The sequence below is a fragment of the Monodon monoceros genome, unplaced genomic scaffold, assembly GCF_005190385.1.
Source record: "Monodon monoceros isolate NGI ecotype Baffin Bay Population unplaced genomic scaffold, NGI_Narwhal_1 Super_Scaffold_6, whole genome shotgun sequence".
NCBI lineage: Eukaryota > Metazoa > Chordata > Mammalia > Artiodactyla > Monodontidae > Monodon > Monodon monoceros.
In genome coordinates this window covers 90,963,257-91,032,203 of record NW_021703783.1, presented here as the reverse complement: position 1 = coordinate 91,032,203, position 68,947 = coordinate 90,963,257, and the positions used below count along the sequence as shown (strand labels likewise).

The 68,947-nt window shown below is 52.8% G+C and overlaps 3 protein-coding genes across 7 annotated transcripts in view; 2 read left to right on the top strand and 1 right to left on the bottom strand.

Annotated features, from left to right (window-relative positions):
- DDX17 (DEAD-box helicase 17) overlaps positions 1–13,084 on the top strand; it is a 19,701-nt gene extending 6,617 nt beyond the window's left edge. The window contains exons 4-13 of one of the 2 annotated variants that reach the window (XM_029204318.1): positions 41–174; positions 480–545; positions 1,960–2,101; positions 2,474–2,634; positions 2,726–2,898; positions 3,243–3,353; positions 3,485–3,546; positions 4,884–4,943; positions 8,938–9,174; positions 10,020–13,084. In XM_029204318.1, the coding sequence (XP_029060151.1) occupies positions 41–174; positions 480–545; positions 1,960–2,101; positions 2,474–2,634; positions 2,726–2,898; positions 3,243–3,353; positions 3,485–3,546; positions 4,884–4,943; positions 8,938–9,174; positions 10,020–10,525 (1,652 nt within the window). In that variant the 3' untranslated portion in view covers positions 10,526–13,084. Of the gene's footprint in view, positions 1–40; positions 175–479; positions 546–1,959; positions 2,102–2,473; positions 2,635–2,725; positions 2,899–3,242; positions 3,354–3,484; positions 3,547–4,883; positions 4,944–8,937; positions 9,181–10,019 lie in introns of both variants that reach the window. The other variant, XM_029204317.1, reaches the window with a different exon arrangement.
- Positions 12,407–24,088, bottom strand: KDELR3 (KDEL endoplasmic reticulum protein retention receptor 3). 3 transcript variants are annotated; one of them, XM_029204321.1, is made up of 5 exons: positions 23,830–24,088; positions 19,484–19,584; positions 15,809–15,967; positions 14,705–14,957; positions 12,407–13,856 (listed from the first exon to the last, which is right to left on the bottom strand). In XM_029204321.1, the coding sequence occupies exons 1-5, from the start codon at positions 23,918–23,920 to the stop codon at positions 13,816–13,818; spliced, it is 645 nt and encodes a 214-aa protein (XP_029060154.1). In that variant the 5' UTR covers positions 23,921–24,088; the 3' UTR covers positions 12,407–13,815. The 3 variants fall into 3 exon arrangements, with proteins under 3 accessions (XP_029060154.1, XP_029060153.1, XP_029060152.1); XM_029204320.1 differs by lacking the exon at positions 23,830–24,088 and having other exon boundaries at positions 19,484–20,334; XM_029204319.1 differs by lacking the exons at positions 12,407–13,856; positions 23,830–24,088 and having other exon boundaries at positions 14,643–14,957; positions 19,484–20,334.
- An 11,131-nt stretch (positions 24,089–35,219) lies between these two features.
- KCNJ4 (potassium voltage-gated channel subfamily J member 4) lies at positions 35,220–59,101 on the top strand. Of its 2 annotated transcripts, none has more exons than XM_029206104.1 (2): positions 35,220–35,438; positions 57,246–59,101. In XM_029206104.1, exon 2 carries the CDS (start codon positions 57,285–57,287, stop codon positions 58,620–58,622), a length of 1,338 nt encoding a protein of 445 aa, XP_029061937.1. In that variant the 5' UTR covers positions 35,220–35,438; positions 57,246–57,284; the 3' UTR covers positions 58,623–59,101. The 2 variants fall into 2 exon arrangements, with proteins under 2 accessions (XP_029061937.1, XP_029061938.1); XM_029206105.1 differs by lacking the exon at positions 35,220–35,438 and adding an exon at positions 52,134–52,200 and having other exon boundaries at positions 57,246–58,940.
- The last annotated feature ends 9,846 nt before the right edge of the window (positions 59,102–68,947 follow it).

Below are 68,947 nucleotides of genomic sequence, written 5' to 3'. Positions count from 1 at the left end.
CTTAGTTTTACTTAAAGTAGTAATATCGATTTTCGTACAGAATACGTAATGGATGTGTTGATGGATCAGCACTTCACAGAACCAACTCCAATTCAGTGCCAGGGATTTCCCTTGGCTCTTAGTGGCCGGGATATGGTGGGCATTGCTCAGACTGGCTCTGGGAAGACATTGGCGGTATGTACCAGCAAGGGAAGATTTTTAATATTGTGGTAACTTATTTTGCTATTGTAAATACTCCATATGTTCTCAATTCTTGAAATTCTAATTCAGATAGGGATAATATTTCAGCTTTTTTAGCTATCTGAAATATGTGGAAGCATTTTGTGTTCAAATATACATTGCACATGTGTGTAACAGTTGTGAGTTCTGTTTTCCCTTTCCTAGTTACTTAGGCATTATCAATTACTGTGATAATTTAGAACAATTAATATAATGGCTTAGTTTTGGTATAACACTGTCCTTCTTTCCCCCCACCCCAGTATTTGCTGCCTGCTATTGTTCATATTAACCACCAGCCTTACTTGGAAAGAGGAGATGGCCCAATTGTAAGTGTGTTTCAGTTTGTTTACACTTCTAAGAATGACTACAACTTAATGATTATTGTGTTTCAGGCACTGTGCTTTACATATGTTCTCAGATTTCATCCTCAACCCTACCTTCTGTATCCGGAAGAGAGATTATGTCTATCTTACTGATAAATTTTAGACACAATGCAATTAAATGACTTGCCCAGGGTCATATAGGAATTAAATGGCTGAGCTTGAATTTGAACTACTTGTACTTTTAACAGTTATGCCCATTACCTTCATATAGAGGCATTTACTCTGCATTAAATTCAAATGCAATTCTTAATTGCTCATTGATGCTATGAGAGATAAAAAAGTATGAAATGAGATCCTTGCCCTGTGGCTGAGTCGGGTTTGGGATGTGTATTTTCTGTGGTTAAGTGATGCGTCTGTAAATGTTTACAGAGCAGCATGATTTTCTTGTTTGATCATTTTCATTTATGCTATTTACTGTAAGATTTCAGTAGTGGTCTTCAAACATTTTGAATGTACATTCTTAACTTTTTTTTAATAGAGCTTGCACTCACTGTATATGTTTACGAATACGTTATTATAGTATGTCTCAGTGTATTCACAACAAGAAATAATGCATTACCTTTCATTAACATAATATGTAATGTATTCCATATGGCTAATACAGTTAGCTTTATTGTCATTAGTTAATGTCTAATGGATCAGTACACCAAGTGAGAGTCATTGTTAACAGTATATATGATACCTGTTTCAAAGTGTCTTAATTTTGTAGTTTTTGGCCAGCTCCTTGTCACGTTGTGTATAAGTCATCCTTGTTTTTGCCTAATGTGCCTGGCTAAGAGCTTAAACTTGATGTCAGAAAAGTGTCAGCTTTGCTCATTTCCTGTTCATCTGTTTCTTTTTTTTTTTTTCTTTAATTGGGGTACAGTTGATTTACAATGCTGTGTTAGTTTCTGCTGTACAGCGAAGTGGAGTTCCCTGTGCTATACAGCAGGTTCTCATTAGTTATCTATTTTATACATATTAGTGTATATATGTCAATCCCAATCTCCCAGTTTGTTGCTAATATTTAATCCATGGTTTTGCAGGAATATTTTATAGCTACTTACTCATTTTGTGAGTTGTTTAGTTAAAACTAGGTAATACCGTCTGTAAATCTACTTACCTAGCACACATAACGGTAATGAATCATGTGTCAAAAGTCAACCATCATACCACATGCCAGGTATTAGTTCTCATAATTTTTGCCACACTTCAGTGTACTGTCTTAGACCCCCTGCCTTCCCAACTCCTCACCCCATCACATACTTGAAAGTACCAAATTAAACAATAGAGAATTAAATAACCTTTTTGTACTTTTCTTTTCCTCCTAAAACTTGGGATAGGTGTCTCAAGTAATTTGTTTGTTTGTTTGTTTTAGTGTCTAGTTCTGGCTCCTACCAGAGAGCTTGCCCAGCAGGTACAGCAGGTGGCTGATGACTATGGCAAATGTTCTAGATTGAAGAGCACTTGCATTTATGGAGGTGCTCCTAAAGGTCCCCAGATTCGAGACTTGGAGAGAGGTAATTTTAAAAATTAGTGTTTAAGAATTATTAGTTTCTCTCATTTTATCAATTTCTGTAAATGAAATTGAAGAAGAAAACAGTGGATTCTGGTTGATGGGGGGAGATCAGTATTTCAGCAGCTTAGCAATTCTCAAATATGGTTAAAATGCTATTTTAGGGAAGTTCAGTGTGACTAGACTTAAACTTTGTCGAGGTTCGGATAATTATACATAAATTTTTGTTACATCATGCTTTTCCAGGCACTGTGTTAAAAGTTAGTGCTCTGTAGCACTGAGTACAACCACCAGAGTTGGTGCTTCTTAGTTTGCTGAGGCTTGAACAGTGTGTAAAGAATTCTTAGTTGGATAGATCTTTGGATTTGTTTTACAGGTGTCGAGATCTGTATAGCTACTCCTGGCCGCCTGATAGATTTCCTGGAGTCAGGAAAGACAAATCTTCGCCGATGTACTTACCTTGTACTGGATGAGGCTGACAGAATGCTTGACATGGGCTTTGAACCCCAGATTCGTAAAATTGTTGACCAAATCAGGGTGTGTAAAGCTGATAATTCGTTGTCTTATACCCTTTGCCTGTAGTAGTTACTTAATCTAAAAGAAAGCCTTTCCATTCCTTTCCGGATAGCCTGATAGGCAGACATTAATGTGGAGTGCAACCTGGCCAAAAGAAGTAAGACAGCTTGCAGAGGATTTCCTTCGTGATTACACCCAGATCAACGTAGGCAATCTGGAGTTGAGTGCCAACCACAACATCCTCCAGATTGTGGATGTCTGCATGGAAAGTGAAAAAGACCACAAGTATGAAAGATTTCACTGTTTTGATGATGCTGATAAACCTTTCCTAATAATCCTCCAAAACTAAAGTGTTAATAGAAGCCAGTATTTTTTAGGCTTGAAAACATTAAAAGCATTGCTAGCTTTCCAACAATCCATTCTTTATATTATTCATCAGAGCTTGTGGTTAAAGGCAAGGATTCTGGATCCTTGGATTTGAATCCCAGTTCTGATAATTACCAGCTACAGAGAAAGTAATTTGAAAAGAAAGTACTAAAGCTTTGGAGGGTTGATAATGCAAACATAGCTTCTGCGTGATGTGTAGGGGGTCTTCTCTGGATGACTGAATTGTTTGGTCTTGTTTTCAGGTTGATCCAACTCATGGAGGAAATAATGGCTGAAAAGGAAAATAAGACAATAATATTTGTAGAGACAAAAAGACGCTGTGATGACCTCACTCGAAGGATGCGCAGAGATGGGTGAGTGCAGCACTGAGGTAATTATTTGCCTCAGATTTTATAGTTCAGTAGGAATTTCTAAATTGGTGTTGTGAATGTTGTATAATATTTCAGCAATGCCAAACATGTACTTTGCTCTTTTCTTCTGACAGTTGGCCAGCTATGTGTATCCATGGAGACAAGAGTCAACCAGAAAGAGATTGGGTACTTAATGGTGAGTTCAAAACTAAGCATTGTTCTTACACTCTGTTTCAGGGATTGGCACACTTTCTGTAAAGAGCCAGGTAGTAAATATTTTCGGCTTTGCAGACTGTATAGTGTTTTGTGTCACAACTGTTAAACTCTGCTGTTGTAGCACAAAAATGGCCATAGGCATTATGTAAAGAGCCTGGCTGTGTTCCAACAAAACTTTATTTGCAAAAATAGGCATTGTGCCAGATTTGACCAAAAGACCAGGGTTTGCCTAGCTCTGCTCTAGTTAATTGAATATTGGGGGCATTTTTGTCATCACCATACTTCAAGGTCGTTAGTGCTGGTTCTTTACACCACTTTTTCACCACTTAGACCACCCTTTATCTAATGAGGTCTTGTCTTTATAGATATGTACACCAGCCTGAAAGCTCCCCACATCCCATACTTATGGGCTTTTAATGGAGGCTTCATCACGTTAACTCAGTCTCCCTCTCCTCTCCAGAGTGGGGCTCAAAGTTCCAAGCTTCTCTGATCATGGCTTGGTCTTTCTGGTGAACAGCGTCCATCCAGGAGCTATTCTGGAGCCCATCAAGTGTCTTTTCACTAGAACAAAGATTCCTGTCTTGTTCTTGTTTAGGAACTCTTGTTCAGGGGCCAGGGTCAAAGACTTAAGTATTAGAATAAAAGATTCTCCTAGCATCCCTGTTTTACAAGGGTTTTCGGAGCTCTGTGCCAGGAACTGAGGGCAGAGACCAGTATATATCTTACTGCTATGGCCTCTCCCATTGCGGAGCACAGGCTCCGGACGCGCAGGCTCAGCGGCCATCGCTTACGGGCCCAGCCGCTCCGCGGCACGTGGGATCCTCCCAGACCGGGGCACGAACCCGTGTCCCCTGCATCGGCAGGCAGACTCTCAACCACTGCGCCACCAGGGAAGCCCCATTCCACATCTTTTGAACTTCCTCCCTTTTCATACCCCCTCCCCCACCCCCACTTTTGGTGTTGTTTTATTTGGGAGACAACTTTGCTGTCATAATTTAAGGGAAGAAAATTTCCAGCTCATGTTAATTCTGTTACACATTGCCACACCATTTTAATGGTACTTCATTATTAGAGGTAAATTTTTTGATCTATTGCTCCTCTGCTAAAGGTGAGTATAATAAATATTTTCAAAAGAATTACTATTATCTTTAAATTTAAAAGAGCCTGGCGTGTTCTTACACCATTACTTGAAGTTTTAATATGATAGGGTAAGAAGGCCAGATAGCTGGGAATGTTTATTTGGTCATTTTTTAAGATATATCACGGTGTAGCCTTAATTTTATAACTTGCTTTCATGGTACTATCCTTGTTTTGCAGAGTTCCGTTCTGGAAAGGCTCCCATTCTCATTGCCACAGATGTAGCCTCCCGTGGGCTAGGTTTGTATAGATAGGTGTCTCTGTCAATGGTATATGTATCTTTTGGTTAAAAGATTTGCTTGTCTTTTCACATTAGAGTTGCATATACGTGTGTTTAGATAAATATTTAAAAGAGAAGAATTACATACAAAGTACGTGATTCCCCTTCCCCCCATGATTTTTTTTAACCTTGGTGGGTTTTTTGTTTGTTTTGGGGGGTTTTTTTCCTTTTATTTTCAAAGTCTCTTCCTGCTCCTAACAAACAGGCTTTGGTCTGCAGCAAGGCCTAGGCATGACTGTTTAAACCGGTAGAGGGAGAGGAGACGTTCATTTGCACAGCTCAACTTCTTCCTGGTTTTATTCTATATTCTGGGTGAATAAAATGAGCCCAATTGAACCTAGCTATTAGAAGCTAGTTTCTTCAGTTATTTTTTTCCCCTTTACCAATCTATCTGCGGATGTCCAATTCCATAAGTGCTAATATATTCTTGGGATTTAGTAAATCTATAGATATGATATCTTTCAGCAATTAAATCTGCATTGCCCAATTTAATTTACTGAAGTAAAACTATCATGAGCACTCAGTTATCCCCTCCTCCCACCCATACTCATATCATCGATGCGCTGTCTTCCGATTGAAGAACTTAATTTGAAGTTGATGTTCTGGAGTTTTCAACCCATTACGATTTAAGGTATTCAGAGATATTTTGTGGTACTTTAGCCCATTATTCTGAGAAAAACAGGTGTAACTCAAAACTTACTATATTTTTAAAAATGATAGAGTATTTCTGTCACAAAGATATTTTTAAATTATTGACAGATACTAATTTCTTGCCCAGGAAGGCGAGAAGCACCATATTCCCTTATGATATTCAACATAAAGAGAGCAAGTATTCAAACTGGAATACAAAAGTAATGAAGGCTTTTTAAACATTGCACTCATCATTCCCTCCTTCAGAGGTGGTGACTTGCAGCCATGACTGAAAAATTGTCTCTGCCCTCTGAGGTCATGTCTGGATCTGTGCGGTTAGAACTTGGACCTGTTGGGAGAAGAGGCTGAGGCCTGAAAGCAGTTTACATAAAAGCTTTCAGTGATGGTGGTTTTTAAACAGGCTTGCTATGTGCTGGTAGCTTCTTTGTGCATCTTGCCTAGACAATTTAAAATATTTGTTCCATGTCCCCCTGCATTTCTAAACCAAATCAATTGGCTGCCATTAGAATAACTTATAGACTCTTCGTCCCACCCCCACTCATCCAAGAGAGGGGAGAGGGAAGGTATCTGAGTCTGTTTCTTGTTACTCAGCATCAGTGCTTGTTTGGGCCCCTTTGTTTGCTGCCTTGTAAAAAATCAAAAGGAAGGGGAAAACCCACCAAAATGGCAGAATGCTGACCAAGGTCCTACAAGATCCTGGAAAGTGAAGGCTTCTACCTCATTAGACAGGGGTGCAATTTTCAGCTGAGTCACCAGGCCTTTTTTCACTTCCTGTCGAGCGATGGCCTCTTAAATGTTCCCTTCAGGTAAGTTCTTCGATTCCCATAATTTTATAATAGTCATCCTCCGGAAACCACTGTTTATTCCCTTTCCAGTGGGATATTTTTTATTTTTCCTTTTTTTGTTTAAACTACACACTGTTAAACTAAAAGTATTGAATTTATTTTGTTTTGTTTTTTAACAGAAGCTTTGATAGCAGCTGCAGATCACTCAGTACATGGCCGAGGCAAATCTACATTGGCCCGAAGCAGCTCTAGATGAGCCTATTGACTAGTCTCAGCCCCTCCCAATTAGTGATTGGAGATTCAGGCCATGTCATAGGGCTTGTCAGACAAAAAGTTCTTACCCTGGGCAGCTGGCCAAAACATTAACTTTTTGATTTCTTACCCTGCAACAGCATCTTCTCTAAAGACACCAAGGTAATATTGTGACAGTGCACAAATAACATCAGGGCAGGCTAGACTAGACTGGAGAGAAACAAATTCTGCGCTTGCTCTTATGTGCCCTCAGCCAGCTCTATCTGTGCACACGCAAGACACCTTTCTAGTATGAAGAACTTGCACTATGTCTGCCCACTACTGAACCCTTCCAGAAGTATTCCCAAGTGTTGATAGCTGAACTGTTGACTCCAGTCCCCAGTGCTTTCTGCTAGGAAAGCACACATCTGTGCATCCAGTGCAGTAATTCAACCTGCTCTGCTGCCTGTGGTCATACACAGTGGGAGTGAGTAAGGAGCCTTATCCTAGCCCTGAAGATGTGGTCATGGAGCATAATTCCCCATTCCCCCCCGCCTCACATCCATCCTGGCCCTGTAAATTTTTGTTTTCCCTTTGTTACCTCAACGACCCTAGCCGGAGACTCACGCTGCCCCCTGTGATAAGTGCCTTCTCGTCTTTCTGGTGTGATTTCAGGACTTTAGGGGTCAGTAAAGACTGAGGAGCCTTTATTGTAATAAGAAACAGACATAATGCCCCTTTCTTCACAGGCCCTTTAACAACAGCTGAATTTTTTTTTTTTTAAATCATCTCCCCTTTCCCCCTGAAATTAATCCAGTCTGGGCAATAGATGCAGTCTGACCCTTTGGATGTAACTTACATTTTTTTTATTAATTATTTTTTTCTACAATCACCCCAATTATCCTTGGGGGAGGCGTTGGAGGACCTGAAATTTTTACCCGAACCCAGGTTCTCCGGCGCTTGGCAACCAAATGGGGCTACAGAGAAGCATCTAAGCCAGTTCACAGAGCGAGCGTGTGTGGGGACTTCTCACTGCCACGGACCCTTGATGCATGCTCCCCGCGCTCCAGTGGTCCCGTGTCAGAAGGCGGAGTTTTCGAAAGGAGGCCGCCAAAAATAAAAGGCAAAGAGACGGGATCGGCTGCAGCGGTTTCCCAAAGGAGGAGGGAGTGTGCATCGGTCTGGTAACAAACAGAGAATGTTTTTTAATTATTTATATCACAAAAATCTGTGTTTTATCTAGGATATTTTCTGAATATTCTTTGTAAAATGCAGATTTTTTCCACAAAACATTAGGATTCTTTGTTATATTCTTAAATTTGTTTGTTTAAGTAGGTAAAAATATACATTTAGCTGAAAGCATTACACTAACATTTACATACTTTAAGCTTTAGGAGGTTATTCAATCCAGTTCCCAGCAGTGGACAGAACATTAAACTTGTGTCTCAAGGTTTCATGGTTTTTCCCACACTCTTTGGCTGTTTAATTTTCCAGGTTACATAGACAATCTTTGATAATTGAAGCAAGGACTGAGTTGAAGTAACCTTGAGTTGAGAAAAAACCTCATTTGGCAGAGCTGGGCTTGGTAGTACAGTGAAATTTTAGTGTAATGTGCTCTTGTGGTGATTGAAAGAGGAAAGGTAATTTGGATATTTCTGCAAAGGAAAATAAGTGTGTATTTAACTTTGGCTCTGATCAGTTTTGTTTTTTTTTTTAATATAAGCAAAAAATTTTTAATCTAAATATCTTAATTAAGTCTCCATGGAAATGTAGTAATAAAGTATATGAAGTTTTTGTTTTTGTTTTTGTTTTCTTTTCTTTTCATTTTGCTCTGTGACTGGTTTAAAGGTAAGTTTGTTATATTACTGGTAGATTTTGCCAGGCTTCTCCCAACAGAGTAGAAGTGATTTGGCCTTGTAGCTTAATGATGGTACCACTTTCTACATTCCAGTTTTGAAAAGGATGGAACTGGAATTTGGTACAACTCCTGTCAGTATATTGCTTAAGATACAGAAGAGGCAGGAGTTTGGATGGTTGAATGGGATTTCCTTAGGGTTTTACAGCTGGTAAAGATGCTGCTTCCTCTGCATGTCTCAAGCATCATTAATCCTCTTTTACTCTGTTGGGATGAGTCTTTTTTTGTTCCTGTTCAGAGTGGTTACTAACTTAATCTTCTCTCCTCTTGCTGTCATCTGCATTCGTGCTTCCCACCTGTTGTTGGCATGTCCTTTACCTTCTCTTTCCCTGCCACATCAACCTACACACTGACTCATCATTGGCTTTGAAGATGTGGAAGATGTGAAGTTTGTGATCAACTATGACTATCCAAACAGTTCAGAGGATTATGTGCACCGTATTGGCCGAACAGCCCGTAGCACCAACAAGGGCACCGCCTATACCTTCTTCACCCCAGGGAACCTAAAGCAGGCCAGAGAGTTGATCAAAGTGCTGGAAGAGGCTAATCAAGCTATCAATCCAAAACTGATGCAGCTGGTGGACCACAGAGGAGGCGGCGGAGGAGGGGGTAAGGGTAAGTCCTGGAGTTTTCCAGGTACTGCCAAGGTATCGTTTTTGTGTGTTCATTGTGCCTTGTTTCTTTAAGCCAGTGAAGGTTAATGTATGTTGCTTAATAATTTTTCATAATCTCTTCTAAGTAAGACAATATGAAGCTTGGGAGCCTGTCATAGCCTTAGTAGTGTGTTAGGTTTTTGGTTTTCCATATGGAGAAGTCAGTAATTTTATACCATTTCATGGTAGTAGAGACAGGCATAGTTACTGGCTCTGAATTGGACAGTTGCAAAATATAGTAGGATCTGGGTTTCCTGCCTACAAGTTTGATAGGTTTGATAGGATGTTTTCCCCCCACTTGCTGTATGTTGAAGCTTTACATCAGAATTCCCTTCGAGGCTTTTAAAATGCAGTTGTTGTTTTTTTTAAGTGGGTTTGGAATTGAACTAGAAACCTGAACTTTTCCCCTAAAACTTGTGAGATGATTCTGATGCAATTAGGTGTGCAAAGCAACATTTGAGAACCAGTGTGCACTAGTAGAGGATCCCTTTGTGGTCGTATGAACTTAGCTGCATGCCTTTTTTTGTTTTTTAAACCGTCCTTACCATTTTTCTTACATTTGGAAGAGTCTGTTTCTTGGTAATCCTCAAATAAAGAAAGGGCCTAAAAGGTGAGAAGTTGAATATCCTTTAATAATGTTTACCGTTCTTTTGAGTATAAAGTGCTGATTTGGAAGCTGGCCTAGCGCTTAATTAAAGATCGAGAAAGAATATTGAATACTTTTGTACTGAGTAGCATTTTTACATGGGGTTATGTTTGGATCATATACGTAGTATTGAAAATTCCTTGTGTCCTCATCAGGAGGTCGTTCTCGATACCGGACCACTTCTTCAGCCAACAATCCCAACCTGATGTATCAGGATGAGTGTGACCGGAGGCTTCGAGGGGTCAAAGATGGTGGCCGGAGAGACTCTGCAAGCTATCGGGATCGTGGTGAAACCGATAGAGCCGGTTACGCTAACGGTAGTGGCTATGGAAGTCCAAATTCTGCCTTTGGAGCACAAGCAGGCCAATACACCTATGGTCAAGGCACCTATGGGGCAGCTGCTTATGGCACAAGTGGTTACACAGCCCAAGAATATGGTGCTGGCACTTATGGGGCCAGTAGCACCACCTCAACTGGGAGAAGTTCACAGAGCTCTAGCCAGCAGTTTAGTGGGATGGGCCGGTCTGGGCAGCAGCCACAGCCACTGATGTCACAACAGTTTGCACAGCCTCCGGGAGCTACCAATATGATAGGTTACATGGGGCAGACTGCCTACCAGTACCCACCCCCTCCTCCTCCCCCTCCTCCTTCACGTAAATGAAGCCACTCAGGTGGTAGTGACTTGTGCAGACTTAACTACATTTAAAGGAACGCTATCTTTTCCTTTTTTTCTTCTTCCCTTTTTCTTTCTTTTTCTTTTTTAATTTTTTTTCCCCAACCATTGTGATTTGTCTTTCATGCAGATTAGTTAGAATTCACTGCCAGGTTTTTTCTGCCTGCCAAAATGATCCAGTCTGTAATAACAGATTTTGTAAAAGTATATATATATGTATAGCCGACTGGAAGAGATTTTTCCCCCCAGCTTCTTGCATGTCGAGGATGTTCGAGCTATTTTTCATCTTTAAAAGAAAAAGTAAGGTGTTAGGCCCTTTTGTGGGAGCCCATTTTTTGTTGTCCTGAGTTGCGGTCGGGGGGGGGGGGGGGTAGAGGGTTGAATTCTGCAGAAGAAGACGGCATCTGTGCTTTAAATTGCTCTCGTTACTGGAATAGAAAACCAAGAGGGAGTTCCCTGCACATTTTCTGTAATGCTTTTTAATGTTTTTCAAGCTGGGACAGGGTTCCTCAGGCCTGATGAGTTTTTAAGACAGTGCTTTGCCATTGTCATTTTGGCTGATTGCTTGTTAAGTGCATTTGACAGTTTTTTTAAAAATTCCTAATTGGCTTTGTCTCCCTTACACTCTGCCTTCCCCCTTCCCAATTACTGAAAAATAACCATTTTAGTTGTCAGGTTAGAAATTAAATTGCTGAGTCTTGAGTTTCTTTAAGTGTATCCTTTAAATTAAAAACCCCAAATGTTTATTGTCATGGTTAAATGTAGCATCTCCGCATCTGGGTGGAAGCTGCATATTTTTCTTCCCCATATTACCAGGGACCATCTGTGAAATTCATTTTCCAACCAGACAGCTGCTGTGAGCAGAATGAACGTAAATGCTCATTGGAAATTTATGAACCAGTTAAATATGCATTCACCTGCAGAGTGAGAACCACGTTTAATTATAAACAGTATACTCCGTGGGCAGGTTTTCTTTTTAAACTCAGTATTTGTAGAGCTAGAGTAAAAGCAACCCTTTGCCAGCTACTCAGCCCTTTTGGCCAAGTTATCTTGAAGGGTCTTAAGGGTTTATTAAGAACTCTTACTCTCTTCATACTCCCGTTCTCTGCAGTGCTTTGTAACAGCTTTTGGGTGCAGATTTTCCTCAGCATCCTTTTGCACTCAGCTTTTTACAGGTAGGTAGTGGACTAAAGTCCAAGTCCTTTTACTTTTCCTCCACCTGAAAGGTAGGTGAGATTGTCCCCTTCATAGTAATACCAACCGTTTTACTGAGACTTCATATAGCAGATGGGCCTGGAAAGAATTTTCTGCTCTTGTGTTCACTGTAACAGGACAGGGAGATCAGACAGCCTCAGAAATCTCTTCGTATCTAGCGTGGGACTTAATTTTTTAATACTGTTATTGATACTGTTCATTCACAGTGTAGTTAAAGGGGGGAGCCTCCACTGCATTCTTTGGCTTAGGCCTGAGATTGCTTGCTGGTTTGTAAGATCAAAATATCTAAATACTTGAGGTTTTTGTTTTCCTCTTAAAATTCTTCAGGGAGAGAGAAGGGATTGTTTCTGAGGGGTACTGAAAGTGTGGTTGAATGTGCGACATACAGGTAGGTTGTCAGCATAAGCTGAAATGTATGCATGTGAGAACTTTGATATCTCCCCCCACCCCCCCACTTTCTTCTTTCTTAACTTCTTTTTCTCTTCCTTATAGAAGTTGAGGCTGAGGGAGGATGGTAGGCACAGGAAAAACATGGCAACACCACTCTGTGCTTTCAAACCAAAGTGCCCCCCCCCCCCAAAAAAAAAAAAAAAGTCTAAGCACTGATTACTCCATTATAGGCATTTTTCTTCTATACCAAAATTCCGATTTTTATTTTATTTTTTTTTAACACAAAGGTGCCACCACAGGGTGTGTCCTACTCTCTTGCAAGTCTTGAAAGCATCCCTTTGCGGGCAAGGTCTCTGGGCAAGCAAGCGGTATTTGGTCTGCTACTTGCTTTCCTTTTTCCACCGGGGATATTGTAATCATAAAGTCAAAATAACAGCATATCCCAAAACTCAAAAGCTATTGTGGCCTGAGCACAGCTGAAATCTAGTAGTTTTTCCTGTATAGCTCCAGAGTTAAGTCTTCTGCCTCTATGTCTGCCACTCATAATTCAGGTTCTGCCTTTGCTTCAGAATGTGAGCAGAAGAATCCTCATTTGATGCTAATTATTGTACTCATGATTGAAACTCATTTAGGGAAAGGATTTCTATATTAAGCTGTGGGGCTGCTTCTCCCCAGTCCCTCCCTAACAATTCATTGTGTGGACTTCTCTCATCTAAAAGGTTGGTGGCTTTTGCTTGGGATCAGTGCTCTCTCTATTTATGTCCTTGCTGGTTTCTGAACACATTCCTGTTGCGTTAAGACTTGAAAGATTTGTAGATGTACGATGTTCAGGCACAGGATGCTAAGAGCTTAAGAGCTTATGTTACTATTCTTAGTTTGTAAATTGTCCTTTTGATACCATCTTGTTTCTTTTGTAGGTATAAATAAAACACTTGACAATAAGGTGTGAGATTTTTATTGCTTAAAAAATTCTGACTACAGGCCAGTGACAGTCTCTTAAGAGTTTTTATTTGCTTCAAGACCATGTTGATTGACTAACACCTTAGCACCTAAAAATGTGAAGGGGGGGGTGGGATTAATTGTTCTTAGTGCGAAAATTTGAGAGCAACAAGACAGTACCTAGTAGGTAAAGCCTGGGGTATTCGTTTCCTCATGACATTTCCCACCTGTCCTATCACCTCTGTGTCCTGACTCCTAAGCTTGATGGCCTCCTACCTGGAAAGTGAGAATTAATCGCAACAGTACACTCCTAATACTTAGGGCTGTCTGTGACCTGCATTTGGGGCTTTTGCCTTATACACAGCGGGGTGTATTTCCAGATTGGGATTGGCTGTTCCTTAGCATGAGTCTCACACTAGGCCCTTAGAGAGCAACAGTTGACTTGATCCATTCGTGGGTTAAACACCTAAGGTTTTCATGATGGTCCAGTTGACATTGTGAGGGTACCATACTTATGTAATTGGCCCAAGTTTTAAGTACCTCTGTAATTTAAGGGAGATACTGATGAGAAGGTCTTCTAGATAGAATGATCAGCGCTTTGCTGAATTCCACACTAAGCATTTTTCTGACTTCAGTTTTAACATTTGGTCTCAGTCATGTAAAAGTCACCAGGAGAACACTTCAAATAGTTTGCTTCGTGTCCATGTTAAGGTGTAGAACATCTCTGAGGACCTTCAAATTGGCATTGGAAGACTTAACTTCTTTCCTTTAAGGACTAGAAGAAAATGACTGAAATTAGTATCTATCGTGAAAGGACTCCTTTATAACTTTGTGCATAATCTTAGTATCTAATGCCTATTTCACAGTATGTATTCAGATGTTAAAGCCAAGGGGAAACATCTCTGCAGGTTTAACTACAGGTTCACTGACCCCATCTTGGACACTGATGCCACCACTCCCTCTTGGCAGGCCGTGAATCTAGCAGTTGTCCTCAATTTCTTTATTTCACACCTCACACCCAGTGCACTGACAGTTCCTATCAGCTCCACTCTCGAGAAATGTCCCTGTCTCTTTCCACTGATGACCACCTCCTAGCAGAACATCTCCCTGCTTTGGCTGCTTTTCACCCTACACAGCGGCTGGTGGACTGGTTTTCCGATGACCCCAGCTGCTGCTGTCTGTGGTTGGAATGCAATGGGAATGCCTTACCCTGACCTAACTGAGGCCCTAGGTGATTCATCTTGGTTGACCTGCCATATCTAGGTTTACAGTTGACTGTACTAGCCTTTTTGTCCTTTATCATACCAAGCTGGTTCCTGCCTTGGGGCTTACACGTAAGCTGTTCTCTCTGGAATGTATTTGTCCTATATTTTCCTAACCCAAGTATTTTGTCAAATGTTATCTCATAGCTGTCTTCCCTGTACACTGCATAGTACCTAAAATATCCTACTGGTCTGTATTTTTTCATGGCACAGTTTCCTGAAAACATTTGTCTTCCCATGTTAGAATGTAAGCACCATGAGGGGCACACAGACTTGCCTCTGTTCACTTCCATATCCCCTCAAACATTGAATGGATTGGTAACTGAGACAGTGCCAGCAACACTGTTCTCGCAGCACCTACCTTTGGTCACATACAAGTAGAAGAAGTCACAGTAGAAGATGGTTTGTACTACCCCAGACACCACTGCAATTTGGTCATAGAAATTCTCAGTCTGGTACCGCCTGATCCAGTTAGCCAAGTAGAGGGCCCGGTATAGCCCAAGAAAGAACAGGTAATGAGTAGTAATGGTCTCAGCCTCTCCAGTCTTGCTGATCATGAAGAGCTGGGGCAGGATGGCCACTGATTCCAGGTAGATAGAGAAAGTCCAGAGGATCTGAGCCAAAGAGAGAAGTAGCCAGAGGAGGCTGGTCAAGAAGGGGCCATCTTTAGAATTTAGTTACTAAAATAATGTTTATTGGAGAGAATACAGTGAAGCAAAAGAGAATTTTTTTTAAGATGAACTAGTTCACCATTTATTCAGGTCTTATTTATTTGCCGCTCCGCGTGGCTTGCAGAACCTCAGTTCCCCAACCGGGGACTGAACCCGGGCCACGGCAGTGAAAGCCAGAATCCCAACCATTAGTCCACCAGGGAACTCCCAGAATCATGTTCTTGAAATTTTTAATTATTTTCATCAGTGTATCATTCCACCCCTTTCTTTGTACATAAAAAATATTTTTAAGAGATTCAAGCGTACTGCTTTTTTCACAAGCATGAACGTTGCTATAGAACATAATTTTTAATTGTTGCAGAATTCTGTCATACAAACTTGATTTAATTGAGGCTGTGGTTTCTCAAAATGGAAGCGATGAACACCAGCATCAGAATCTCCTCAGATGCTTGTTGCCCCAAAGATTCTTGGGTCAGAGGCCAGACCTGAGCTGAAATCTGGGTCTGGACTGTGCTCTAATTTCCACTAATCACCAGTTGGCCAGAGGGTCTTAGTATTAAGTGGTGCTGTGATGCCTGCTTTGTTTATGAACACGACTATTTAGATGTGCCCATTTTCAAGAGGAGCACTGTCAATAGCTTATTGGCAATTTCTAAACTTATAACAATACAGGAGTAATGGCTATGGTTGTGGCAGAAAGGTAGCCCAGATGTTACCAAGGGTCCAGAGGTAAGGACTTTAGGGAGTGTGTTTACCTTTGGGAGTTAGTACTCTGTCTGGGTCCCTTCCCTTACCTCCAGAGGAGTGAAACTGTAGTTTTCAAGGAAGGAGAGGCCAATGACTGGGACCAGAAGAAACTCCAGGCGGAATGTGTCATTCTCACTGTCAAATGTTTTCCGGAATTTCCCATAGATCATGTACACCGTGACATAGGCACAGAGGAGAAAAACCACCTAAAAAGGGAGAGAGACACATGGGAATTGATAAAGTCATTTCCCAACCTATTTGCTGGGCTTCAAAGCCACCCTGAGTTGGGACCTACCAAACCCAAGGGCTAGTGTTCTGCCTTAAGGTGGAAAAGGTGAAGTGTGCTTGCACAATTCTCTTGGGCCAATGAACCTAGAATCTGAAGCTAATGACCTTTTTGTTAAGTAACTCCATGTTTCTAACTGGGACTGATGGTGCTACCATGAAGACAAAGGTGCCCAGGCGTCCTCTCACTGTGGAATATTAGGCCAAAAAAACCAGAATTGGTCTTTGTCGGGGGACTTAGTGGCATTCCATGGCTATTTATTTATTTATTTTTAATTTATTTATTTTCGGCTGCATTGGGTCTTCGTTGCTGCGCGCGGGCTTTCTCTAATTGTGGCGAGTGGGGGCTTACTCCTCGTTGCGGTGCGCGGGCGTCTCACTGCGGTGGCTTCTCTTGTTGCGGCACAGGCTCTAGGTGTGCGGGCTTCAGGAGTTGTGGCTCGAGGGCTCTAGAGCGCAGGCTCAGTAGTTGTGGTGCACGGGCTTAGTCGCTCCGCGGTATGTGGGATCTTCCCGGACCAGGGCTCGAACCCGTGTCCCCTGCATTGGCAGGCGGATTCTTAACCACTGCGCCACCAGGGTAAGCCCCCAGGGCTCTTCTAAAGCCTCAACTTCCTGGATCTGCATCAGTGACTTGAGAGCATTCTTCCACAAAGACTTGAATCAGTTGACCATCAGTCCTTCAGAAAAGTGCTCTTTTTCTAACTACAGTAGCTGTCCTCCAGCATATAATGGTTTTATGATCTGGCCTCTAACGTAGGCCAGAGGCTCTCAAACTTGAATGTGCATCAAAATCATATAGATGGCTGCCCCTTCCCCTGCCCCCAGAGTTTCTGATTTAGTAGGTTTGAGCGAGCCTGAGAATTTTGCGTTTCTAGCAAGTTCGTATGTGATACTGCTCTGCTGGTCCAGGACACTAGCCTAGAAAACTAATGTTTGCACTTCAAAACTGAGGTTATTTCCTCAAAGTCTTTTCTCACCAGAACAAGGCACACATGCTCTGTGTCACCATACCCCCATATAAAAATACTCATTGCTGCTTGTGAGCACATGTTCTGTAAATGTCTGTGTACCAGTCTGTATCCCCTAGGAGAGGAGATTCCATAAGCGGGTCCATGCCCTGTCCACCTCTGAATCTAACTCAGGGCCCAGCACAAAACAAATGCTGGAATGAGTGAATGAATCAATGAAATGGAGATCATTTCTTCATTTCACAAATTCGGAAACTGGCCTCTTTGAGGATCCGAGACCTCATTCAGCCATGGCAAGGGCTGGGTTTACAACCCCTGCCAGGACTGCCCAAGTCAGACCCTTGGGCAGAGAAATAAACTAAGCAGGTGGTGTTTGCTACTTCTGTGCTGGATTTAAGGAGACAGCGATTTCAGGACCTCAGGCTGTAGTTCACACTGAGCTCAACAGTGCACAAGTAGCAGCATCCTCCATTCCACCAATCCCAGGAACAATATGCCCAGAATCCCAAAGGGACATCCCTGATACAGAGAAAGAGAACTCACTTGCAGTTAAATATCTTCTGGGTGCTAGGTACATTACACAGATTATCTCATGTCATCTTCACAATAGCCCTGCAAGATAGGTAGGATTCCTCCCATGTAGCCTTTTTTCCTTAAAAACAGGACTCCTATTAGACAATGTGCCCAACTAAAAACTAATTTCCCAGCCTCCTTTGCAGATAAGGATGGTCAGTGACATGTAGATGGAAGTCACTGGAAAGCTCTTTAAAAAGGGCTTACCCGGCTGACAGGCACCCTATTGCTCTTTCTCCCCTTCCTCCTCCTTCCCGTCCTGAATGTGATGTGATGGTAGGAGCTCTAGCACCTATTTTGTGACTCTGAGGCAAACCTGAGGATAGATATCACATTCAGGACTAGCTATATCATTTGCAGGGCTTCTTGTTAAAAAATAAGTATTTCAAAATGGCAACAGCAAAGCATTAAACCAAGCATAGGGCCCTTCTGAGCAACTGCACAGGTAACAAGCTCAAGTGCTGGTTACACTAAAGCTGGCAGAGCAGAAAGTTAAAAGGAGATGCCATCCCGGCCCTAGACTACGCACTTCCAGATTTTGTGTTATGAATGAGATAAAAATAAATCCTTACCTTATTAAAATAACTCAAGTCTCTGTTACCAGCATCCAAACCGTTACATCCCACTTTACTGACTCTGAAACCTGGGCTCCTTCCACTAAACTGTGTTGGATGGTTGGTTAAAATCTCAGAAAATGTCTTATCCCAACCAAACCTCACAGCTATGGCCCAGGGCTGAGAGATGCTGTTTCTCTGTCTATAAAACAGGACCAAGCTTCAAAGCAACAGCTTCCCATGGCAAAACCAAATCCAAACTGTTCACCGGGATCACCTGCCCTCACCCAGCCCCCTATCGGCACCCCTACCACCAGCAGGTAGCCCTCGCCTGCTGAGCTCCCAGCGTGCCTGCCTTCTGTCTGTCCTTTGAATACACCAAGCTTGTTCCTGTCTTGGGGGTCTTTGCATCAGCTATTCCATCTGCTTAGAATGCTCCTCCTCTGAGCTTAATCCTTGTGTCACTCAGATCTCAGCTTACACGTCACCTCTTTGGAGAGGCCCTTCCTGATGACACTCCCTAAATAGCTCCCTAGTCGTTCTCTATCATGTAACCCTGTTTTTAAAACTTCTTTCGTTATAATTGAAGGAAACATCGTCCTATTTTACTTATTTGCATAGCCTTATCCCTAAACAGTTTTTCTTACTTGTTTTATTATCTATCTCCCCGGTTAGAATGTAGGTTCTGTGAGTATAGGCGCCGCATATATCTCCTTCAGGTACCTAGCTCACAGTAGGTGCTCAATAAATGATTGTCAGATAAATGGACAAATAAGTTCTCTGAAAGCTCAGGGTACCATGTTTGATTTTTTGCGGTACGCGGGCCTCTCACTGTTGTGGCTTCTCCCGTTGCGGAGCACAGGCTCCGGACACACAGGCCCAGTGGCCATGGCTCACAGGCCCAGCCGCTCCGCGGCATGTGGGATCTTCCCGGACCGGGGCACGAACCCGTGTCCCCTGCATCGGCAGGCGGACTCTCAACCACTGCGCCACCAGGGAAGCCCCGATTTTTTGCTTATTTTTTAACCATTATAATAGCTAACCTTGATTGAGTTTTTAATATATGACAGCTATTGTGTATTTACATTTATTACCTCGTTTAACTTTCACAACAAAATCCTCTGAGGTAAGTACACCTTTTCTTCATTTTGTAGAGGAGGAAACCAAGGTCCACAGAGGCCAGAAGACTTGCCCAAGCCCAGGTCCCACAGCTGCTAACAGCAAAGCCAGGATTCAAATCCAGGTCTGCCTGGCTCCACAGCCTGAGTCCCCAAGTATACTGTCTCACCGTCTGGGGGTTGCTTGGCAGCCCCCCACCATGGCTGCCCATCCCCCTTACCTTCATTACTGTGTTGTAGATGGAGATAAAGTTGGTGAACAGGTCCAGGTACCTGGTGGTGAAGACGAGAGCGAAAAGGATCTGGCTCTTCCCGGAGATGCCTGTAGCCGGATGGGGACAGGAGACAATAAGAACACAGACGGCCAGGCTCACACACACTCGAGAAGCCCAGAGCCTGAGTTGGAAAGGCCTCCAGAGTGTCCACTTCATAATGACACCCTGTCCAGGACACTGTCACCCTCAGAGGGCCAGGAAACACCCCTTCCCATTGGGTCACTTGAGTCTTTTACTCTCATTAGGCTGTAATCTGTCACCCAGTCTCCAAATCAAGACATGAACACCAAGTTCCCAGGGCCCCTGTGCGTGCCTGCCTTGGTTCCTGCTCTGGGGAGGGCACGGGGATGGGGAGAGTCAGGCTTGCAGGGGGTAAGTGTCAAGGCTCCTCTTTGCTCTACCCCCAGGGTTCCACTGACAATCCCCAGAGCTCCATCTTTTGGAGAACAACTCAGACTCTACAAGGTGCTGATTCACCAGGGAGACCACAGCAGGTGGAGGAAGGCACAGGGCCAAGGGAGCATTCTATTTTATTTTTCCAAATTTTAAAGATTAAAAAAGCTTTTTTTCTAGTTATAAAACTTATGACTATTTTTACTCATTGTAAAACAAAAACCAGATAATACATAGAGATGTAAGTTAAAAAGCAACAATCACCCGAATCCCGAAGTCTGAGTGTGCGATCTTCCAGATCTTTGTTGGTGCACACATACACACAACACATATGTGCACACATATGACACATTTGGACGCATCAAGTTGACAAAACTGGGTTTGTACTTTCCATGCTATTTCCTCATCTGCTTTAAACTTTTATTTAAAGTTTTTTAAATAAAAACTTTAAACTTTTTATTTTGAAACAATTTTAGATTTACAGAAGAGTTGTAAAGAGTTGTAAAGACAGTACAGAGAGTCCTACCCTTCACCCAGCTTCCCCTAATGGTAACACCGTGCACAATCACGGAACATTTGCCAAAACTAAGAAACTGACATTGGTATAGCACTATTGACTGAACTCCAGACTTTTCACGTTTTCCCACTGATGCCCTTTTTCTGTTCCAGGATCTAATCCAGGAATCGAGGCTACATTTAGCCATCATGCTCCTTAGTCAACTTTTGCCCACTTTTGATACATCGTGGAGGTGGTTCCTGGGTAAAAGCAAGCAGTTGCCCTGCCTCCCATTTCTCTTGCCCCATTAAGCCCACAGCAGTCTGGATACTTCACCAAACCACCCCCATGGTCCCCGATGCCCACGTTACTGCATCCAAACGTCAACTCTATCTCACCCACCCAACTCCTCAAGAGCCAGCTGAGCGCTCCGTCTATCCCAACCACACCTTTCTCCAGGTTTCTGTGGCTGTCCACACTGCCGGCTTCTCACCGCCTCTGGCCACTCCTGTCCTCCTCAACACCTAATCCTCAGAGGGCTACCTCTCTTCTCTCTCTGTCCCTTTGCCATCCCATCCGACACACAAGGGACCCTCTGGCTCCAGACTCTCCTTGGATCTCTGACCTATATATTCCTGCCTGACTAAATCCACCATCTCCCCTTGAACCCCCTCCTTCTCCTGTCTTCTGTCCTTCTTCTGCCACCATCATCCCCTTTGTGCTCAAGGTAGAAAACCAAGAGCCATCCTTGAGCCTCTCTCACCTTTGTCCCCTCACCCCTGGATTTTATTCTAACTATGATGGATCTACTGGGGAGTTTGACACCAAGAAGTGACATTACCGGATTCAGGGTTTGATTCCTTTGTATGCCTGATCTGTGCCTTTTCTAATTATTCCTCTGGTGAGGGACATTTTGGGGAGAGGGGACAATCCTAACGACTGAGGATGAACACCACTGAAGCCCCTAATATCCTGGAGAGGGCTGGGTCCACCTGCCAGCTTTCCTACCAGCATGGCAACCCTGAGCCTCAACTGTAAAATGGGGCAGGACTGACGTGAGGACTAAATAGGATTCAGTGAGAACCCGAGTGCCTCCCTGGGGGTCTGGCAGTGGGGCTGGCTGTGGGTGAAGGAGCCCCCTGGGGGAGGGGGTCGGAGTCCAGGAGGCAATACTGATCCAGCTCGGAGCTATGCCTTTCGTTATGCCATATCCCTGAGCCCTCACTGAGGTCTGGCCAGGGGGGTCCTCAGCCCCATTCAGGAGGGTCCAGGCGGCTCTAGTGGGGATGCTTGGCTACCCCCTCACTCGGCCTTTCCCCACTCCTCCCCTCTTTCCATCCCCAGCCTGCCAGGCCCCTGGGCTTCACTCACATTTTCCTTAGCTCTTTGGGAGCCCTGGAGATCTTGAGCACAATGTTTTTTTCACACTGTTTTGAAAGCAGTGAATAATTTCCACCAAAGCAAGCTGCGCATGGAGACCCCAGGACACAGAGGAGAACAGGAGCCAGTACCCGGCCAGAGTCCCTCAGGGAACCCACTGGCCAAGTACAGACCTCCTGCCATTTGACGGATGGGAAAACTGAGGCCCAAGGTTACACAGTGAGTCCGTGGCAGAGCAAGAATGAAGCTCCAGTCTCCTGCCTTCGGGGCTGGGTCACAGGGGTGTCACACCAGGCCCTGCTCCTCGGGGCTGACGGGCTGGCATCCAGGAACCTCACCCCCTCCGTTCTCAACCAGGCCTGTGCTGATTCCTCTCCGCACACACACAGGCCCCACTGCTCACCCGCCCTTTCCTTTTCCAATAGCACTTCGCTTCCCTGACAAACCGTATCATTTACTTGGTTGCTACCACTGTAGCTGGTTGGCGGTCTCCCACTGATAGATTCAGCTCCACCAGGCCAGGACCTCTGCCTGTTGCCCGGTTATATCCCAGGTGCCCAGTACAATGCCTGGCAGAGTGGGATGGGGAACAGAGCCCCCTCCTGGTCACGGCTGCTCACCCCGTCCAGGGCCCTCCAGTGGCAGGGACAGGTCCAACCTAGATTCTTCCTCTCACTGGAGCCGCTCTCAGGGCTCCTGGCCCACTTCGCCTGAGTGGGAACCTGAGGGCCCGTGAGTGCCCATTTCCCTGGAGACCCCAAACCCGAATGGCCTCCAGGTCTGGAATCACTCCCTCTGCAATGACCCTCACACCGGCACCCACCTCTCCCCCCCACCAAGCCCCCTGGGCCAGCAGCCTCCACGACGCTGTCTGCTTCCTCTCTCAGCCTCCCCACACAGCTTCCAGGGTCCCCTCCAAGCCCCTCCCCTGCTCCCCAACTTTTCTTGGCTCCCAGTCCCAACTCCCTACTTGACAGACAAGGCCCTTTCACATATGACCACCCACCCCCCTGGACTCATCTCCCTCCCGGACCACCCCGAAATTGGGCTGCTCACCATTCCTGGGACATGCCCTGCCCTCTGTGACACGACACACCCTTCCTGGGTGACACCCTGCCTGTCTTCCAGGACCCAGCACAGAGCTGCTCCCTCCATGAAGCCTTCAGGGGTCCACTCTGCCTCCTTGGCGCCCACAAGGAGCCTGGGCACGTCTCTGTATCCCCTCACCCCGGTGCCAAGCACAGGGCAGGCGCCTCCAGGACACCAGTGGACAGAGATGGCTGCAGGCAGCTCAGCAGCCTCTTAATACACGGGGTCTGTTTGGCCACCACCAGTCCAGCCCTGAAACTTCTCCAATCCCCTAGCAGGGCGGCCAGACTGCTGGGCAAAAGGGGGACCCCCTCCCGCCCTCCCTGGGCTTCTGCTCATGGGCGGCTCCATGCCCACCTGGGCCTGGCTGGTGCCCCTCCTGCCACATCATAGCCGCCTGAGGCACTGGCTGGGGAGGAAAGAGGGCCCAACTTGGGGGGAGGGGGGAAGTCCGGGAGGGGGAGGGGAGAGTGGTGGGGGCAGGAAAAGAGAAGACCTTGAGGGTCTGGAGCCGCTTCCTGTGTGTGCACCTCCTTCTCCCCCGCGCCCCGGTCCCCACCCTGGGTGGGGGCAGATAGAACAATGGGCCCCAAGGGATGCTGCTCCTGGGCAGCAAAGGGGGTGTCACCTCCTCCTTATCCCCCTCCTCTTCCAACTAGCAGCGGCAATGCCAAGCAGGGGAGAGAGGGGGTCGGTCAATGGAGGCGCAAGCCCATCTTCCCTCCGTAACTTCCGCGGGTCCTTTTTCTGTGATATGGTACAATTTTAAGTTTTCTTTGGAAGCTGAGCTACGCAAAAACAGTTTCAAGCACCCCCAAGCCGAAGTGCCCACCCTCAACAGACATTCAGGAGGTTCCCCGTAAGCCCTGCAGCAGGGGCGTGCGGCTGGCCCTCCGCCCCCGGGGCCCCACCTCCCGCCCGGAGCGCCCCTCACCCGTGCAGCACTTGGAGCGCCAGATCTTCCCCAGTAGCAAGATCATGGCCAGGAGGTGGCTCAGGTCGCCCAGGATACGAAACACGTTCATGGTCCGGCCCGCTCTCAGCCAACTCCTGGGAAACTTTCTGGCGGGCGAGGTGGCTGCCACGTCCCCGGCTCCGGCCTCTGGGTCCCGCGCCCCTGCCTGCGCCCCCGAGCTCCGCGGTCCCGCCCGGGCGCAGCCGCTCCGCCAGCGCGCTCTTGGCGGGGCGGTGACGTGGCCGAGCCTGCCGCCGTGCCAGGGAGCCAGGAAGCGCCGCCGCCCGAGATCCCGAGATCCCGCCTCCCGGCCCAGCCCAGCGCCGCGGCTCCCGGGGCGGGGCGGCTCCGCGGGCTGGGGGGCTTCCGGCCTGGGCCAGCCTCCCGCGGCCTGGGCCCGCCACCCGCCGCCCGGGCCGCTGTGCGTCTGCGAGGTGCCTGCCACGTCCCGCCCGCCCCACCCCCCATACCCGGAGAAGGGTCCGCCGGGAGTCCGGGACTCTGCCTCCTCTGCTCGGAACCCGGGGTGCTACCGCACGTGACCGTGGGCAAGGCACTGAGTCCCTCTCTCTGCCTCGGTTCCCTCATCTGTACACAGGGCTAAGAAGACCCGTGCTGGGGTGAAGTGGTGTCCTGCGTGCCACTGCTTGGCATGAGCTCAGCAGGTTGGAAGCCCCATAAATGGTGACCCACTGCTACTGTCATCAACCTGGGGTTGGAACTCCTCCGGTGGGAAGAAGAGCTGGAGCTGGGTTCCCCACCCTCTCACCTGTTAATTTGAAGAGCCGCCTTGTCCTGACCTGACCTATTGGACAATGGTAACCAAAGACTCTCTGGTTGGAAGTCAGGCTGACCTTGGTTCCAGCCTGGGTGCTGAGAGACTTCCTCTCTCTTGGCCTCAGTTTTTTCATCTGTAAAACGGGATCACTGTGAGCATGGAAGAGGTCAGGTCTCTCAGGGAGAACCAGGGTCCTCCCTAGTGTCTCCCTCTTCTTGGTGTGACAAAATGTTAAACAGGAGCACAGGCCAGAAGAGACTCCAGAGGGCTGGGGAATGTTGGCCAGCAAGTTGGGAGGGGTGAAGGGTGAAGGACCAACTGTGGGCAGGAGTCCTGTCAGGGCTGCCTGACCTGAGCAGGTCAGACACCCTCTCTGGGCCTTGGTCTCTGCATCTGTAGTAGTGGACCGCATGTGTTAAGGTCCCTTATCACCGCCGCCCTTTTGACCCCTGTAGCCCCTTCTCCCACTCAGGACCTTCATCTCTCCCTAAATTACTGGCTTCCTTTCTGTGGCCCCCCTCCCCATCACAGACAGCCAGAGAGGCTTTGCCATGATGAAGTCTGTCACTCCTCTACTTGTGACCCTTCCATGGCCCCCTCACCATGACTCCCAGGGCAAGGCAGTCTTTTGAGACTCAAAATGTGGTCCAAGGACCAGCAGCGTCTATATTGCCTGCTGGGAATGCAGAATCTTGGGCCCCACCCCAGACCAATTGAATCAGAATCTGTGGTTAAACAAGATCCCTGAGTGATTTGTGTGCACACGAAAGTGTGAGAAGCACTGATCTAAGCAAAACTAAGAGGGAGGTACTGTTATTATCCCCATTCTACCCTGGGGAAACTGAGGCACAGAGAGCTTAAGTAATTTGCTTAAGGTCACACAGAAGCTAAATAGTGGAGCCTGGATTCCACCACACAGTCTGACTTCAGGGTTCATGCAATTAAATCATGACACTACACTGTGGGTTGTCACGGGAGGTGATGAGCTCCCTGTCATGTGAGGCAGGTGAGCAGGGGGGTGGGTGCCATTTGTCACGGATGCTGCAGTGGGGACTCCTGCCCTGGCCGAGATAGCCATCAAGTATTGGGCATCTACTGGGTGCCAAGCATGAGTCAGGCACGTTAGACAGGTTCTCTCCATTCAGTCTCAACAGTCACCCTCAGAAGCAGGCTTTAAATCCTCACTTTGCAGGAGAAGCCTATCGAGGCCCAGGGAAGTGAGATGCGTGGTCACAGTTCTTCTGGGAGGAAGAGCCAGGCACTCATCCCAGGGCTGTGACAGGTTCTGAATGGGCCGCTATGTTCCCTGCTCACCCCCCACCCCAGCCCTGCCCAGATACCTCCCCTCCAGTCAGTGCCCAGAGAAGGCGGTGGTTATTTAAATCCCTCAGGTGTGGCTACAGTTCTCTCTGCCCAACCAGCTGGCATCTCATTCTCAGCGCCCACCTTCTCCCCAAGCCAGGGAAAAGCACGTGCATTTGCCATTTGGTAAAACATCTGTCCTCTTGAGAAGCAGCCCCTACTGCCAGCAGGGGATGGAACAAGGCTAGAATCCTCTTCCCTCTATTTCTCCAGGGGGACCACAGAGGGGAACTGGCCCAGGCCAGGGGAGGTCTGAGGAGTGACCCCCACGGTGGTGGAGGGGGAAGAACTCAAGATCTTGTCCTGGGCCTGCCACGGTGGCCTTGAGCCTGCCTTGTCTCCTCCTTGGGCCTCAGCTTTCCCATCTGTTGATGGGGATAATGAAGAGAGAAGTATTGCTGACTTGTTATTCGGTCCTCCTTACATCTAGTCTTCCCGGTCTCCCTATGAAACTGATACTCCCTATGTCTCAGGACGGAAAACTCATCACCCCAATTTTGCAGATAAGGAATCTGAGGCTCAAACTTGTCTCTTGCTCCCACAGGTCACAGAGACCTCCTCTCCCCAAGGTTCTACCACTCTGTCCTTAGTAATGAGCCCCGCCTTTTCCACACCTACTCCATCTTCAAGGTGGAGCGTTTTTCAAAGCTCCCAACGAAGAGCGGGGGAAAACCCCCACTCATTTCATTCCCCTGGCTCTAGCGCAGGCTGGAGCTCTGGCCACCTGCACTGTCGGACCTGTCTTTCCCGGACGCTGGGTGGTTCCCGGCAAGCCCCTCACTACTCAGCCTCACTTTCCTGACACTCGAAATTTGTCTGCTGTAGGAATGCAATTGAGGGGAGGCCAAGGGGGAAGTTTCCTTCAGTTCAAAGGGCAAGGATTCTTTTTCCCTCATTAAGAAAGCAAACTGTATGTTCAAAGTCAGATTTATGGGAGAGTTGCTCAATTATAGGAAGAAAAAATGTATGTATAGTCTTTTTTTCCTACCTGGTCCTAGCCCGTTGTTATATTTCACCGCTCTTTTGAATATCCTGCTAACTGCCTCAAGTTCTGTGGGGAAGGAAAGTGTGGATATAAAGTGAAAATCACGATCCTGAGGACACCCCACCACTTAATCACCTGCTTCTGGCCGGGCAGGGCCCTGGAAGGAGGTGGGAGCTATTGGCCCGGGCTCCCGGGACTCCCTTCGGGTTCCTGGGGGCCGCTATGGCTTTCTCTGGTCTCGGCAGCAAGTGGACGCTCCCCCCGTGGGAGGAATGAACTCTTCCCAGGCAGCCCCAAGCCCGAGGTCCAGCGCCCGCCCCACCCCGCCCCCGCAAGAGGCGTGGACGAGTCTATTCCCTAATAGAATGGGGGTGGGCTGAGGGCAACCTTCCTGTGGTTCCGCCTCAGGTGTTCTGGAAGCTTCCCCCTCCCCACTCCTGCTCAATACGTTTTGAGTGACACACGGCAGGGCCTAGTATGTGCCCCATTTTTACCCAGCGGGAAACCAAGTTTCCAAAACCTCTCTTCCACTTTCAGTCCCAAGCACATTTATTGAAGACCAGCTGTGTGCCAGGCGCCTTGCAGGTTGATTGTAGGTGCAGACTTAAGGAGCCCTTGGGGCACCGTGGGAGGCGGGTGCCTGTGCATGCACTGGATATGGCGCAGAGGAGAGAGTAATTACCCTGGGCTGGGGGGAGTCATGAGGGAGAACTGCAGTTAGGAAGGCTTCAGAGGATGCCAGAGCCGGGCACTGAAGGATGAGTAGGAGCCTGTCTCAAGGACAGAGCCTGGGGGAAGAGAGCAGAGTCCCAAGTAGAAGGAACTACATGCGCAAAGGCGCAGAGATATGTATGATACCACTCCCTGGTCGGAGCCTCCCAGTGCTGCGCAGCCAAAACAAGAAAGGAAAAAAAAAAAAATAGGAGAGGGGAGAAGGATGAACGTCAAGGTTAGAGAGACCTTTGTTCGAGGCTCAAGCTCCACCACGTACCAGCTGTCCGAATTCGCGCAGTTTATTTAACCTCTCCAAGTCATAGTGTTCCCTTCGGTAGCTTGAGGGTAGACCGAGTACCGACTTCAGAGGGTAGCTATCAGGGTCAAAGTTAGGTTTCTAGAGCGCTTTGCAAGGAGTAAACCACGCAACAAATGCCAGTCCCTTGCTCCCCTTTACAGGACACTGAGGCCCAACGAGGCAAAGCAGAGCCGGGAAAAAACACGGAAATTCCGTGTCCTCAGAAGGCAATCACTCCCTCGCCGGTTTATTCCAGGAGAAGCGCAGAAGAGACAATTATTTGTAACCTCTCGGTCCGAGGAAGCCTTCTTGGGCGCTGGAAGTGTTCTGTATCTAGATCCGAGTGGTGATTACATGAGTTTTATACCTACGTAAAAACTCACTGAGCTGTACTTTTAAGGTGTATTACTGTTTGTTAGTTCCACCTCAATTAAAAGAAAAAGAAAAAGAAACCAACCCTGTCCGCGATGCCCTGGCGACACGTCGCCACTGGCGACAGCTGTCTTTCAGAGACTCCAAAGGCCAATCTCCCAGCGTCCGGCGCAGGCTCAGCGCCCTGCGCGGAGAATCGCGCACCCCGCGCAAGGGCCGGGGCGAGGTTCCCAAGGCAACCGCGAGCCGCTAGCCGAGTCTCCGGAATGACGAGGCGCCACCGAAGACCCGGAGCCCGGATTGCCGAACCGGAGCCACGGAGCGAGGCTGGAGCGAGAGGGCGGCTGGCCAAGTGCGGAGGGGAGCGACTCCGCGCCCTTTGTCCTTGCGCTGGCATCCCGAGGGCATCTGGGAAACTCCACTCCCAGCCCTGACTGTGGCCATAAACTGCTGTTTGAATACACTCCTAGGGATTCACTCTCGGCTTTCCAGGTGGGGAGATGGAGGGCTTGGCTACTCCCCAGTACCATAGGGCAAATCAGGGGCAAAGACGAGCTCTGCACCCTGATGGCCTGCTTTCCAGCTTGTGTCTCGCAGTCAAGTGGGAGGCACATAGGGCTGTGTGCTGGCATCTCCTTGGGGTCTGGTTCCAGCTCTGCTAGTGCTCTGTGGTCTTCAAGTCCCCTCTCCTGTCTGGGTCTCAGGGATGGGGACAATACCACCAATATCTCAGAGTAGTTGTTACTGAGTATGTGAAACAACGAGTGTAAAAGTGGCTTATAAACTGTAAAGGGCTTTGCACGTGTCAGGGACCACCACCATCGCTAACCTAATGCCTTCTGGTCCTCATCATAACCCCAGCCCCAAATGCATCCTCGGTGACAACCAGCTGCACAGTGAACCTGGGGCTCCGAACTCTCCATGCTGGGAGGTTTCCAGTCGGTAGGTGAGAGTTCCCTGCCCCCATTTTCTGCTTCCTAAGGAATGGGCTCAGGGCAGGTCTCCCACAGGCACCAGGGACCCTTTGGTCCCCAGACCACCCAGTTAGAGGCGTTCACAGAGACCACCCTCCACCCATCCTCCTAATTTTCCACCCTCTGGCTGGATCATAGAAGGTCCCAGAACACATTCCCTGGACAGAGCCCAGGACACACTACTCAGTGCCCTTTGAATGCCACATGCTGGGCATGTTTGGACAGTTATGTATTCACGTGCTGTGAGGCTATATATACATTGGTGTCTGTGTATGTGTGTGTGTGTGTGTACACATGTGCCCGTCATGCATATGTTGGGGGGGGTGTACTTGGGATGTGTATTTGAGTGTGTGTATGTAAATGTGTGTATTTATGGCTGTGTGGTATGTGCTTGCAGGTGTATGTTGTGTATTTGTGGCATATGTGTTTGCCCATGCATCTATTTGTGTCTTTGATGCTGTATATGCATATTTAGGTGGACATTTGTGAGTTTGTACTTGTGGTGTGCACAAGTGGGTGTATAAAACTGTGAGGTCTGTGATTGTGCATGAGTGGGAGTGTGCTGGGGGTCCTGGGTGCAGGAACTCTTTCCTCTCCCATCTCCCCTCATCCGGCTGACCTTCCCCTAGCTAAGGACTGTGGCCTCGGCCACAGACATGCTTCAGCTCACTCTTGCCCCATCTGCAGACCTGTGGCTGCCCAGGTCTTTAGCTTGCCTGGGTCTTTGGCCAGTGTGGGCACCAGGGGCAAGGGTGGGTGGGTGAACCTGAGGCCAGGGCTCGTGTGCCACCCCCTCTCCGCCTGGCCTCTTCCCCTCCCCACAGCAGGAGCAGCAGCGGGAAAGGTTGGCGGAGGGGGGCTATTTTGGGAGCGTCTCCTTAGCAACAGCTGCCACGGCCGTCTGTGGCGGTTTTTCTATAGGTGCTAAAATATTCCACCCTGGTGACTACTGAGTGCTGGGGGGTGGGCGAGGGTGGGAGCGGAGGGCGGGAGAGACCCCTACAGTCCTCTGTCCCCAGGGCCCAGATTGCTAGGATGGGTCTTCTGGACCCCCAATTCCCCTTTCCCAACCTCCGGTCCTCACCCTTCAGGGCTGCTGGGACTTTAGAGCTCTGAGGCAGGCCAGCTGTGTCCTGGTGTGATTTCTAATCTAAGCAGCTGAGCTGTCTCAGTTTGCCCCATCTGTAGAATGGGCTTGTCTGACTTTAAGGAGCTCTCTGGACCCTGTGGCTCTGGCATTTTGTTTTGTTTTTTAATTTTAATTTTTATTTATTTTTTTAACATCTTTATTGGAGTATTATTGCTTTACAATGGTGTGTTAGTTTCTGCTGTATAACAAAGTGAATCAGCTATATGTACACATATAACCCCGTATCCCCTCCCTCTTGCATCTCCCTCCCACCCTCCCTATCCCACCCCCCTAGGTGGTCACAAAGCACCAGGCTGATCTCCCTGTGCTATGTGGCTGCTTCCCACTAGCTATTTTACATTTGGTAGTGTATATATGTCCATGTCACTCTCTCACTTCATCCCAGCTTACCCTTCCCCCTCTCTGTGTCCACAAGTCCATTCTCTACTTTATTCCCATCTTGCCCCTAGGTTCTTCAGAAACTTTTTTTTTTAGATTCCATATATATGTGTTACATACGGTATTTGTTTTTCTCTTTCGGCTCTGGCATTTTGAGGTGGACTTTTCCCTCCCCCCCCCCAGCTGTCCCACCTGCCTGGCCCAAGTCCCCTTCCCCTCCAGCCCTCCCAGCCCTCTGCACAAGCTCTCCGGGCCCCTGTGGGACCAGGGAGGCCTGGCTGGGCTGCCAGAGTGAGCCAGTTAGTGGGTGCTCTGCTGGCCTGGGATGACCTTTCCCCAGAAACTAGAAGCAGGTTCAAATCATGGCTCAGATACTTGCTTACTCCCTCAGTGACCCCAGGAAAGGGTCTTCCTCTCTCCAGGTTTCTTTGTTGTTGTTTTTTTTTCCTCCAGGTTTCTTACCTGTGAAACTCAGCGAGTTGTTATGAGGGTCAAATGGGAGAATGGAGAATGGGCAGGAAGCTTTGGCAAAATGTACAGATGGACGAAGGTTTCTACTGTCATTTCCCATCAAACTTCAGAGCAAGTCTCCCCTTGCAGAGAGTTTTTCCTGGCCACCTGGGCCATGCCACATGCCTCAGTTTCCCCACTGGTAACAAGTGCGGCGTCATAGAGTTCTTGCGAGGATTAAATGAGACAACGCTCGCGAAGGTCTACAGCAGTGCTGGCTGATGACGGTCACTCAAGAGATGCTTGTTCTCTGCCCTCCATCCGGGGGGGCTTCTGCGTTAGGTGATGACAAAGGCTATTTGCCCTTTGGGGCCCCAGTCCAGACTGTCCCATTACAGATGAGGCCTCTGAGGTCCAGTGAGGATAAGCAACTTGCCCAGGGTCACCCAGGTTCTGACACCCAAGTCTACCACCCACACCCGTGCAGCCTCTGCACACCTGTCTCCCTGCCTCCCCGCCCCCCTCCCCACCCCTGCCCCGCACACGGCTAGAAGCTACTTAAACAAAATTCTTCCTTTAGTCTTTAATCATCCTCAGAGGGCTTCCCTGGTGGCTCAGTGGTTAAGAATCCGCCTGCCATTGCAGGGGACACGGGTTCGAGCCCTGGTCCGGGAAGATCCCACATGCCGCGGAGCAGCTAAGCCTGTGCGCCACAACTACTGAGTCTGCGCTCTAGAGCCCACGAGCCACAACTACTGAGCCCATGTGCCACAACTACTGAGCCTGTGCTCTAGAGCCCGTGCTCCGCGACAAGAGAAGCCACCGCAATGAGAAGCCAGCGCACTGCAACGATGAGTAGCCCCCGCTCGCCGCAACTAGAGAAAGCCTGCGCACAGCAACGAAGACCCAACACAGCCAAAAATAAATAAATTTAAAAAAAATCATCCTCAGAACATCCCCTTAAAGTGGATACTGTCCTCCCCACTTTACATATGAGGAAACTGAGGCCCAAAGAGGACAGGTGAGCTGCCCAGAGTCACACAGGGGTGGATGGTAGAGAAGATACTCTTTTTTCTGGGGTCCATGAAGCTCTCCCTGCCTGGAGCTGTCCTTTCTGCCTCTCCCCACTTCCTTCCAGTCCACCCTCAGCCTCCATAGGACTCTCCTTACAGGAGATGAGCAATGGGGGCTGCAGTCTGCAGCCCCAGGCCTAGCAAGGGGACCATCACCAGATGCTTCCTCTCAACCCCTGTGTCGTCACAGCCACCAGGCCTCCTCCTCCTCTTTCCCTGAACTCACTGCTCCTAAGCCCCCATTCTTTCCTTAAACTGGTGCCCAGGGACCTAACATTGGGTTTGATCCCATGGGAAAAGATGCTCTAGGTCTAAAGACACCCTTGTCTCCATCTCCCCCTTCTTGCTGCCCCTCCTCCTTCCCCTGTACCCCACACTCCCAGGGCAGCCACCAGGCCAGGCCTCTGGCCAGGTGAAGAGACCACAGGCCATTTGTTTCACCTGCATCCTCCCACTTTCAATTCATGGAAAGGTATGATAGGTACCAGGCACACATGGCCGCTGACCCAGCGTTCAGATTGCTTGAGTTCCCCCACCCATTCACACACCAAAGACTTATTCCATGGAACATCAGTCCTGGTTGCCGCCATGTGAGGACACAGCAGGGTAATGAGGAAGCGGGGCATGGAATGGGATACGTGCTGTGCGGCTCTGCACAGCATTGAAGGGAGGACCGAGAAGGGATGGTCACATTTATTGAGCACCGACTATGAGCTGTGCATTTCTTGTGCATCCACCTCACTTGATCTGTACCTGTGAGGTGAGGGACAGTGAGGGTCCTCATTTTATAGACAAGTTAAATAGAAAATTTGCTCAAGGTCATGAAGCTCCATGTGCCGTTGAGCCCAGGTTGGCCTGACTCCCAAGCCTACTTAACAAGAACCAAACTTGTGCCCGGTGCTGGATGAGTGAGGTGAGGGCAGCAGGAGGGCTTCCTAGGGGAGGTGGCGTGGAGGCTGGACTGGGGAACAGCAGGAATTCTCAGAGCAGAGAAGGAGGAAGGGCATTTCAGGCAGGAAGAACAGCACGTGCAAAGGCAGAGAGGTGTGGAAGCATCTGGTGTGTTCTGGAATCTATAGGAATCAGGATGTATGTGTGGGTACATGGGGTGTGGGATAAGGTGGGGCCTGACTGTACCTCACGCTGAGGGGTTGGGACTGGATCCTTTCAGGTGAGGGGGCTCTGCGGGGATTGGACACCGTCATGGTGGTTCATGTGCTGTGGTTCCTGTGCCTGATGCAACTTCAGAGGATCAGAGGAAGGCAGAGCAGGAGATTTTATATTCAATAAATTCTCAATCCAGCTTTCGGATGCCTCAGTCTCCCTCTCTTAACTAGGGCCAGTCAGAGATGGCCAGGCTCCCAGGTAAGTCCTTCTGGCTGTCTAACTGCAGGCATTCTCTCATCCTCCTACCCTGCATCCTCCAACCTCCTGCGTCCTCGGAGGGTTGGAGTGAGGTGCCAGGATGGCCACGGAAATGGCTGGCTCACCAGGGGCTGAGGCGCTGGGGTCCTCTCCCTGCAGTCCAGAGTGTGGGCCCAGACCTGAGCACACTCAGGGCGAGAAGGAAAAGGGCGCGATCCTCCCTTATAAAGACACTCTGGGGTAATGGGGACGCAGAGACAGACTGGGGTTTGACCCGCCTCTGCCACCTCTGGGTGACCTTGGGCAAGCCTGTGACCCTCTCTGGTACTCAGTCTCCCAGTCTGTAAAACGGGGCGGTGCTACCTAGCTGATTGTGAGGGTCATTCCAGCAGGGCCACACCTCCGTCTCCCGGAGCGGGGTGTGCAGGGTCCTTAACTGCCCGTTCTTCAGGAGGGAAAGGGGACCATAGAGGGGAGTGGCCCGGCGCTACCGAAGCCGGTAGCGACCCTCTCCCACCCACTCCCTTCCCAGCATGGAGGAACCCTCTCCACCTGCCCCTGGGGGGCGAGAAAACCCGGGAGCGCACCCTCGGAATGGGTTCTGGGAGGAGTGCTCCTGGGGGGAGGAGGAAAACCCGGGCAGGATCTCGGGCAGGAGCGGACCACGCGGCCCCCAGCCCGTGCTCAGCCCGCGCGGCCGGCGGGTGGGAGGGGGTGTCATGCCTGGCTAGGCTGAGGAGAAGGGGCAGGGCCGGGCCCGGCGGGCCGCCCGGGGCTCCGGGGCTGGGGGTGGGGGCGCGCGGCCTCCGCAGTGGGGCGCGGGTCACGTGTGAGGAGGGGCGAAAGTCTCGCAAAGCCGGGCGGCGTGCCGCGAGTTGGGAGTTCTCGGCGCGCCGCGGGCGGCGGGAGCTCGGGCTCCCGGGCAAGCCAGGGACGCGGCAGAGGCGGGGGCCTGGGTCCGAGACCGCGGGGGCCGCACCGAGAGTGGGAGGGAGGGAGAGAGACAGAGGCAGGGACCGGAGCGAGACAGAGACGCGCAGGGGAGAGACTGGGCAGGGGTAGAGGAAGGCAGGGGACAGACTGGGAAGGCGACGGAGACGAAGACAGGGACCCGCAGGGAGAGACCGAGAGACCGACGGGGGCAGGAGAGACCGGGAGAAACAGAGAGCCGAGGGCGCGGCGGGGGAGGTGGCGGCAGAGCCGGGGCTGCCCGGCCGCGGGGGTCTCGGGGCCAGAGGCGAGCGCAGCGGGGCAGGGAGCGGAGCGCAGGGCGGGGGACAGCGCGGAGTGACAGCGAGAGAACAGTGGGGGCGGCGGAGGGAAGGAGCCTGCGGCGGGGGCGGGGGGCGCCAGCGCCATGGGTCCCCGGACCCTCGCGCTCTGAGCCCCGGCCCGGGGCCCGACGATGCTGAAGCCGAGGCGGCGCCGAGGGCGCGGCGCGGGGCAGCGCTGAAAGTTGGGCGGCCCGCGGGGAGCGGCGCGGGACGGCCCGGAGACCGCGAGACCCGGGGACCGACGGACAGACCCACAGGCAGCCGGGGAGGGGGGGCGGGGCCGGCCCACCGAGTTCGCGGGGAGTGGGCGCCGGGACACCCTTCTCCCCGCCCGGGACGCCGCCCGCCCGACTGCGCCTGGGATGTAGCGCCCGTTCGCCGCCTCCCGGAGACTCGTCGGACCCTGCGCCCCGCGGTAAGCCGGGCCCGCGCTCGCCGCTGGCGCTGTCCGTCGTCTGTCCGGCCGCGTGCGTGTCTGTGTGTCCCAGGGCCTGGCGGCTCGGTCCCCGCCCGCTCAGCACCTTATCCCTGACCCGGATTCCCGCGGCCAGGCGTGCGTTCAGCGCGGTCAGGCGACTCCCCGGGACCTGGTGAGCTCTGTCCGTCGTCGTCGTCGTCGGGAGCGTTGAGATCTGGGTTTCTGCCAGGAAGGGGGGTAGAGGTGAGTGAAAGGGGCCTTGACCTTCTGCCCCGGCCATGACCTTTCCCTGCCTCTACCCACCCCCAGCTGTCACACTGGGTTGGAGGAGTTTCAAGGCAGGTGACTTGTGTCTCCTTTCCACCTCCCCAACTGCGGCCTGTTTGCAAATGGCCCTGACAACAAAATCCCACTTCTCATGTTTTGAGCACCTACTTTGGACCCCAATACCCTAGGGTTGGTGGACAGGTATCCAGAGAAGAAGGCAGTTCACATTTCACAGTGGTGGAAACAGGCTGTGCAGAGAGGCAAGACTGCTTTTCCCTTCCCAGACGGAGAACCCCAGGGAAAGAGAGGTCTGAACGAGCCCTGGAGTAGGGAAACTTCCCTGCAACCGTGCCGGTGCGCAGTGTCCCCCGACCAGCATCTACATGACACTTTTGCCCCCAGAGCCTAGGCTCTGGGATGGGGAGAGGGTGGGGGAGGGGGAGAGACAGGTGGAGGGTGGCCTGGCTGAGTTGGCAGGTGAGGGCCTCAAGAGAAGTAGGATGTCAAGAAGCAGGTTGAGGGAACGGGGAACTGAGGGAGGGAGGCCTAAGAGCCACGCATGCAAGGCCCAGAGAGGAGCCAGACCTGTGTGTGTGTGTGTGTGTGTGTGTGTGTGTGTGTGTGTGTGTGTGTGTGTGTGTAAAATGTCTGTTCTGCTTCTCCCCCACATTCAGTCTTGTGACCTCCAGGGCTTTGGGGCTTTTTGGAGCTGTTGGCAGGATTTGGGGGGCCTGAGAGCCAAACGGTGGTCCTGGCTCGGCCTGGGATGAGGGGAACAAAACGTCGAAGATGGTGGTAGGATACGGGCTGAGGTGCAACATGGCAGGAGCAAAGGCTGTTGGCCGTTGAGCTGACCCATAGCCAAATGGGAGTCTGGAGGGCTGAACCTAGAATATTCTACTCTGTTCTCCACTGGGAGGATGGGCTCTTTCTGGGGTTTTCCACGCTGGGCAGTGGGCCTTGTATATCCTCCATTTAGGCTTCTAGAAATCAGCTCAGCTAGCTGAGGAACCAGCACGGTGGACAAGTCACTCTCCTCCCTGACCCTCAACTTCCATATCTGTGGAACGAGGACACTCTTCCCTGTCCCACTGACCTCCAAGGGGAGGAGGGGGCGCCTGCGCTCAGATGAGCTGAGGGCTGTTCAGGCTGGGGAAGCGCTGAACACATGGGAGTAAGGACTCATCTTACTTTTGGAAAGATGAACAGCTAATGGGGAGAGGGGAATATGGCCTGAAATAAGGCTGACCAAGAAGGGGAGTACCCAGAATTAGAGGGGGGAGCTGGGGCTTGGGAGCTATTCCTCAGGAACCTTTGGGTTACCCTTGAAAGAGAAGCTCCTCTCCCATAAAAAGTGTTGGGGTGACTGGGAGCAGACAAAGCTGGCCTTGAATTTCTGCTGGGTGACCTTGGGCAGCTGGCCTGACCTTTCTGAGCCTCACTTTCTTCAGCTGGAGAGTGGGGATGATGGTACTGACTTCATTGGGTTGCCAAGTGATTTACAGACCATGTGAGGTCTCTGGAAGCAGCTGACACAAACCTGGAGCACAGTAGGTTCTTAACAGACATTTGCGGAGCAGAGAATAAAGTAGCTTTAGGAGATGCCGTGAAAAAATTTCTTAGCTTAGGATCTAAGAGGGAAGGGGAGGAGGAACAGTGTAGGCTTACAGGGAGGGATGGTTCTTAATGTGGATCTGGGGGAGGCGGGGGCGTGTGCCGAGGGGGGTGTGAGGAGGAGGGGGCCCCTCTGCGGGGACCACTGAGTCACGAGGACATGTAAGCGACATGACAACCAGCAACATGGTAACCAGGAGACTAGCGGCGGTGGGAAATGGAGCTGGAGCGGTGTGTCGGGGGGCGGGCAGGACTGGCAGCACCAGGCCTGGAGGGTCCCAGCAGCAGCCAGGCCGGCCTCGCAGAGTGAGGAGGGGAGGCCCCGAGGCCAGGTGGGCTGGGGAGGAGGTGGGGGCCGGCATTGAAGGAGGGAGGCATTCTGGGGTCTGCTGGGCAGGGGGCCTTCTCCTGCGCCTCCCCAGGCTCCTCGCTCCTCTCCTCCACATCTCCACTTTTCATGCCTCTCCCCCTAGGATGCCAAATTTGGCTCACGCAATCTGTCGTCTCTCTTCTGAGATTGGCATCGGGACCAAAGCCGAGTGCATTACATCACCACCGCTCCCCTTGCACGAGGAGAGAAGGAGAGGGAGGGACAGAGGGCTGGGGGGCAAGCGGCCAACCCTCAACTTTCTTTCCTGTCTTCCTGCTCACTCTTCCCCCTCAGTCCCAGGTGTTGGGGGCTTCCGGGAGCAGCCAGGCAGGGCCTCGAGGCAGAACAAGGGCTCTAATCTCAGAGATCCCAGGGCAGGGCAGGTCAGGCCGCGTTGCTGTCCCCCGGGCTAGGCGAGGCCTGGGAGGCAGGGAGCCTGGGTTCAGGACCCCGATCTGTCATTGCTCTGCTGTGTGACCTTGGGCAGCCCCCTCACCCTCACCCCATGCAGAGTCTACATCTGTATCGAGAACTGTTGGCCATTCAAGATCTTGATGACTCTCTTGAAAAAAGATGCCCTTGAGTCCCACTGCTGTCCTGGGCACAGAGGAGGAGTCCTGAATTTTGAATGGCTCTCTGTGACCTTGAGCAAGTGACTTTACCTCCTTATGCCTCCATCTCCTCACCTGTAAAATGGGGTGATAGAACCCTCAAAAGTCCTAGATGTGAAAGAGGTACTAGACACGAAAGAGGGGGACGGGGGAAGAGACAGGGTCTCTGGCATGAAACCGGACACTGAGGGGCCCCACGGCTCCCGGCACGCTGGGCTGGAGGTGGGGGACAGGCTGACACAGCCATTGGCAGGAGAGCGTTTCGGTTCAGACAGAAGGCTTGGCACTTAAATCACTGGTCTGATGCCCTTATTTTACGAAAGTGGAAACCGAAGCCCAGGGAGGGAAGTGGACCCCCCACCCCCGCCCCGCCAAGGTGACACTGATGGTTTGGGGGTGGAAGAAGAGCTGGGGCCTGAACCCAGGGCTCCTGGCTCCCAGCCCTGCCTGGAAGTAGACAGAGAGACAGGCAGATACACACACCTCCTGTGGAAGACTGTGGCCAGCCCGGACAGGACCCAGGAGTTTTGAGGGCCCAGTTCTCACTTTGGCCCCCTCCCTGTTCCCTTCCTGCTCCCTGGCTGCCCCATCCTCACCGTCCCTGGCCGTTATTCCCATCCCTCACTTGGTCTATTTGAAGAGCTCTCTTTCAGGCTCATTTTCAAGCCAGTTTCAGGCAGTCCCAGTCAGGGCCAGGCTGGATTTGGGGTTCAGATGGAAGATTATGGCCCCTTCCAGAAGGTTCCCAGAGCCAGAGGTGCATCTGTGGCTGTTCTGTGAAGTAGGAGCTTCTTATTCCCGAGCTATTCAAGCAGAGCTGACTGAGTGCCTGCCAGCGATCTGCCCTGGTGACTCCTGCTTTATGGGGGAGGTTGAATAGCATCCCCACCTTCAAAATCTCGAGAGTCTTTGATACCCCCAGGAGGAGCCGGGAAGCAGCACCCATCGCTTACCGGCTTCCCAGTAAGGAAACTCACGTCGTCGTGCCAGGCATTGGGCTCGGAGCTTTTGTAAATTCCTTCTCATTTAACCCTCCCAGCAACCCCACAATGTCGAACTGAGGTCCCTGTGTTATAGATGGGGGAGCCGCGGCTCAGAGAGTCTCTGTGATTTGTCCAAGGTCGCACAGCAGGGAAGTGGAGGAACCTGGGTCTGAGTCCGGGCCTGAGTCTGATGCTCCGGGGCTGTCCCTGGGACTTCCTTGAGGAAAGAGTGGAAAACGTCGTCCCTCCCCTGGGATGGGGCTTGGCAGGAGGTGGTGCGTCGCCCCAGAGCATGACACCCCCTCAGAGATCCCATGGGGGCTCTGTTCTGAAGACATAGAAATAGACGTGCGCCCAAGGGGAGAACTCATTTTACAAAGGGGAAGACTGAGGCTCAGAGACAAAGAATGGCCTGCCCAAAGCTGACTGGAGAGTTAAATATGAGCCAGGGCTCTGTCCCCTGCGCCAGTGGGCAAGGAGGGGCCTTTGGGCTGATGGTGGAGTGAGGTCTGGGACTGGGAGCGCAGGCTGCTGGGTGCTTTGGCAGGGGGCTGAGAGTGCTGGCTCTAGGCTAGGGCCGTGGGTAAGGGAGCCAGCCTTGGGAACAGGGAGAAGGAAGCAGGAAGAGAAACCAGCAGGGATAGCAGGTCCGCCTCTGTCCTCCCTGGTCCTGCCCCAGGGCCATCCACAGATGTCAGTGTCATACAGCCTGTGAGGTCAGGAGAAACTGTAGATGGGACCTGTCTGGCAAGAGAGGGTCTTGGAGCCAGCAGCCTTGGGTGTGGCTCCCTGTGTGACCTTAGGTCAGTTCCTCACCCTCTCTGAGCTTAGTACGCCCATCCGCGTGGTCAAGAATCTGGACTAAATGATCTGTTTCTACAAAGTGGCTGCCGTTGGGCTGTCTCTCAAAGCGCTCCTCCCATTCCCATGAGGACCCTGGGCCCTGGGAGAAGGGCGGGCAGGAATCCTGGGGGTTGGCATAACCTTTAAGCCTCCCTCCTCAGCGACTCAGTCCTCCTTGGGGTGCGGGGGGATCTCCGAGCACAGCCCTTCTTCTCCTTTTCATCTTTATTTTTCTCCTGCTCCCTCTTCTCCTCGCTACGTGGGCTGATCGCTGCTCAAACTTTTAATTCAGATGGTAATTGAAATAATAATATGGGCTGAGGCCCCTCTGCTTGTGACGCTGCAGCTGGTGGAGCTCAGCTATGAATAGACCTTGAGTCACACACGCGCGCTCCTGCAGGCGCGCACACGGGCCTGACGGGGTGGTGGGTGGGGTGCAGCCGGGGGACAGGGGAGCTCACGCTCCAGCTTGCTCCGGGTCTCAGCCCCCCATTCCCAAAGGCCGGGGCCAGTTCTGCCCCTGCGGCCCGTCATCTGGTCCCTGTGTTGAACCTGACTTGGGGCATTGGTGGGTCCCTCTGTTCACAGAAGGGGAAACTGAGGTTCAGCGAGGGGGAGGGACCAGCTGGACACAAATGGAAAGTGACTGGACTCAATTTGAACTGATGGGTTTCACCTGGTTCTAAGACCCCTGTTCCTTTTCAGGACACACGGGCCAGGCAAATGGGTGGGAGGAATGCTGGAGTGCGGCCCCCGTGGCCCCCGGCGCATGCATCCCCCTGCCTCACCTCCTCCCAACACACACACACCCTCCAGCTCGCACACTCTCTGGCCCACTATCACACACGCTTTCTCTCACACACTTGCACACACTCACATCCGCTCACTCACATCTCATACACGCGAACTGCTCAGATAGATGGTGCTATTGCTTGGCCGCTGGGGTGACAAAGGTTTTCCTAGAGGTCCAGCTGCAGGAAGGGGACAAGGTCCAATGTACCAGGCTTTACGCTGGACTTTGTATTCATGACCTCACTTAAACCTCCCCGCCACCCTCTGAAGGCCGTCACTCCCACTTTTCAGGTGAGAAAACTGAGGCTCAATGAGAAGCAAGAGTTTGCCCCAGGTCCAACGGGTAGAAAGAGCCACATGTTGTTTGTCCCGCTGGGAATGCACCCAGTCCCAGTTCTAGCCATTCTGCGACCCTCCATTTGGCCTCTGAGGGAGGGAGGGGGCATCCCGTCCAGCCTGGGGCTCCCCTTCCTCTCCCTGCGCAAGTTCCCCCAGTCCTGCCTGTAGCTACCTGGTCAGTCGTTGACCAGCCCTACTGCCAGATGCCGGAACATCTGGCCTGTAAGCAGGGGGAGGTGCCCATGAGGAGCATTGGCAGGTCAAGGAGAGGGGCTACCAAGGAAGGTGGTCCTTGGTGGTCCAGACCCCAGCTGGTGCTGTGTAGGGAGTTGGCGTTGCCATGGTGACCTATCAGCCGGCAGCCTGGGTCTAGACCTGCTTGGGTGGGCCTTGGGGGGGGGCTTCAGAAGGGCAGGGGGGAGATGCGGTGGGGCGTGGGTGCAGCTGCGCAGAAACAGCCCCTGGTCTCGGATGAAGGAGGCCACTCTCCCCACCTTTACCCTGCAGTGCTGGTCTGCTCCTGTGTCTGCTTTTTCTCTAGCACTCTGCTGGGAGATGGAGCAATGGAGCCCAGAGACCACAGTGATTTGCCCAAGGTCACACAGTGATGGTGACAGAGCTGGGGCTGGACCAGAGCTCGGGGCTCCTTCTGATTCCTTTGCCTCCCCTCTTCCAGGGCTGCCGACACCTCTGTCTCCCTCAGACACTCCTTGTATCTATGCAGGGGATGAGCTGATCTCCTGGGGAAACCCCTAGGTTGGAGAGAGAGGCAGGGGCAGCAGCCCCTTGTCACAGTGGGTGCAGCTGAGCAAGGAAGACAGGCCTGGGATTGGATCACTCACTTATCCTGAGTGACATTAACCAGGTCACCATCCCCCTGGGAACCTCGCTTTGCTCCTCTGTGAAACGGGCTACCTGTGGTGATGGTGGGGGGAAGTGTCTGGCTTCTTCCTTTTGCTGCCCCACCTGTTCTCGGAGCCCATCCCAGCTCCACCTGGGCAGCGAGGATGGAAGGGGACCTTAGCTAGGCCGGGGAGGAGGGGGTACATTCACAGTGAGGGGCTGATCCCATTTTACTGATGGGGAGATTGAGGCCTGGGGAGGGGAGTTTGCCCAACCTCGCCTTGGTGGCAGAATTGGCACCAAGATTTACTGGCCTCTGGGACACCCCAGCGAAGTCTTTTCCCCACCACCACCCTGCAGCTCCTCTCCGACCCCGATCCCAAACTCCCTGAAGGAGCCTCCCCTCTCCCATTGTAGGCCTGAGAAGTCTAGCCCGCCACCTCCCCCCCCACCCCGAAGAGTTAAGGTGCCACTCAGCCTGGGGACAGATGGAATAGGGGTCAGCAATGGGAGAACTCCATGAGGCCATACAGAGGAGGTGGCAGGTACAGAGCTAGAGGGGCCCTGGCTGTGGGTGACGTGAACCGGGGGCAGACGAGGCTGCAGTCACTCTGACACATGGGCATCAGAGCCCCTCACACCCTTTTGACGGGGAGCTCACCATCTCCCGGGGCAGCCCGCTTGTGTCTAGAGGGTTCTGCTAATTGAGACCTGCCCCCCACTTTGGCCTTGGCTCTGCACTCTGGGGTCTGAGGAATCTAGCCTGTTCCCCCAAGGCTTCTTTCTTCTGGCCTCAGTAGTCCCCGCTGAGGCCTGTGGATGAGAAACAGAAAATCTGGGTTCAAGTCCAACTCCACCCCTGAGTTGGCTGTGTGACCTTAGGCAGCCTTTTCACCTCTCTGAGCCTCCACCCCCTGACCCATAGGGTGGGCTTGTGCCTCTGCATCTGCGGGTTGCTGGGAAGATCTCTTGAGCCTGGCAGTGTAACATGGCCTGTTGTAGACATGAGCTTCTTTGTGTCCTGACCCCTCAGTGGCCACTCTTGGCAGACTTCCAGGTCCCCGCTCATCACCTTCAGATGCTGCTCCTCTGGCTGTGTTGAGTGTCAGCACCTGACCTCTGTGCTGAGCCCTCCAGACCTGCTTGGGTGGGGGCAGGCCTGGCTGAGCACCAGCGCCAGGCTGTGCAGCTGCAGATCCTGAGGCCACCTGACCTTGGAAAGAGCCTCTCTCTGGCTGGGCTCCAGGGCCACCCCCTAGCCATGGGGCAGGAGCCGGGCCACAGGGAGGAGAGGGAACCAAGTGGGGCAGAGAGCAGGCCATGGCCTCGTGCTGGAGCTGGCCCGGGTCCCTGAGATGACAGGCCAGGGGACAGAGAGGACAGACAAGGCAGCCATGGGAAGGACTTACAGTCACCAGCTGCATTAATAGCACGGCAGAGCCTCACTCCCCACACTCTAGGGAGCTGCCTGAGGAGGGGGTGAGCTCCCTGTCATGGGAGGTGGGCAACAACTGCTGAATGGCATCTGTTAGGGGGATAGCAGTGGGTTCTAATACAGGGCCGGGGAAGGGATTGGACCCAGAACCCAGAGTCCCTGTTTGGACCGCAGTGCAGAGGTCCTGTGACCCTAAGGGTCTAACAGACTGTTCCACATACTCCCCCTTGACTTCCAACAACTCTCCCCACAGTTGTGTGCCCCCAAAGCCCATGATCCAAGAATGGTCAGTTGCAGCTTCAAGAAAAGCCCTAGATCCCATCTCAACCCATTCACAGCTCCTAAGCACCCCGAAGGTCAGTGCTTTTCAAATTGCATGCAGGTCCTGACCCATTAGTGGTTGTGAAATTGAGTTAGTTGAGTCCACTACTTACGCTTTTTTTTTTTTTTTTTATGAAATAAAAAAGAAAATTTCGGGCTTCCGTGGTGGCACAGTGGTTAAGAATCCGCCTGCCAATGCAGGAGACACAGGTTCGATCCCTGGTCTGGGAAGATCCCACATGCCGCGGAGCAACTAAGCCCGTGTGCCACAACTGCTGAGCCCGCGTGCCACAGCTACTGAAACCAGTGCGCCTAGAGTCCGTGCTCCGCAACAAGAGAAGCCACAGCAATAAGCCCGCGCACCGCAATGAAGAGTAGCCCCCACTCACCGCAACTAGAGAAAAGCCTGCGTGCAGCAACGAAGACCCAATGCAGCCAAAAATAAATAAAATAAAATAAATTAGTTTTTAAAAAAAGAAAATTTCAAGCACTTGTATGTAATGAGGGTATTATTTTGTGATGCTTTTGTTTCATCTCTTAAAATATATGGACTGTATTGTATGATGAGTAGCAATGTAAAATATGGTTTTTTTAATATATAGATTTATTTATTTATTCGTGGCTGCGTTGGGTCTTAATTGATGTGCGCGGGCTTTCCCTGGTTGCAGTGAGCGGAGGTTACTCTTCGTTGCAGTACGCTGGCTTCTCATTGTGGTGGCTTCTCTTGTTGTGGAGCACGGGCTCTAGGTGCGTGGGCTTCAGTAGTTGTGGCTCGTGGGCTCAGTAGTTGTGGCACGCGGGCTCTAGAGCACAGGCTCAGTAGTTGTGGCTCACGGGTTTAGTTGCTCCGTGGCATGTGGGATCTTCCCGGACCAGGGCTCGAACCCGTGTCCCCTGCACTGGCGGGCGGATTCTCAACCACTGCGCCACCAGGGAAGCCCCACAATATGTTTTTACTCTGGGTCTTGGTCAGAAAGTCTGAAATTTACTGCCCTGTATAGAAATTCTGGAGGCAACACTGAGAAGGCTTGAGTGTCCAGATTCCTTTTCTCCAGGGTGCTTGGTTCCTAAGAACATAAGTGCTGAGAATTGCAGGGTACTGCTATTCTGTCCTCAGACCTTCCTTCCTTTGCCCAGCAGCCCACTTAGCTCCAGGCCCCCGAGCCTCCTGGTCAACCACCCCACCCTGGGGCCTAGGTCCCGCTCTCTGCACCCCCCCAGCCCTGCTTTGTCTTTGGGCTCTCTGTTTGCCTCGTGCCTTTCTGGCGACCTTCTCTCCAAGCCCTCTGGCCGTGAGGATCCTTTCAGCCCTCCTCACATACTTACCTGCGGAGCTCAGCAAAGCAGGGTGGTGTCTTACTCATTTCTCTTCTCCCAGCACACAGCAGGTGCTCAATAAGTGTTCATTCATTCCACAATGACTTATGAAGTGCCCTCCGAGGGACGACACTGGGCTGTGTTGGACACATACTAGGCAGGAGGGCAGCTACCTGTCCAGCTCAGCGTGTTTTTAGGGTGATGAACGAATGAATGAGTGAATGGAGTCTGCGAGTCTCTGGCCTCAGGAGCCAGCTGGCAGACGGTCAGAGGTGACGGGTGAGCACGTAGCTCTTTCCCTGCGCTTAGTAGGCATTCTGACAGCGACAGTCGCTCACGGCTGTGGATGAGCACAAGTGTCCCTGCCGCTGTCTGGCCCTTCCGAGGCTTGTCTGCTGCACCCTCTCCTGCTGACCCTGCCCCGGCACTGCCTCCTCCTGTCCTCGGAGCTTCTTTTATGGGCCTAGGACCCGGGGTGCCCAGCTGGGAGGACACCTGGGGACACCTGCTGAGAAGCCAGTGCTCCGTAAGAGTGTGAGGCCGAGGCCCGAGGCCCTGGACGTCCTGCCCCACTCCAGCACCACAGAAGATCTCCTTCTGGTCTCCACTCAGAGGCCACCTCCACTGAGAGGTTCTCCCTAACTCTGGTGACAAAAATAGCTCCTCCCTGGTCACGTTCTGTCACATCACCCTTGCTTAGGTCCTTCACGGGAATTATGACAGGCTGAAATTACCTCGTCTCTTTGTCAGTCGTCGGATGTTTATTATGTGTCTGCGTTGTGCCAGGCACTGGGGTTCAGGGGTGAAGCAGAGAGCTGAGGTCCCGGCACTCGCGGAGACTGTGGGTGAAATCAGTTTGGATTGGATAAATGCTGTGAGGAAGACCAGGACGCAGACGGAGAATGCCTGGGGGGCCTCTTGAAGGAGGCAGCCTTTGAGTCCAGACCTGAATGGTAGGAAGGTGTGAGCAGTGGAGTCTTGGAGGATTTTATCCAGGAGGGGCAAGAAGAAAGGCCCGAGTGGTCGGGGGCCGGGGGTCGGGGTGGGAGTGGAGAGGGGAGACTGGAGGGCAGGACGGCACCGTGGGAAGCCGAGAGCTCCACGCTGAGGAGTGACGTGGGTCCTCAGCCCGTGTGGAGACGGACTGCACGGGGAGTGGAGGCAGGGAGGCTCAGGGAGGACCCCGTGCAGTTGTCGGCGATGACGTGGCTTGCGGCAGGGAGGGCGCCGCAGGCTGGATGGACTGGGCCTGGGGCCCACGTCCAGGTCCCATTCCTGCGGTTCACCTGCTTGGGGAAGCTCCTGAACTCCCGGTGGGGACGAAAATAACAGTGCCCACCTCCAGGGTGTCATGAGGGTCAAAGGAGTGGCCAGGGCTTGGCCCAGAGTAAACACTAAATGTTAGTTATCATACCAGGATTATGACTCTTGGGTTTGGGGAGGGTTGAAGGATGACGCCCAGATGTGATGCCTGAGCAGCACCCCCAGGAGGCCACAGACAGAGATGGGGAAGGCAGGGGAGGGGCGATCCTTCCATCTTGGCTATGCTGGGTTTGTGATGCCTCTTAGACGCCCAGCAGACACTGGAGCAGGTGCCAAATCTGCTTGTCTCTGGAGGGTGATGGGGGCCGGGTGGTATTTTTAGTCAGGGCTGAGCCTGGACACTGCATGGGTTCTGAATAGAGAGGCTGGGAGAGGGGCAACCCGCAGAGGGGCCCTCAGGCCTGGAGGACTTGAGGAGGGAGGCAAGGGTGAGCCAGCAGCCTCCATCAGAACTGCTGGGAGGATCGTGGGCTCAGAGGAGCCCTGGAGGGGGCAGCGGAGAGGACTGGAGGTGACGGTAAGTCATCCCCTTCACAAAGGGTTTTTGCATTTTGCAGTTTATAACCCCTTACCCTCCACTGTCACTGTTCATCTTGGCAACATGCCTATGAAGTGGGTCTTGTCCCTCCCCTTTTTATGGATGCGATTCAGAGAGGTTAAGACATTTTTCCATGGCCACTCAGTACCAAAGTGAAGTGTTTGTTCTCAGGCTTTCTGGGATCACAGTCCGTTTTGAGGACCTTATGAATGCTATGACCCTTCTCGGAAAATACACATAGGTACACACTAGTTTTAAAACTTTCTATGTGTCTTTTTTTTTTTTTTGTAGGTAATACATTCATATGGTTCTAAAATTAAAAAGACACAAACGGGAATACAGTGAGAATTCTTCCTCCCACCCCTCCCCCAGGCACCTGCTTCCCTTCCCCGGAGGCAGCCAGTGTCACCAGTTTCCTGGGTCTCCATCCATAGACAAGCACAGAAAAGCAAAGATGTGTATCTATAAATTTCTTTTCTCTCCTTTTTTATACAAATGGTAGATACTATGCTCAGTGTTCATCACAGTTACCTTCTTTCACTTAAAAACACATCTTGAAGGGCTTCCCTGGTGGCGCAGTGGTTGAGAGTCCGCCTGCCGATGCAGGGGACGCGGGTCCGTGCCCCGGTCCGGGAAGATCCCACGTGCCGTGGAGCGGCTGGGCCCGTGAGCCATGGCCGCTGAGCCTGCGCGTCCGGAGCCTGTGCTCCGCAACGGCAGAGGCCACAAAAGTGAGAGGCCCGCGTACCGCAAAAACAAAACAAAACAAAAAAACACATCTTGAAGACCTACACTGCTTCCTACCGGACTCCCCCTCCTTTTTTCACTGGCTCCTCGGTGTGCCATCGTGTTTGGGCAGCTTCCAGTCTGGGCTGGGCAAACCAGGCGCCTGGTTCTTTGAGTGCCTGAGTGTCTGCAGGCCCAGGAGCCCACACAAGTGTCACAGGCAATCGCATGGCTCTCCGAAGCTGCCCGGGGTGGCCTTGGCTGAATTCGCCCTGGCACTTGGCTCTGACCCCCCTGACCCACTCCCCCTCCTCCCCACACCTCTTCTTAGGTTCGGCCTGTGAGCCCAGCAGAGAATTCAAGGAATCCTGTGTGAGTGAGGGGGCATCAGCCCCCACTCCCCAAACTCTGGGAGACCCTCTTCCCAGGCCAGCAGCTCCAGCTCCTGGAGTCTTGTTTGCTGAGAAGCCCAGGATGAGGCAATGGGGGGAGGGGCTGTCAGTGATCACGCCCACCCCTGGCTGTGGAGCTGGGATCGGAAGGCTGCTGTGGGCTGTGCGGAAGTCACCTCTGTTCCTGCCCCCTGACCCCCCCAACCCCGCCCAGCACCTTGCCTTTTCCTCTGCCCATGAGGAGTCTTCACCCTTTCTGGCCAGGGAGAGGGAGCACCCTAATGGGGAAAAGGAGGTGGCACCACTGGCCTAGGTAGTCTGGGCTGGTCAGGGCCAACTGGGCGACTCTGCTGAAACTCCCTCTTCTCCTGGCTTCAGGGGCCCCGCTGTCCTGCTGATCCTCTCCCTCTGCCCCTTGGCCTCCATCTGCGGAGGCAGGTTCTCCTCCGCGTGCCGGAGATGCTCGGGGCTGGGTCTGAGGCCCTCTTCTCTTCCCATCCAGCATCCCTGCCTGGGCGATCTCATCCACTCTTACAACTTACAGCCTCATCCAGGTGTGCACGATCGAATGAGTCTAGCTCTGTCCGGATCTCGGGGGCTGACATGCCGTGGACTTCCCGATGTGGACATTCCAAGGCCACTGCACACTAGGAACTGGTCCTCTTTCAGCATCTCACCATTACCTACTCCTGACACCCCTCTTCCCAACCCCCCACCCAGCCCATCGCCACACCTGGGGGCTCTCTGTCCGGAATGTGTCCCCAGTCTCTTTACGTCTCATGAGCAACGCTGCCACCACCCTGGCGGCTCCAGGCCACCGTCATCAGCTACCTGGGCAGCAGTGGCAGCCCTGTCGCTGGCCTGCAGCTTCCACTGTGCCCCACAAAGCATCCTGACATCTCATTCCGGTGTGTGCCCCATGATCAGACAGCAGAGGCCTCTGAGGCCAGACAAGGGCAGGGGTGCCACTGGGGCCATATTGAGGACGTTTTATTTTTGAAGCCTGGTGGTGAATACACAAGGGTTTATTATATTACAGCTTATTCCTATTTGTCTTAAAGATGTCACATCAAAGTTGAAAAGATCAAACCAGGCAAAACCTCACCACCTGCCCGTTTCCCATAGCAATGAGGATGAATTCTGAAACCCTGCCCACCCCTCACCTCTGGGGCCTCATCCTGGGCGACCCTCCCTCTTGCTCACTTCAGTCCTGCTCTCTGGCCTTGCTGCAGATTCTCTTTCTGGAATGTTCTACACCCCTCTTCCACACAGACACACAATTCTCCCGATTGTCTTGGCTCCCACCTACTACTCAGGTCTCGGTTTAAATGTCATTTTCTCAAAGAGGCCTTCGGGGACCCCCATCGAACTACGGCCCCTTTTCTTCTCTCTCACGTCACACCATAATTTTCCTTCAAGCAGCTCACCACAGCTGATGGCTGTCACCTGTGCAAATGCTTGTTACGTGTATAGCATCTCTCCCCAAACGATGCATAAGTTGCGTGAGTCCACAGCCTGTGCCTGACCCGCAGCAAGTGTGCAATAGTAACTGAGTGAGCGCCTATGAGGAATGAGCATGCAGCAGAGCAGGTCCCTAGAAGCCACAGCAAGACAGTGGGGGATTGAATCCCACCACCAGCGAGGGAGCAGAGGTTGTTCTGGAAGAGAGAAGCCTTCGGGGATCTGCTCTTGCCTTCAAGTTCCTATAGGGAGAGGGCAAATGTGTCTGGGGGGCCTCTTTGGTGGGACTGTCTGGCCAATAGAAGAGGCTTCTTTGGGAGCAGGGAGCCCTCCATCTATCAGGGCAGGGGCCAGGCGTCAGCAATGCAGCACAGGGCGTACCTGCAGCTTGGAGCAGTGGCCCTTCTGTCCTCCAGCCACCAGCTCCTGCCATTTGGCCATGACTGGAAGGTCCGTCTGGACATTCTGGGGAATTTGCTTTCTAAACCTGTTCACTGGCTGGCTGAGTGGTTGGGAGGTGAGGTGGTTGTGGAGCTGGAGGAATGAGCCAGTTCACCCCACACTGCTCAGAGCCCCTCTGGAGCCCAGAGTCACCTGTGTGTCTAGGCTCTGTCTGGACCTCAAATCAGGGACCCAGTTCCTGGCTCCAACTTGCCCTATGACCCAGTTTCTCCTTTCCCAGTAGGACCTGCTGGACAGAACCTGGCACAAAGGAGGGCAGGCGTGATAAGTGTTTACTAAGTGGAAGAAACTTTTGATACGACAGTGTTTCTCTGAGGCAGGAGAGCAGAGTGTCTAATGATTGTGCTCTGACATCAAACTGCTTGGTTCCAAATCCTGGCTTTACTACTTACAAGCTGTGTGACCTTCGGCAAGTTGCCGAACCTCTCTGTGCCTTGGTTATCTTACTTCTAAAGTAGGGATGGGGCATTCCCTGGCTGTCCAGTGGTTAGGACTCGCAGTTCCACAGCAGGGGGCACAGGTTCAATCCCTGGTCAGGGAACTAAGATCCTGCAAGCCACGTGGTGCAGCCAAAAAAATTTAAAAAATAAATAAAGTAGGGATGAAAACGGAAACTTCCTCTGAGGTCATGATGAGGATGGCAGGAATTGATCAGCGTAAAGCACTCAGAACAGTGCCCGCACAGAGCAAGTGCACACTAAATGCTCCGTGTGGATTTCGCAATGTCACACTGCTGGCCAGTGGGGGAGGGGCTACGTGTGCAGTGGGATTTCGGGGTACAAAAGAAGGTGAGGGGGAGGAAGAGAGTCTGTTGAGCCCCCACGGTGTGGCCTGCACTTTTATGACGGTTGACAATCTGCTTCTGGTCCTCACGACACCACCCTGCAAGGTAGGCGTTACTGTGTTCCTTTGTAAATGAAGGCACTGAAGCTTAGAGGTCAAGGATCCTGCTGGAGCCAGCCAGCCCAGCTCTGTGAGAGTCTGAGGGCACTGCTCTTACTCACCTGCTCCCTAGTGCTGGTGTTGGAAGAAAAGTTGGACGGGGCCGCATGATGGGTGCAGGGTGGGCTCCGGGGCATGACATCTGAAATCCAGGGGAGGGGATCGAGGGAAGGACTGTTCAGCCTCTGAAGTGATTTGTACCACTTACCAACCACTTACTCTGTGCTGAGCACCTGTGCATGATCCCATTTACCTCTCAGAATAATCTTATGAGGTAAGAATACTCTTAGAGCCACCTAAGGATGAGGCGTGCAGGGACCAGAGAGGTTAAGTAACTTGCCCAAGGTCACACAGTTGGAAAGTGGTACAGAGACTCCAGAGTCAGAGCCACTGCCCTGGGAGGGGGAAGATTTGGGCTCTGGAGATTCATAGAGAGAAGGTAGTCAGACCTCCCAGGGTCTGAGGAGCAGGACAGGGGCCTGCAGAGGACTATGGGCAGGACGGGACACCCCCATGGCTAGATCCATCCTTAGCCACCTCTTACTCTTTGAGGAGCACAGCTGCCTGCACTTAAGTCCTCTCGCTCCTCCAAATCCCCACGTGTGTGAGATGAAAGGACCCTCCCTGCCAAAGCGGGTAGTCCAGGCCTGAGAGGCCTCAGTCAGAGCTGGGGTTGGGGGCAGGCCCTGTGCTCCTCACAAGGCTGGGAAATGGGGCAGTGTTGTTAATTCCTTTCACTTCTCCCAGGGGAATCTTCTCTTCCCCCCACCCTCTGCCCTGCACCGCCCCCATTTCCCCGAGGGTGCGACCTCTGCTAGAAGAGGCAGCCTCCCCTCAGGCCCAAGAGGGACTCAGGAATGAGTGGGGCTCATCAGACTCAAGAACGCCCACCAGATCACCGGCCTTATTTCAGACTCTGTGCTGGGCTCTTACTTCATTACATCTTCCCAGCTCTCTGGCCAGAGAGCAATTACGGTCCCCCATTTTGCAGATGGAGAGAAGGAGCCCCTGGCTGGAGCAGTTAGTGGTGGAGCCAGGACTTGGAGCCAGGTTTCCGGTCTCCCAGGCCAGTGTTCTTACACCGCCGTCTTCATCACCATCATCATCTCATCTCATTCATTGCGTTTTACCTGCAATGCCCTGTTGAACCCTCAGCTGATGTTTCTATTACGCAGGTGAGGTAGGTACTGTTAGCATCATCGCCATTTTGCAGGTGAGGAAACCGAGGTCCACAGAGGACGTGCTAGGAGGTTGACAGAGCTGAGCCTGAGAGCCTAATGTGTTGGTTAAAGCCCCGAATGTGAGGCTTTAACCAGCACGTTATTTTCATCAAGTTGAAAAGAAGCCGAGTGAGGGTCAAGGGGCTGTGAGGAAGCAGGGCTGGAGGTTGGCAGTGCAGCCGCGGAAGGCTTCAGAGAACAGAGGGGGCTCGGGCTGAGGCTGGAGAGCTGGGGAGAGGCACGAGGGGGTCCGGGTTGAACAGGGCATCGTCGGAGGTGAAGGGAAGGCCAGAGGCTGGGGACCAGGGTGAGCCAGAACCTGGACCCACCCAGGCCTGAGTCGGAATCCCGGTTTTGCCACATCTGCTGTGTGACCCCATCCCCGTCCCTACTCCCCCACCCCCACGCCCAGCCTGTGATTCTTCAGCTGGGAAGAGAAGTAATAACCCTGCTTGTTGCTGTGGTAGGTGCTTAATAAATACTTGTTAAATTAACAGAGTTGTAGTGATGTTTCAGCAAGAGGGACCAGACAGCGCCTGGCATAGAGCTGGCACTTCCAGAGTGTTCCCTCTCTGAGGGCGGCCACCGAGGGATGACGGGTTCAGCTGGGCCCCACTCTGAGCTGTGTGACCTCCGGCAGGTCCCTCCGCCTCCCCTGCTGTCCCACCCAACATCAGTGGGGTGCTTGAAGGCCTGCAGGCGAGCTCAGCACCCCCTACGTGTGCGCCTCTGCCCCTTCCTGCCAAGCCGTCTAGGGGCCGAGTGCGGCCAGGCCAGCCCGCCTGGGCCTCAGGACACGCTGCTGCTGCTGTCTGGGGCCAGAGGGCCTGCGTGACGCACCTGCAGACGCCACCGTGACTCCCACGAGTGGCGGCGGGTGCTCGTGGGGAGGTTCGCCTGCACAGCCTTCCCAGGCTGCGGGAAACCGTTGAGGCTGCCGCCACTTTATTGGCTTTTTTTCGGCAAAGGGAGCTGTGGGCAAGGAGGGGGCATTTGGTGTCATCGTATCATAGGGAAAACCTAAGAGGACACAGGTGCGGGGTGGTCCTCCTGCCTCTCTGGACCCCCTGGCAGGCAGGGTCCAGCCCTCCCTAACTCCTCAGGAAGGAGCAGGATAGAGATGGTGCCAGCGAGCTGACAGCCCTGCTGGTCACCTTCACTCTCTCCCTGAGGCTCAGGTGTCCATCGCCAGCTGCTGACTCATGTGCCACAGCCCTGCTCTCAGCCTCAGTTTCCCTAGTTGTCCAGGATCCAGATGTTCACAGCACAGCAAAATTTAAAAAAAAAAAAAGAGTTGGTAACTTGCACAGCATTGTCGATTCTTCACTTGGCTAAGAAAGGACATTACATTTCAAAAAGCAGCCAGCATCTCCCATCCCCATTATTTCCCAAAAAGAAAGAACGTTCACCGTGAAAGATGCTGCAGCCTGCACTCTTAGAATAAAGGAGGGAGAGCCTGGCTGGGAAGGGGAGGGACTTGTTCCAGGTCACCCAGCAAGGCAGCCAGAGCGCCCGGCCCCCCGGGCCCCCACCATAGAAACCCTGTTCCCCAGTGTGTGCGCACAGGGCACTTTCGGTGCAAGCGGATTAGACCAGCTCCCTTTTTCCAGAAAAGTACACTTAGTTGTAGCCATGGTACAGGCACCTGAACAGCTAGGGCACCCTCGCTCTCTCTCTTTTAATAAAACATCTATATTCGGAGGAAGATGGTACCCAATCATCAATGCCTGTCGCCTCTCTCCCATGATCTGTGTCCCTTTCTCTTTCACACTTTGCCCTTGGGTCCTTGTGCCTTCGCCAGGAAGCCCCATGTGACAAACAAGGGACAGAAAAGCTGGCCGTCTCCTGGCAGCTGTGACCCGCGAGCACTGGCCGAGCTCCGTACCCCTCACTTTGTGTCATCCTCGTGCGGTGCCGGCAGCTGAACCTCCCGCTCTTGCGCAGGGGCTATGGTGATGGATGGAGTGGTGGTGTATCTGGGCAGGTGACTGAGGACGAGGGGCTGGGCCCTCACCAGCCCAGGGTCTTCAGGGGGACGCCCCACACATGGGCTGCCCGTGGTGGAGTGTCGGACCTGGTGGCAGCACCTGTGCTCGCGGGCAGCTTTCCCAAAGGCCCAGGAGTGGACGTTTCTGAGCACCGCCTGAGCTAGCAGGCACAACGGTGGTGGCCCCGGGCCTGGCCCAGGGCAGGGGCTCGGGGAATGGTTGCTGTGACCGGGAGAGGAGGCATGGGGCCGGGAGATGAGCTGTGCCCCTCCCCGGGCTACATGTGGGTGCTGGGGATGGGGAATTGGGGTGACGGAAGGGCAGGGGCTGGGGCGGTGTTGAAGTGGAGGGTGTGAGTGTAGGGGGTAGGGACGTACGGAGCCTCGTCCTGGGGCTTCGCTGAGACTCCTGGCACTTCCACTAAGGGATGGGAAACAGTGGGCAGTGCTGGTGGGGGGAGCCCCATGAAGAACCCTCTCCTGCAGCACCAGATGAACCCCCAAGGTCAGGACCAGTTCCTTTGGGCAGAGATTGAGGGCCCTGCAGGACCCTGGGCTCCTGTCTGGCCTTGGACAGGGCCCTTACCCTCTCTGGGCCTCACCGTCTTCATCCACCAAAGGCCCAGGTTGCTACACTCTGTCCCCTCTGCCTCTCTATCCTGCAGACCTGAGGCTGGTGGGTCCAGGGCCTGCCAGGGCTGGGCTGGTGCCCTCTCTTCCCTAGCCCCGAAGTCCTACCCCAACCCCCTCCAGAGAGGAAGCTCCTCTTCCCGGGAGCACCTCCTTGACCTTCCAGGAGTGGAAGTGAGGTGATTGCTCAGGGCTGGCGCACCTGCTCTGGGACCCTTAGCAAGTTCATTTCAGCTCTGAGCTTCCTTGGCCTCAGATGTAAAATGAGGATCTTGAAATCAGTGATCTTGAAACCCTTCCTACGGGCTCTGGTTCTTTCTGTGGTGCTAATGGATGCATTCAAGATGGTGAGACAAAGCAGAGAGGGATGTATTTAGCGAAGGAAGACCTCTCTGAAAGCCATTTATAGCCTAGAAGGTGCCCCTGGCCCCCAATGCCCTCAGGGCTACCCACCTGGAGCCCTGGCTGTTGGGACTCTAGGGGAGGTAGCAGAGAGGGTCTGGGAAGCCCAGTTAAAATCATGACCTCTTAAGGGCCAGCCCTGCACACCCGCATTACCTGTTAGGTCTTTAGACTGATGGGTCTCACTGGTCCCATTTTCCAGATGAGGAAACTGAGGTGCAGAGCAGTCACGTAACTTGCCCAAGTTACATGGTGGATCTGGGACTTCAATCCAGGACTGTGGGATCCAGGGAGCTCCTTTTAAGGGGGAAAGGGAGGAGAACCCAGAGTCAGGATAGGGTGACTGCAGGGGAGGGAGGAGATGGGGGCAGGGCTCACTCTCCCTGGGCTGAGAGAGGGAGTTTCTCCCAGGAAGAGGCAGGCTCTGAAGCTGTTGATCTCTAAATTACAGCGTTGGCGCGCACCGGTTGCTGCGGCAACCAAGTTGTCCTGAACCGGGGAAGTGTATAAACATTGCCACAGATGCACAATTAGATCAGGAAGAAGAATAGAACAGAAAATAGAAACTTCCAGCCTTATATAATTCTGGGCCAAAACGTTACTAGGAACCCGAGCCCGGGCCCAGCCCCGGCCCTGCCATCCGCTGGGGCCCTGGGCGGCACCATCTCTCTCCTGGGGCCCCAGCGGAGAGGAGGGTGAGGGGAAGGTCTGCCCTCCGTGGGCCCAACTGGCACGCCCGCCACCTGGCAGGGTGAGAGGCCACCTCCACCAAAACAGCTGGGGATGCTGACAGGCAAATCCTGCCTCTCACCAGCTTCCTCCTGCTCTAGGAAGCGGGAAAGAAGGCAGGAGGGCAACTGGCTTTAACTGAGCACCTACTGTCTCCTCGGGTCCTGTGAGGTAGGGTTTTGATCCCCGTTTTACAACTGAGGAAACTGAGGCTCAGAGAGGTGAAATGAGTTGCCTGAGTTTACATAGCTAGGTAGTGGTGTGTCTGCCTCCGCCACCCCAGGTCTTCACACCGGGAACTCAGCAATACTGACAGCACCTGGGGGCTGAAGAGTTAGACACACCTGGACTTGGACTCACTTACCAGCGGTGCAGCCTTAGGCCAGTTCCCCTCTCCGAGCCCCCGTTTCCTCACCTGTGATATGGAAATAGGGATGCCTACACGGGAGCCAAAAATCAGGGCTCCCCTTATGTCCGTCCTGACCACCACACTGGAGTCTTCACCCACCACTGCTCCCAACAAGTTTGGGGACAGGACAGGAACTGACGTTGGGCTGTGGGTCCCAGCACTGCCCAGTAGAACTTTCTGCAATGATGGAAATGTCCTGCATCTGCTCTGTCCAGTATGGTGGCCATTAGCCACATGTGGCTACAGAGCCCTTGAAATGTGGCGAGCGCAGCCGGGTAACTGAAGCTAACGTTTTATTTAATTTTAATTAAATGTAAGAGCCACAGGTGGCCAGTGGCTGCCGAACTGGACCACACAGGAGAATGTCCGACCCCCGAGAGACCCAGAAGGGCAGAGGCTGAGCCCAGGGAGGTGAGCGGGGCCCAGAGCATTCACCACTTCCTCTGCTCAGGGCACGTGGGACAAACAGTGCAAGGACGCTGCCGAGATGGGCATCAGGAAGCCCCCGGAAGAGCGGGCACAGGAGGTTTCGGTGGGGGAGGAGGGGCAGCGGGAGGGGCTGGGACTAGGGCCTGGATCCCGGTGGCCTCAGCTTCTGGTCTGGCAGACCCCGATCCCGGAGCTGGGCCAGTCACGGAGGCACTCCCTCCCTGTTGTCAGAACCACCTTAACATTCTGCCCACGTGGTGGAGGAAGCCTTGGGTCCCAGTCCAGGCTCCGCCCCTTCTGAGCATCATTGGGTGGGTTCCCTGCAGCCCTGGAACCCGGACTCCGGGGGCCCTTGGAGAGCCGCTCCCACGGCAGCCACTCGCTCCCCAGCGTCTCACGTGTCTGCTTCTCCCCTGCAGGCCCTGCGTCTTCCCAGGTGACCACGCCGGCTTCAGGACATGCACGGGCACAGCCGCAACGGGCAGGCCCACGTGCCCCGGCGGAAACGCCGCAACCGCTTCGTCAAGAAGAACGGCCAATGCAACGTCTACTTCGCCAACCTGAGCAACAAGTCGCAGCGCTACATGGCGGACATCTTCACCACCTGCGTGGACACACGCTGGCGCTACATGCTCATGATCTTTTCCGCGGCCTTCCTTGTCTCCTGGCTCTTTTTTGGCCTCCTCTTCTGGTGCATCGCCTTCTTCCACGGTGACCTGGAGGCCGGCCCGGCGGGGGCCGCGGCGGGGTCCCCGGTGGCGGGAGGCGGCGGGGCGGCCCCGGCGGCCGCCAAGCCCTGCATCATGCACGTGAACGGCTTCCTGGGTGCCTTCCTGTTCTCAGTGGAGACGCAGACTACCATCGGCTACGGGTTCCGATGCGTGACGGAGGAGTGCCCGCTGGCGGTCATCGCCGTGGTGGTCCAGTCCATCGTGGGCTGCGTCATCGACTCCTTCATGATCGGCACCATCATGGCCAAGATGGCCCGGCCCAAGAAGCGGGCACAGACGCTGCTGTTCAGCCACCACGCGGTCATCTCGGTGCGCGACGGCAAGCTCTGCCTGATGTGGCGCGTGGGCAACCTGCGCAAGAGCCACATCGTGGAGGCCCACGTGCGGGCCCAGCTCATCAAGCCCTACATGACCCAGGAGGGCGAGTACCTGCCGCTGGACCAGCGGGACCTCAACGTGGGCTACGACATCGGCCTGGACCGCATCTTCCTGGTGTCGCCCATCATCATCGTCCACGAGATCGACGAGGACAGCCCGCTCTACGGCATGGGCAAGGAGGAGCTGGAGTCGGAGGACTTTGAGATCGTGGTCATCCTGGAAGGCATGGTGGAGGCCACGGCCATGACCACCCAGGCCCGCAGCTCCTACCTGGCCAGCGAGATCCTATGGGGCCACCGCTTCGAGCCCGTGGTCTTTGAGGAGAAGAGCCACTACAAGGTGGACTACTCGCGCTTCCACAAGACCTACGAGGTGGCCGGCACGCCCTGCTGCTCCGCCCGGGAGCTGCAGGAGAGTAAGATCACCGTGCTGCCCGCCCCACCGCCCCCGCCCAGTGCCTTCTGCTATGAGAACGAGCTGGCCCTCATGAGCCAGGAGGAAGAGGAGATGGAGGAGGAGGCCGCGGCCGCTGCCGCCGTGGCCGCGGGCCTGGGCCTGGAGGCAGGCTCCAAGGAGGAGGCGGGCATCATCCGGATGCTGGAGTTTGGCAGCCACCTGGATCTGGAGCGCATGCAAGCCACCCTCCCGCTGGACAACATCTCCTACCGCAGGGAGTCCGCCATCTGACCTCCAGGCCCGCCCTCTCGCTTCCCACCAGAGCCTCTTTCGGGGGTGGGCTGCCAGGACACCTCCACCGCACTCAGGACAGAGTGGCTCACCCTGGCTCCATGGACCTTCTGGAGAGAGCTGGGGGCTTCAGAGACTGGGAGGCCCCTTCCTACTAACTCCAGAACCCAGGCCTGGGAAAGGGCCAGGATACCCTCCGTCTGGTCAGCCTGGGTTCTCCAGCACCTACCCACTGGCGGCTCAGGAACCCCAGACCCACCACCCTTTCCCCACCGACCCTTCAAGGACATTCCCCCTTTGCTCTCAGAACCTTGGGGAAGGCGGCTGGACTGTCGGGGGGTGGGCATCTTGGGGTTCCGGGGTGGGCCGGTGGTTAGTTTGAGGGGGTGGGAGGGGTGTGCGTTTCTTTTGCATGACTGTGGTCTGTTGCTCATGACTTTCTTTCGTAAATATCTATAAATGGAGAGATGGAGGCACCACATCCACCTTCTGCCATTTGTACCTGCAGGGCGAGGAGGTGCAGCCCTCGCACTCGGCACCCCTCAAGCCCAACCTTCCCCTGCCCAGCTGGCTGGTCCCTTGAGACCCTCGGAGCCAGCTCTCTTGGCCCGTGGATAGTACTGGGTTTGGGTGCAGAAGTGGGACCTCAAGGAGCAGGGTAAGGGCCATCCCTCCCTGTGGGCCCTCTGGGCCTGCAGGCCCAGCCCAGGTTGACAATGGAGTTTGTAACTATATATTTTTAATAAAGTATATGGTCCATTAGCGGTAGGCTGATTGCAGATGGAGGGTTGGGAAGGAGAGATAGAGGGAAACGGAGAGAGAGAGAGAGAGAGAGAGAGAGACCAACATGATGCGTGTCTGTGTGTGGTACGTATGTGTGTATTGTGTGTATGGGATGTGTTTGTGTGTGTGTGGTAGGTTTGTGTGTATTGTGTATGTGTCTGTGCCCCTGTCTGAGAGACTGACCCTTGGAGGGAACTTCATCGCCTGCTGGTCTCCTTCCTGGGAGCCAGTGGGAAGGATCCTAAGTGGCCCTAAGAGGTTTGAGTGGGTTTGAGTCAGAGCTTTGCTATTAACAAGCTGTGTGGCTGTCAGCAAGTTGCCCATCAGCTCTTGGTCTCAGCTTCACTATCTTTAGAATGGGATGAACCATATCTTCTTCCTAAGTGATGATGGGCAGGGGAAGCCTGTGTGGACGTCAGCCAACCCTTTATGACTCAGGGAGAAGTGGGAAGAGCCTGCTTGGTTTATACCCCACATACCCACCCCCACCAGGCTGTGCTGCTTAACTGGGCTGCAGGACACTGTGGTGGGAAGGGCTCTAGGGGGCAGCGGGGAAACCTGGTCATAGTCGGACCTGGTCTCTGCTTCACTGTGGGACCTTGGGTGAGTCCCTTCCCCGCCCCGGGCTTCAGTTAGCCTGTGCTGTGTAACAGGCCACGCTCAACTTAGACAACAATGGTTTATTCTTTCTGCGGTGCTGTAGCAGGGCTGGTTTCCCTGGGCTCACTCCAGCAGCCCTGCTCAGCGGGGAGATCAGCCAGGCTGTAAGATCCATGAGGGCCTCACTCACGTGTTGGGCAGTAGGTCTCACTGTTGGCCCGGGGGTGGGGGTGGGGGGCACGGGGGGCCCCGGTTCTCCTCCAGTGGCCTCTCTTCCTTCAGTTGGCTATACCAGATCCCTTCCTGGTGCCTAAGACGGTGAAGGCAGAAGCTGCAGTCTCTGGAGCCTAGCCTTGAACTTGTATAACATCATTTCCATTGCATTTTATTGGCTAATCCCGGTCACGATTCAAGGGGCGGGAGATCGACTCCACCCCTCGGGAGCATGGTCACGTCCCATTGCAAAGGGTGTGCACACCCGGTGGAATTGTGGCCATGGTCGCTCATCTAGCACAGAACCTTCGAGTTTGAGGGTTCCTTCCAGCTCTAAGTCTATTTTACAGGCCAACTGTGTACCCAACATTCGGAGTATGAGGAAGCAGAGGGCACCCTCCCTGCTCCCAGGAATCTTCTAGCAAAGGTGCCAGCTCTCTCAGGAAACACAGGGAACCAGGAGGCAGGATCACCTGCTGTGAAGCGCTGTTGGCTGCTTGTGAATGACCACATTTCATCAGGCAACATTTGGCCATTTGGGTAAATCATGGTGCATTCCACATGCCTTAACTGTTTAATAGAAGCTGAGGCCTCTTTCCTGGAGAAAGGGGTCCAAGTCCCCAACAACTCATTACAATGTCTCTTATTTGCATAACACCTTTCAAGGTAGGTGGGACAAGGGTTTGGTCTCAGAGAGGAAACCGAGGCCCAGAGAACAAAGGGGTTGGCCTGAACCAAGGTGAAGACTGTCAGAAGCCCAGGGGCTGGCTTCCTCTTCACTCCTGTCCTCCCTGAGGCAGGGGCTAAGAGAGGGGGGAGGGGCTGCCTCCTTTCCTCCTTTGCCCCCACCCAGATATCCCAGAGTGCACCTGTGACCTTTGGGGGCCTCGAAGGGCCTACAGGGGCCACTCAGCAAGACAAAAGTGCAGCCACTCACCTGCCCATGCTCTCAGAAGAGCGCCAGGTGGGAGCACCCCAGGGTCTCACCCCCCACCCCATCCAGCCCTGCAGACCCCTGGGAGGACCTCGTCTATCTCATCCTCTCCTGCCTGCTTCATCTCAGTGATGCTCTGGTGCCCTGGGCTGCCAGCGGTAGCTAAAGAAGACCTCAGACTCAGGCACCCTTGGATACAGCACCTTTGACCTGGAGCACATCTTAGAGGCTGCCCAGCCCTCCATCCATAAGGACAAGAGAGGAAGGGGTGTGGGCCCACCCTAAGAGGGCCTCCCGTCCAGAGTGATGTGGAGGCACTTCAAGGTCTCTCCCGAACACCTTCCTTGTCACCAATTTGCCACTTTGCTCAGACACTTGTGACAGTGGGCATGGGGGGGCGGGGGCCACAGGGGTGCGAGCCCAGAGCCCAGAGGCGAGCACGCAGCTGCAGGGAGGCTCCAAGGCTGCAAAGCCCTGCTGTTCCGCTCTGCGCTGACTCACCTTCCTTCTCCCACCTGCTCCCCTTCACAGCCCTCCCACCTCCCTTCCCCTCCCCTGCTCCCTGGCAGGCAGCTCCTCTGATCTCTCCCTTCACTCCCAGCTCCTGGCGGCACCGAGATAGGGGGGATCGCTGAATCTGGGGGTGTAAGAACCTTAGATATATATCACTAGCTTGGAGTCACGGAAGGGGCCTTGAAGGAGTCGCCGAGCCCTTCCTGGCTCCACCCCATCTCCCCTGAGGGGCCAGGAAGCGGAGGCCCTGCCCTGTCCCCTCTCTACCCTCCTTCAGTCACAGCCCCGGGACATCTGGTGGGAGAAAGGGAGAGAGAGGTGAGGGCTCACCCCGCTGACAGCCTGTCCTCATCCCGTCTAAAACCCCACCACTCGGGTCTAATTCTTCTAGGTTCATCTTTGCTTCCTCCTCCCCAGCTTCAGAAAAAACGCATTTTCCTTAAGGAACGCAAATTGCGTAAGGAAAAACAGAAAAGAACCTAGAAGGCGTTCAACTCAGCTGTTTCACCTCGTGGAATTCTCGCCTTACCTTTGTTAGGCTTTAGTTAGATCCCGTGGCTATGATCCCAGCCCCTTCTTCCTGGATCTGGTTTTTCTCACTGTAGCTTTTTCTGAGTACTGATTTTCTTTTGGTATTGATGGGTTCTACACATTTTCCATTTTTTATTTTTATTTGTATAAAGGGTCCTGTGGCCCAGCACTGCTGAGCAAAACCCTGGTGCGGGGAGGGGGGGTATCTGAGGATACTGGCTGATTTATTTATTTGTTTGTTTGTTTGGGCCATGCTGCATGCTTGCAGGATCTTAGTTCCTTAACCAGGGATTGAACCCACGCTCTCGGCAGTGAAAGTGCAGAGACCTAACCTCATTTTCCATTTTTAATGACAGTATAATGTTCATAATGTTCGATATAATGTTCCTAATATCATAAAGGTCAGCGGGCCAACCCGTCGTTTACAGGTGGGGAAACTGAGGCCCAGAGGGGAATAATCTTGAACCCCACTCTCCTGGACCCCAGCCCCGTGCCCTTTTCACCGCACCAACGACACACTTTGTGGGGTCCACTGCAAAATGAAAATGTGTGTCCGTTGTTCACAAGTCGGGAACACTGTGCCATTAAAGGCACTAAAAATCAAACTTTTTCCTTTCTTCAGATTACCTCCTCTGCTCATGTGCGTGCCACATCATCCCACTGGACTTCACTCATAAAACTTACAAGGTCAAAGATAAAATGAAGAATTTCAAGACAGAGACCACAGAGCACTGAACTGAGCTTGGGTCCCTCCCATGAAGCCAGCCCTCTGATGAGCTCTGTGGGCTTAATCCTTCCCCTCCTGTATCCAGATGAACGTCAGCATTTCTCCAAGATACACAGCGCTGTGATCAACATCTTCGTGCCTTTTGTTTTTTTTTTTTTTAAACTTTTTCTTCTTGTGGCTGTCTGCTCAGGCTAAGTACTAACAGAATTCTGGACTGTGTTTGTCAGACTCTCTAAAAATGCAACCGCCTGCATCTGAACCTTTGCACAAGGACGGTGTAGAGCTGGGTTCCCAGGATTAGAAAACAGAGAAGTTTCAAAACCAAGCTCCCCCTCCACAGCTCCTCCAGGGGCTCCCTGTGGAGAGGGTGAGCACAGATAAGGAAGACCGGCCGGCAATGGGCACAGCGCTGGTACCAGGGCACAGAGCCAAGAGCAACGGGATTTATGTCAATATTTGTAGAGGAAAGATCATGAGTATGAGAGCCAGGGGGTCCTGCCACTACCAGTTAGTAGCTTTGTGACTTTGGGCAAGTTGATTTATGTCTAGGAACCTGCTTCCTCATCTGTGAGGAAGGGCCATTCATATCTGTGTCACACGCTTGTTGTTTGGGTTAAATGAGATCTCATACGTGACCAGGCACAGCATGGTCTTGGGCATATTACTGGATCCAGATAAGTGTGAGGACTTCCCTGGTGGCGCAGTGGTTAAGAATCCACCTGCCAATTCAGGGGACACGGGTTCAAGCCCTGGTCTGGGAAGATCCCACATGCCGCGGCGCAACTAAGCCCGTGTGCCACAACTACTGAGCCTGCGCTCTAGAGCCCGTGAGCCACAACTACTGAGCCTGCGTGCCACAACTACTGAAGCCCGTGCACCTAGAGCCTGTGCTCCACAACAAGAGAAGCCACCGCAGTGAGAAGCCCGCGCACCACAAGGAAGAGCATCTCCCGCTCTCTGCAACTAGAGAAAGCCCGCGCACAGCAACAAAGACCCAACACAGCCAAAAATAAATAAATAAACTAATTTAAATAAATAAATAATTTTTAAAAAATAATAATAAATGTGAGTTGTCTTCCAGTCAGGATTTTGATGGGTTTACCATATGAGACATAGTTTGAAAACTGACCCCTGAGGTTCCTGGCAGCCACGCAAAAAGGGAAAACCGACAGGTCACTCAGCTCACAGGATATGAGTACTGGGAGGCTAGAGAAGGAGTTTGGGGTCTGAGTTACTATGTGATCCTGGATAATCTCTTCAGTTTTCTGAAACTCATTTCCTTCATCTTCAAAGTTAGAAACTGGACTTAATGACCTCCAGGGACCTGGCACCTATGTTCCTGTGTCTTTCAGAACATCTGAAGGTCTCAGGGAGACCGTGGGGAAAGACAGAATTGGCACTTGGCAAAATTGGGTCGACGCCCAAGCCTATCTTTGCGCCCTCCCGCAATCACTGGCAACCTCCAGGGCCCCCCACTTACTCTGTTCACTGCCTCAAACCTGGTATAGAATCCCTACACAAGCCCTTTGGGATCCCAGCCAGAGGCATTTGCCCAGGTCCTGGCCATCAGCTCACACATCAGCCCCACCCATTACAGATTTCAAAGGCCTTCTGTGTCGTTCATTCATTCCTTCATGGAACAAATATTTGTTGAGCACCTACTACGAGCAAGGAGGAGCCTGGTCTAGCAGAGGGGATTCAGCACTGAACCAAACAGGCAAAGATGTAGCTGGGGCCTGGGCCCACAGACGTTCAACCTTGGGCTGTGGTGTTGGGAGAGAGCTGGGAGGCCTGAGCCCTCTGGCCTCGGCCCTGCTGCCAGTGCCAAATGGGACCATGGGCAATTCCAACACTCCACGCTCAGGCTTGGGACAGCAGCCAGGGCTCCTTGGTTACAGTCGCCATAGCTGTCCACTGCGCTACAGGTACCATGGCAACAGGGCAGGTAGGCCAGAGCCCCTGCTGGCTGGTGTCAGCTCTCACAGTGCCCACAGTGGGAAGGAGGCCAAGAGGGGACTCCTGGTACCCATGGATGGGGGCAAACAGACCCAGGGAGGGGGTTTGAGGCGTCATACAAAGAGGCAGGTGCAGAGCTCAATCCAGAATGAGGCTCCTGACCCCAGACCTGTCACTAGGATTACCTCCTTCTGGGATGTGGCCCCTTGGAGTGAGGGTCTGGAGGACAGCACCTGTGCCTCCTGCTTCTGGAACCTTCCCTGTCAGGCAGAGCCAAGGCTCAGCTTGCTGTCCTCTCCTTCTCAGCTCCTTCCAGGCCTGTTTAAGCCCCTCCTTCCTCTCCCCCTCCTGGGCCTCCCTGCCAACACCTGGACCGGGGGGCTCAGGGCGGGTCCGTGGAGGTAGGAGAGGGTTCAGGGCGTGGGGACGGAACGGAGTGTTCTATTATTATCCCCATTTTACAGACGAGGAGGCTCAGAGAGGCCACGTGAATTACCCAAGGTCATAGAGCAACTCAGGGCTCTGCCAGGGCTTTCTGGCCTTACGGTTGTTGGTGTTTTAGTCCCTGAGCCACAGCGGAGGTTGGCTGATAGGAGAGAGAGGTCGGGGAGGCGGGCGCGTGTCGGGGGGGAGGACAGCTACTCTTGGGGGGCTGGGCCAGGTGAGCAGGTGAGTCCGGCAGACTGAGGAGCCTTTTCCTGCAGGCAGTGGGGAGACCTGGGTGGTCTTGGCGCAGATGGGCGAGTGATGGGAGAGGCCTTCGGGAAGCTGCATATGGCGGCCAGTGGGCTGGAGTGGCCGGCAGGTCGGCAGTCCTGATGGGGTCCGGCCTCCATGAAGCCTTTACGCTGCTTCTGGGGCCTCTGTAAGAAGCTGGATGGGGCAGCAGGAACAGATGGGGCAGTTTTCTGGGCTCAGCGACGAGACAGGCAGAAGCGGGGATGCTGCCAGAGGAGCCTCAGCAGGGGGGCGTGGCGGGACGGATTACTGACGGGAAGTGGGAGGGGCAGCTTGGTTCCTGTCTTCTCCCTGACAGGTGCGAGGAGGGAGGACACGCACAGGTGAGCATGGCAAGCGGGCGAGGTGGGAACCGAGGCGAGGATGGACGGGGCTATTTCTAGTTCAGTTTCTGCAGGGAAGGCGTGGGTGACGAGGGGGCCCACAAATGGCCTTGCCGCCCCCTGGCGGCCCAGAACATAGGCTGGGGGCTGAGAGCACGGCCTTCGGCTGAGGAAGGCCCTGGCTCTTGGTGGCGTCAGGAAGGACACAGCAGAAAGGGAAGGGCTAGGAGCCCACAGCCTTGACGTGGGGCCGGTGGCGCCCCTTCCTCTCTGGGTTGTCTTGAGCGATTTGCTTCCCCTCTCTGGGCTTCCGCTGTAAGAACGACCCAAAAACAACTGTGCAACTTCCACAGGGGCCACAGTGTGTGGACTAGATGGCATCATGCATGTGGATCCCGCCACACAGCGTCAGGCCTGGCCTGGGCTCAGGAAATGCAAATTCCTTCTCTTCCCTTGGAGGTAGGTGGGTCTGACTTGAAGATCTGGAAAATGAGTTTGCAGGAAGCAGCGGGCAGGGGAAGGTAGGCTTGAAAAACTCCCTCTGTCATCTTGGCCACCTCCCCGCTGCCAGCTCTCTGTCAGCCTCCCTGGGAGACACGTCACAGACCTGAGCCCACCTCCTCGAATTACAGATGGGGAGACTGAGGCCAGCGAAGAGAAGGGATCTGCCCGTGGTCGTGCAGTAACTCAGATGCCCAGCTGAGGCCAGGGCATCCCAAGCCTGACCCTTCTCCTCAGGCCTGTCTGTGAAATGGGGGTGATGATGGCTTCCTGCCAGGGCGCAGCTTGGGCTCACTGAGCTAGTGTGTGAGAGGGGCCGGCACACAGTAGGTGCTCAGGAAACGGCTTCGCCTTCTGCTTATCGAGGTCACGCTCAGGTATGCCGCTGTGGTTAGCACACAGGCTAGGGCGTCATCTAGGCCCCGGTTGAACCCTGGCTTTGCCACTTGCTGCTGAGTGAGCTTGCACAAGCGACTTGGCCTCTCTGAACCTGTCTGTTCTTCCGTGAAATGGTGAAAGCCCCAGCTCGCCCTCCCAGGGCAGCTGGGCGGACAGAGGGAGATGACGAATGCACTATCAAGCCCCAGAGCAGCACCGTCCTCTCCCTCTTCCCAGCCCGTGCCCCACTGTCAAGGCCCACACCTTGCCACTCCTGCAGGGCGGAGAGCCTGGCCTCGAAGAGACTGAGGCAACCTCTCCCATCTGGCAGGGAAGTGACTCCAGCTCGCCTCAGGCCCCCAAAATAGAGTCCTATTTCAGCTTCCAGCTCCTCCGTGGAGAGGCCCAGAGCTCCGTGCGAGGGTGTTTGGCTGCTGAGGGCCTGCAGCAAACCCCCTCCCCCATCCCCCATCCTGGCAGGCATTGCCAAGCTGTGACCTTGGGCCTCTCCTGCCTCTGGGACACTATTTCTCCCAGAGGGCCATCATGCGAATCAGGACCCCCCAGTTCTCCACTGTATTATTCAAATGAGGTCCCCGGAGCCTTCAAGCCAGTCCCTGTTTCCGAAGCCCTATCCCAGGGAGAGCAGAAGTTCCCAAGGGGGCAGAGGAGGGAGACAGGATGCTAGATCAGCAGTGCAGCCGTACAGCTTACTCATTCAGCCCCACAGAACCTTCTCCCCAGTGCTACAGTTTCCTACCTCAGTGCCTTTACATCTGTGGACCCCTCTCCCTTCTCCTCATCTGCAGATGGGATTGGAAGCCAGACTGCCTGGGCCCAGAGTCCATGCTTTTAACCACTCTGCGGTCACTCTGGAAGGAATCTAAGTAGAGGGATGGCATGAGCAAAGCATGGTCCCATGAAAGAAGGGACTGCTACCAATGGGCAGAATGCTTGGGGTTTCTGGAGACACAAGGGGACTTCAGTCTTTCCCTTGTTTTACAGATAAGACACAGGCACAGAGAAGTGCAATAATTTGCCCAAGATCACTATTGAGTGAGGAAGCTGGAATTTGAGCCCGGGGTGGGGTGTGGGGGGTCTGTCTCCAGAGCCACACCCCACACCCTCATAGCTGGCCTCTGGGCAGGGGTTCAAGAGGTTTGCTAGATGTGGAATGGAATGAATACCTTGATGGGATTCTAGCCGGTGGGCCCACTGCTCACCAGCTGTGCATCTTTGGGCCAACCTCCTTGCTTGGCACACCTGCCTCACCTGTCAGCGTGGCGCTGAGAACTTTCCCAGTGGAAGTAGGGGGTTGAGGGACCCACATCTTGGGGCCCTTCGACTCTCAGATCCTAGGTCTGGTGAGTCGGTGGTGGGAAAGGGGTGGAGATGGGCGGGAGGTGGGGGCAGGGTGTGGCAGGCGGAAGACTGGCCATGCTTCAGCTGCATCCCAGTGCAGGAGCCCATAGGTCAGCCAGCTCCTCTGGGTTAAAAGTGAAGTCACATTTCCAGAAGCCCAGGCTCACAAATGCTCAGCTTCTAAGCAGGCAAAAGGAGACAGGCCCTCTTCCAACAGTTCCAACCCCCCCCAGAATCCATTGGCCAGGCTTGAGGCACATGCCCTGAGCCCACCACTGTGGCCAGGGGCATGGACCACTCTGAGTGGCAGGCATGAGTCGTAGGCATGGAGAGGCTCCTTGTTTTAATGGGGAGACTGGCAACCAGGGGGGAGATGGAGTGGGAGGCCAGAGAGGCTGAGAAGGAAGGAAGTAGAAGGGAGGAAGGAAACCAGGAACCAGAGATGAAAGACAACGGCTGGGCAAGAAGAGTCCCACCCTCTCCAGCCTCAGCCAACACCTGGTCAGACGTGAGCACAGAACCCAGGAGTTGCGGACAGGCTCTGCTGGGCTATGTGACCTCAGGCAAACCGCACCACGTCTCTGAGACTCAGTTTTCTCATCTGGAACATGGGTGCAATAGTAGCACCAACCTCATGGGCTGTTATGAGAGTGTAAAGGAGATTAATCACTTAGCTCATGGCAGTTGTTATTTGTATCCTCATCCTTCAAAGTTCACCTTTCAATCCCTGTGCAGGTGTTGACCCTGGCTCCACGCCAGACGGTTG

Bases quoted from the DNA above. Each gene is read 5' to 3' on its own strand.
- KDELR3 (XM_029204319.1), bottom strand. From the start codon at position 19,693: ATGAAGTGGACACTCTGGAGGCCTTTCCAACTCAGGCTCTGGGCTTCT. The intron at 15,968-19,483 runs GTAAGGGGGATG...CTCCCTTTTTAG, and splicing joins TCTACAACACAGTAATGAAG to GTGGTTTTTCTCCTCTGTGC. The intron at 14,958-15,808 runs GTAAGGGAAGGG...TCTTTGGCTCAG, and splicing joins ACAGTTTCACTCCTCTGGAG to ATCCTCTGGACTTTCTCTAT.
- KCNJ4 (XM_029206104.1), top strand. From the start codon at position 57,285: ATGCACGGGCACAGCCGCAACGGGCAGGCCCACGTGCCCCGGCGGAAA.